At 34.8% G+C, this 72,089-nt stretch overlaps 1 protein-coding gene across 1 annotated transcript; it reads left to right on the forward strand.

The window, feature by feature from the left end:
* Positions 1-31,036: 31,036 nt before the first annotated feature.
* Positions 31,037-31,908, forward strand: LOC119767693. The gene is made up of 2 exons (XM_038256874.1): positions 31,037-31,222; positions 31,298-31,908. The coding sequence occupies exons 1-2, from the start codon at positions 31,184-31,186 to the stop codon at positions 31,805-31,807; spliced, it is 549 nt and encodes a 182-aa protein (XP_038112802.1). The 5' UTR covers positions 31,037-31,183; the 3' UTR covers positions 31,808-31,908.
* The last annotated feature ends 40,181 nt before the right edge of the window (positions 31,909-72,089 follow it).

Consider the following 72,089-nt stretch of genomic DNA (forward strand, 5'->3'; position numbering starts at 1 on the left):
CCCCCTTTCAACATTTTTAAGAAATCTTAAGCAAAATGTTTCTTATTCATCCAAACTGTTAATTTTCTATAAGTTCCAGCAATTTCACATTAAACCTGTACGTTTGTGTTCAAAATATAACAAGTTTAGCATGCAAAATATTTAAAAACTTAAAATTTTCTTTTTTAAACCAAAATTGAGCATGTTTACAAAAGCTGGTAATTTTTGTTTACAAAACTTTTGAAAAATGGTTCAAAATGCAGTAAGTTATGTACAACTATACTAAAGAAAACTATTTACGAAAACCCAGCCCAACTATTTAATCTTGAGGCTGATTCCAGTGACTGAAAAAATGCAGGGATCAAGTCTACCTAAACGCACTTTTTTAAACAATTGATTGTAAAAATAGTATGACGATAAATTTAACGTCAAATGCGTAAGGGTTTTGGATTTGATATGTTTATCAAGCAATTCATGCATGAAAAATATTTTTTTGAATAATTTTTGAGTGTTTTCTATACTTATCAAAACAAAGAAAAAAGATCTCTTGGAAGTTTTTTGCAGCACTTTTTAGAAATATGTGTGTAACTCAATCTACAATGAGTTTTAGTCAATTTCGCATAACTTTCTAGAACAAAGCTAATTGTTTTACCCACATGCTGACGAGATACAGGCTTGGGATCAAGTGTCCCCGGGGATCAAGTCTCCCCACTCTCCCCTATAGTTTTCAAAATGTCTGAGTATTGACGATTGATTTTTGCCGAAAAAAAAAACAATCGCGAATTTCACAAAAAAAAAACAATATATTTTTGATCAATCCTAGGTTTGCCAATAATAGTTAATGCAACAATTTACATAAAAAAAATTTAAGCACGAATCGTACACTTATAAAATTCAAAATACGACGAGTGCTGAAAAAATCAAGTGTTGCTACAAGTTGCTTAACACATAAACAATTTAAAACAAAAGTATTGAAAAATGTTACATTTCGATACTAGTGCTGAAAAGTTAAACTTTTCAGCACTGATATTGAATGGTATTAATTTTCCATTCAGCTATTTTTAGTAGAGAATAGTAGGCCGTTTTGTCGCTCTAGAATGATGACAATAATCATTGTCAATGGCAATTGTCAATAATAATCAATGCATTGTCGTTGAACAGACTATACGCATGGAAAACAAATACGTTTCTTTCGCTTAAAAACCTATTCAAAAGTATTTTTCGGAATTGCAAACAATGTTGCACTATGGGGTTTCAGGCGGCCATAAATCGATAAACCGACATACTCTAATTATTTTTTTGGTATTTTTTTTCGAAAATAAACTTTCTAACTAAGAAAAATCCGAAGTTTGAAAGTTGTAGGTTCAAAATTCACTGAATTGCAGACCTTCAAAGGCGAAAATGGTAAGAAAAAACATGTTTTTTGACAAAAAAATGATTATTTTTCATATTTGTACTGTGTAGCTGTTTATGTATTTTTTCCTGCATCATTATATATATTCAGAAAGGTAATTGATTCAAGTTTTCAATAATATTTTACAAAACACACTTTTACAGGCTAAAAAAATAATAAAAATCAAAAAAGATGGATTTTTATTCAAAATTTAGTTTTTTTCAACTTTGTTAATGGAGTACTTTTTTTGTGTGCATTTGTGCGATCTGAAAATTTTGCAGCTTAAAATTTGAACCATGTCCTAACTTGTCTCCAAATTTCAAAGTGCACTTATGTGCACTTTTTGAGTTATGCCATTTTGAACATTTTTATTCATGCAAGAAAATCAATGATTTCGCGTATACGCTTGGTTAAAATCACATTATTTACCTGCGGAGGCAGAAATTCTTCAAAAAGAGGTGGATTTTAACTCAAGAAAAAGGGGAGGGAGATTGAACGTAAATCAGAAACTTTAACATAGCATAAACCGCCATTCCGTGCATCAAATAGACAGAGCAAGAGTATTAAAATTCACCACTTTAATGCATGTGGCCTCAAATATATGAAAAAATCGAAAATTAAACTTTTTTTTGGAAAAATATCAAATTTCATTTGTTTGCATTATACTAAGTACAAACAACACAAAAAAGCAAAAAAAAAATATTTTTGGCCGCTCGCTTATATGGAAATACCCCATAGTGTGTTGTATGGAACTCGGTGCAAAATAAGATTTTTTCAGTACTTGTCGCGTTTATCCGAATCTGCAGAGCCTGGTTGGACAAATGCATGATTCGTGCTGGAAAAATCTACTTTTTGCACCTTATTGCATAAACTACTAATAAAACGCAAAAAGAATCATTATAAATTATAATCAGTTGATTAGACGTTTATTTTTATTAAAATTTTAAAGTTTTTTTTTACATGGGAGGGGGGGAATAAACCTAGGAAAATATTTGAAATGGCCAATTACAAAATGTTTAAAATTTTGAGCATGAGCATGGTTGACTGCCGATGAGCTGCTACTCCGTTATTGATAGATCAGCTGAAGTTAAACAATGAATAAAAAATGATCAGTGGGAGCCAACCATCCGTTCACTGTTTAACCTCTGAAGATCCTTACTTTATTAGTCAATACCGGTCAGCCTGCAGTTCAACGAAAGGGAGGAATGTTAGTCCGATAGTTGAAGTTGCAGACTCATCAAGCACATAGTTTTTCGCTATATACTTGTTGATACCGCTTGAGACCGTTGAATCCACAGCATCTCCTTCAAGCATCACGTGATTAATATTTTTTTGGGTTAGTAGGATAAGGTATTGGCTTTTCGATGCCTCCCGAGCTACGACGATATGGGGAGGACTTTCATAGCAGACCCGTCGGCGAGCCTTCCGAGCAACGATGCTATGGGAAGGTCTTTCTGGTTTACACACAAAATCACTCACACACAGTTATTTTGCTCCACTATTAACTCGACGATCCAAATTGTCAGTGCGTCTTTCGATCATTATATAGAAATGGTTTTTGCAACGCAAAAAATAAAACCTCATTCGAAAAATTTAAACACAATCCACCCGACGCCATGCCTTCCGATTAACGATGGTATAGGAAGGGCTTTGAAAATCACAAAAAAATCACTTTTCACTCCGAATATTTTTTACGACCACGCACTCCCTTTGCCAATTATGCACTCAATTACAAAATGTTTAAAAATTTTAATCAAAATGTGATAGACGTTATTAAAAATCGAAAGAAATTTTTTATATTATTTCTCAAACGTAATATCAATTTTATATTTTTTTAAGAGGATTATTTTATATTTTGAAATGAAGTTTAAAAAATGTCTTGTCCCGCCCGACCGCGCACTGCACTTACAATCCAGAGGTTGCTGGTTTGAATCCCGCGGCGGGCACTCAAAAAATTCTAAGTGTAAATATAGGTATCCGGCGCCGTCGCTCTGTGCCGTACTCAAACACTTAGGAGCCCAGGGCGGCGAAGTCCTTGTACTTAAAAATAATTGTTGAATGCATTTTTTTTTTCAATTTTCTACGGATTTTTAAATAACAATTTTGTATGAAAATACAAAAAGGTAATTCTATAGAGACTGAAAATTATAAGTAGTGCAAATACATTTGTTACATAAATTGATAAAATAGTGTAGAACTTAAGATAAACGAAAAATAAAATAAAATTAAAATAAGAAGAATTCATTTTTGTTTGGAACCTATTTAACATGTACACATTCTATTTTACAAACATCATAAATAGTCAACTATATCATTTGTATCAAATAGTTATGTTTTGTTTATTGATTTTTTCAATGTTAACATGATAATTGTCGACATAAAATATAACGTGTCACATTATTTTTGTGAAAAATTACGTGGAACAGATCTGCGAGCGATGAGATCTGAAAGATGAGTTGATACTAAAAAAATACGGGAACAGATTTCTAGATCTTCTAGAAAAACAATTGGTTTACATGAAATTTATTTCCAGTGAAGTCTTTTTTTTTTTTAATTTGGAACTGTCCAACTATTTAAATATAAATGTCTTTGCAGAAAAATTTTATCAAACCTTAATTCAATCGATTTTTTTGCTGAGAGCATCCATGTTTTTTTTACACTGATAAAAAATAATTTATTAGTGTGGCGAAATTCAGAATTTTTGTGTTGAAAATAAATTGTTTTAGAGCTTTAGAAGATATGTTTCCGAAAAAAGTTTTCATTACTAAATTAGTCCATTTTGCAAAGTTTATGTTGTGAATATTTTCGCAAAAATCATAACTTTGTTTTTCAAAAATCATCAAATATCGATTAATTGAATTAAAAGAATACAAACGATCAAAAAAATAAATAAAAAAAAAATCTTTTCAATTTCTGATAAATATTTGAAAAATGATTGAATAATGCAATGCCATCACTTAATATCACCCTTTTCCACTAAAAAAAACTTGTCATCATCCCGGAAGCCAACCTGTGCGAGATTATAGGTTTTCCACACATCATTCTACGCGCTAGTTCCGCATGCCTGTCCAATGGAAGCTGCACCACATCGTTGTACGTGTATTTTTTTTCCCTGCGTGCAAATATTTCCGTTACTTCCGTCAGCGCGCGCAATATTGTGGGCAAAAATGCATCATCCCCCACCTGCGATGTTGAGGCTTCAAAAGTTGAAAAATGGGGAACAAAAATGTCCCCTAATATGATTTTGTCATGCAATATGTGGCGCGTGGAGAAACTTGGCACTAGGCGCAAAAATGAGTGTAATTTGATTAGATTGGTTTTGAAAAGGATTTTTTTCTTGCTTTTCGTGGAATTTCCATTTTTGTAGCCGCCACGAAGCCTAGACTGGGACTTGGTTATTAGAGCGCAATGCTATTAGGCTCGATTGAGAAGTTTCCGTTGCACCACGTTCGTTCGCTCATGATGCACGCAACAATTTTTGCCCGGGTATGAGGTAGAAAATCAGCCTTTGATTTATGAGTTGTTGATCATGCAACAGACTGTCAAATTGGTGGCATTTTGTAAGGAATTTTTGGAGCAAGGAATGTTGGATTGAATCAAAGAATTAGCTTAGAAGAACATCGTCTACTCACTTAGCAGTTGCCCCTATCCCACTTTGATTTTCGATTTTCGCAAATATTCAAGACAAAGTAAACTTTGAATTAATCTCTTTCCTGTAACCAAACTACACTTGACCGCTCAATTCACCCGATCTGTAAGTTTTTTTTCCCGGTCTGAGTCAACACCGAACATGCTCACATTCCGTGACACAACACAACTCCAGGTTGTTGTCCTACCATCGGGATGGCCCCGCGTCCCAGGCCAAACTCATTGACCAACAAACATCGCTGAACTGTGTGCGGTGTTCAAACGCTAATTAACCATGAGAATGTAACTTTCTCCATGGTAATGTCACTGGCACCAACTTTTACCTCAACTCTTGTATGTTTACAGCTGTGTGTCTCTCTCTGTTGAATTAATAATTTAAACTTTGAACTGTTGTGCTGTTTAGTGTAATTTTTGAACTGCTTGTTTGACTTGCTGAACTCCGGAGCATTGCTGCTGGGTAGCAGTTGTCGTCGCTTGGTCGGTTGGTGGTAAATACACGTGTCCCACCGTGTTGGCTCTCAGGACATGTTCACAGACACACATGCAGCAACGTGGTGGGTGAAGGGTACGTGTGTTTAATTTTCTACTTTGGATGCACCTTTATCACGATACGGTGAGACGTGGGGGCTTGCCTGGCGACACACTACATACTATTTTGTTTGGTCGTGTTTATCTAGTTACGGCCCGAGGGACCCTCAGTGCTGGGGAAATGGATTTCCCGGAAAACCGGGGTGAGGATTTACACAGTCCGTGTACGTCTGCACGCTTGGCGTAATCCTGTACTATGTTCGGGCGACTTAATTAGGAAAGTAGTTTTGCGTTGGAAATTCGAATCGAATTTTGCTTGTTCACTTATAAAATATGGAACAACAAAATTAGTTATTTTCAAATCTAGCTAATCAATACTGAAAAACCATTGATAAATAAATGTTACAAGGATTTAATTCTTGATAAAGAGTGAACCCTTTTAAGATTATCAAAACAACTTTTCTCAAAACTTTTGCTTTCTTCCACTTACCATTAAACCAAAAAAATAAAGTTTCCCATACCTGAAACGAACCCAAACTCACAGCCAACTTCCATTATCGTCCCTTTTCCGTCCCAAAAGGGTAATTCCTTTACCGGGAAAAGTTATCGATAATTTGGAAACAAAGATTGTCGCGAATAAAGCGCGCCCTTTCTCGACCGACGATGAACTACCTCAGCGTCTTTATTTACATAATTAATTTTGTCATTCTTCACCCACGAGTTGGCCAGCAAAAAAAACGAAAAAAAAAGGACCAAAGTTAACTCCAGCATCCCCCAAAAAGCTGGGCCTCGAAAATATATGAAAATTCAATTAAAAGGACTCCCGAACCTAGGGGAACAAAGGACTTGCAAAAAAAAAACCATGAGAAAGAAAACTCAGGAGCTCAAGCTGGGACAACCCACAAGGAAGTGAAAGCACCGATGAGTAGGCGTAATGACCACCAAAGCTGAACTCTTCGGGCAAGAAAGTGGAATAGGCAACCGGGAGATGGCGAATTTGAACAAGAGAAAAGTTTTGTTTTCCACTCCCAAGAGTCCTCCGGGCGAGACTTACGCCAGCAAGAGGGTGGGGGAGGCTTTTCCGAAGGGGGTGCTCAAAATTATGCTAACAAGTGAATTCCATTTTAGTTGGCCCACAATGGGAATGGAAATGTGGGGATTGATTCACTTTAGGTTTTTTTATTCTTTCTTTAGAATTCAGTGTTTAGGCAGTGTTTTGATTTGTCAATTGTTTTAAACACAAGAAAATATATTGTATACTAATCGTTTCAAGGATTTTTAATATCTATTATCTGCAAGCACTATTCTGACATAACTTAATCCACCTACGTGGTTGGTGCCATCCTCACTCCTTACCAAACAAGGGCCACACTAAAGATTCGGAAATAATTTTCTTCAGAATTTAAATGTTTTTTGAAACTAAGTGGGCAGAAAACAAGCAAGGTAGTCAACAATAAAATTATCGAGGTTCGATAACAATAACGAAAGATGTATCGTTATCCCTTTTCCCTTTTGTACATGTAGGACCTCCTACATTTGAAATCACTGAATAGCGAAAACTACAATATTTCATGAATAAATGAAAGTTGCTAGTATTTAAAATTGAGGTGAAAAGTCATCGTTTGTGATTGGACACTCAATAATATTTTAACTGAATGAATGTACATGGAAAAGAAATTTGAATAAATATAAATTAAAAAAAAAAAAAACTCCAAATGCTGCAAAAACTCAACTTATTATTTTCCCTCACAAACCAAGGGCTGATTTTCTTAAACCAAAAAGTCATCACATTATAAAGATGAATGAGGTAAATTTAAAGTGGGAGGATCAAGTGAAATATCTTGGACTTGCTTTTGACAAAAACCTTACTTACAAGGATCACATTGAAAGTATCCAGGTTAAATGTAAGAAATATATTAAATGTTTGTATCCACTTATAAACAGGAATTCTAGACTTTGTCTCAAGAATAAACTGTTAATTTATAAACAAATTTTCAGACCTGCCATGCTTTATGCTGTGCCGATCTGGACAAGCTGTTGCTTAACCAGGAAGAAAAACTTCAGAGGATTCAGAACAAAATTCTGAAAATGATTCTGAAACTTCCTCCTGGTTCAGCACCAGTGAACTTCATCAATTAGCCGAAGTTGACACTTTGGATGTTATGTCCAATAAGATAATTGATGCATTTCGACAAAAATCATTGCAGTCTTCAGCTGCATTGATCCGCTCTTTATATAGTTTATAAGTTAGTTTTAAGGTATCCCTTTTCCCTTTTGTACATGTAGGACCTCCTACATTTGAAATCACTGAATAGCGAAAGCTACAATATTTCATGAATAAATGAAAGTTGCTAGTATTTAAAATCGAGGTGAAAAGTCATCGTTTGTGATTGGACACTCAATAATATTTTAACTGAATGAATGTACATGGAAAAGAAATTTAAATAAAAAAAAAAAAAAGATGTATCGTTCTCGTCAGGACGATAACGATAATCTTTCGTTATCGCTATCGTTATTCCGATAATTCTATCAGCGATAATTTTATCGACGATAATGAACGATAACTTTATTTTATATATTTCTAAAACTGACTAAACCTACCAAGTTATGTTGAATTTTCAAGCTTCGTATAGTTAAGTATTTTTTTGATAATATGGTTAGTTTCAAAGTATGAATACTAAAAAAATCACACAATACTGTATTTTTTTAAAGTACTCAAATTCTTATAATTTGTAATATGGGTTTTAAACCATAGCAGTTTTTTTTTATGTATGTAACGATTTAAAAAATTGCATGCATTTTCACTGTTTAAGCGATTTTTGCATGAAATACTAAAATTTTCATAAAATACCGTATTTTCTCGAAAATACTATTTTTTTTTTAATAATTCGCAATATGGGTATCAAACGATTCGAAATTTTGCATGAATTTAAACTGTTTTAGAGTTTTTTTAATGAAATACTAAAATTTTCACAAAATATCGTATTTTCTCGAAAATACTCTAATTTTTATATTTCACAGTATGGGTATCAAACGATTCGAAATTTGCATGTTTTATAACTGTTTTAGAGTTTTTTGAATAAAATACAAAAATTTTCACAAAATACCATATTTTATCGAAAATACTCAAATTTTTATAATTAGAAATTTTGCATGCATTTAAACTGTTTTAGAGGTTTTTGAATGAAATACTAAAATTTTCACAATATACCATATTTTCTCGAAAATACTCGATTTTTTATAATTCGCAATATGGGTATCAAACGATTCGAAATTTTGCATGCATTATGACGGTTTTAGAGTTTTTTGAATGAAATACTAAAATTTTCACAATTGAGTATTTCAATGAAAAAAATCTAGACAGTTTTCGATTCTAGATAGGTGTACGTGAGAGTGAGTCTACGAGCTTTATTTGAAAAGTTCCTTCTTAGAGTAGGATTATAGCCTTGTCTTAGTGAGGAAGGCAAAATAATTCATTCTGATAGCCACAAACAAATGATAGTATAAAAGTGAGAAAATTGAATTGATTACGTCAAACGGATCATTAATAAGGATTCATTTAAATAAAATCTTTGTTAAATGTTTATTTTATGAAAATATAAATTTGCAGTTAACAAAATAAGAAGTTGAACATTTGTTAAAAATTCTTTAAAAATAATTGTTTCCATGAAAATATAAGATTTTGCAAATCTTTTTTTTTTGAAATTTGTAATTAATTCGTTTAATGTCACCTTGGCTATCAATGTCCCACGTCATTTACAGTACCAAATTCTTCCAAATTCAAAATAAATAAAATTCTAACACATTGCTTATTTTTTAAATTAAACAGTTGATTTATACTCTTCATTTTTGTGAGAAAAATGTCGTATATTTTATAATTGATATAAATAACACTAGAACAAAGATAAAACAATTCTGTACTGGTTTCTTCAAACAAGTAGCACGTCTTAGAATCTTAGAGGAATTTAAATTTCTGAATGATTTGGTGTCATCAGCAAAGTTAAATGTTTTGAATATAACTTTCCAAATAGATTGAAAATTCCCAAAAAGACATCAATAGTTCAGGTTTACATTTTCTTTGAACAAAATCATTTTTTGGGATTTCTATTAAAAATCAAACTTCAATCTTGCAATCATCAAGCTACATTTTAAAACAAATGTCTGAAATCATTATAATTTCAAAGCGCAACCATTTTATAGTTTCATCAATTGAGATAAAATTTAACCCTGAATTATTTGATCATCTACCCAGCAATACAGTTGATATTTGAAAACATTAAAGGCCATACAATCTAAATATTTCAATACATATGAAACTTGCGTGAATATTTTTTAAACTTTCTTAAAAAAATTTTTTAAATTTTTTGATATCACATCTTACATTTCAGCAAAGCTAAACAAAATGATTCGAGCCATTTTGAAATTTCGAGCCTAAAGCAGTTTTGGTAATTTCTCGGAAGTCTGACTATTAACATTGAAAGTCTGATAAATTGTTTTAATGAAACTTAACTATTTTCTGGTAATTTTCATTCTTTTCAAGATAGCAAAGAATAGAGAATTTTCCTAACTTTTAGAATATATTTTGTATACATGGACAAGGACAATTTTTGAAATAAAAAAAGACAATTTAGTTGAATAATTCAACCTACATATGGCTGTAATAAAAAAAACGGTGCGCTTTTTTTAAATTTAAAATAAGTGCTTTTAAATATAGAATTGAGTTATGGACAAAGCAGCATACAGACAAAACAAATACAGAATCTGCTCATATTAATTAACGTATGCCAACATCTCATTTTATTGAAAAAAAAATCCTTGCCTAGGAAAATTAAACCTTATTGATAACATCAAGCTTGATTTTTGAATTTATTTCAAAACTGTTAGTAAAGGTTTTAGGAAATTCAATAGCCTAATCTTCAAGAATTTTAGGTTTTGTATGTAAACTGATAGCTCTTGGCACAGAAAACGTTAAGAAAAAGTAAACTTAAAAATGACATTTTTTTAAACATGAAAAGAAAAAATACTTTCATGTTGTAGAATGCAACAATTTGTTGATCGTTAGGCTGGTCTATCACAATCCAATACTTTAAACAAACAAAAAACAGTTCAGTGTCTTGCGAACCTTCGTGGTGAACGGACACTAGAGCTGCGGTATTTTTTACTACCTAAGCTCAGAGTTATTTCAAAACAAAATTCACAGTCTTTTTAAAGACTACCTGAGTTATTTTCCAAAATTCTAAACAGTCTTTTCAAGACTAACCCCACCTGAAATTTTGTTGTATTTTACAAACGAAGCCATCTTTTAAGAGAACTTTGCTTGCAAAATGCGTCAAAATAAAGGTAAACGCAAATCTTCTGAAGATTTGGTCGTTACGTCGGTGAAGCGTTTGAACGCTAAACCGGGTAACGGAAACAGAAAAAGAAAACAGCCTCTTCTGAGGTCTGATTCTGATTCTGAATGTGAGGTCAATCCTCCAATTCCATTGACAAACAGTTTCGGTGTTTTATCCGAAACTGATGACAAGGAACCTTCTCCTCGTACTGAGCCTTCTGCCGTCGAGAAACGAGTAAAGGCTCCGCCAATTGTAGTGACTTCCGTCTCCGATTTGGCCAGCTTTCGAACGCAACTGAAGAATTGCAAGGAAACTTGCAATTTGAAAGTTTCGTTCCAGCTTGGTCGAAGAGGAGAATGTCGCTTGTTGACGGAATCTTTACAAGATCACCAAACTTTTGTTGGTTATTTGAAAACCACAAACACAATTTCTACACGTATGAGACCAAGAATGCTCGCCCATTCAAGGCGGTCCTGAAAGGTCTCTCCAACGACTTGTCGGTGGATGAGATCAAAAACGAACTTAAGGTGTTGCTTGGCTTTGCCCCATCCCAAGTAATACCAATGAAGAAAAAATCAAACGGGAATATTTCTCGCTTTGGTTTGACTTCACAATTTTATCTGATTCATTTCAACAGAAATGAAATCAACAATTTGAAACTTTTGGACAAAGTACAGTTTTTGTTTCATGTACGGGTAAAGTGGGAACATTTTAAGAAACATGGCGGTAATGGCCAGAATCTGACCCAGTGCCGGCGTTGCCAGGCATTCGGTCACGGTACTGATCATTGCGCCATGGTTCCAAAATGCATGGTTTGCGGGGATTCTTCTCACGACAAGGACAATTGTCCCGTGAAAGAAGTCACCCAATTTAAATGTGCAAATTGTGGTGGAAATCACAAATCAAATTTTGGGATTGCCCCATCAGAAAAAGGTTTTGGATTCTCGTGCTAAGCATCAGCCGAAATCCAAACCGAAATTTTCTCAAAGTCAGGTTGTACCTGCATCTTTAAATCAAACGTTCGTGCTGTCTCACTCGAACAATTCTAGAAATACCCCTACCGTGGAAAAGTTAGGTAACAACAATGGCATTTCTTATGCTAACGTCGTTTCGGGTTCATCCACGAATTTTAAATCCTCTACCAATCTTTCTGAAATTGGGCAGGTACCTCAAATCTCATTTGAAAATTTTTCTGCTGGCAACGCTTTGGGATCTTCTGATCTCGGCGATGTTACGTTTGAAAAATGACTTTTTGCAAAACTCACTGTTTGGTTTGATTCAAACAATGAGTAATGCTACATCCATGATGGAAGCAATCCAGATTGGATTAAAATTTGCGAATGATGTTGTTCTTACCCTGAAGTTTAATCATGGATCTAAGTAATTCCATCAATATTATGAATTTTAATGCTCGCTCTTTAAAAGCGAAAGAAAATGAATTTTTCAACTTTTACGAGTTCATAACGTGCATGTTGCTGTTATAACCGAAACATTTTAAAAACTGGCACTTATTTGAAAAGTGATCCAGATTATAAAGTTATAACTAATAACCGAATGAATCGAAATGGCGGTGGAGTTGCAATAGTTATCCTCCGTAGTATGACTTATAGCACGTTACGTGACTTTAAGTTAAAAGTTATTGAAAGTTTGGGCATTGAACTTGAAACTTCTTTTGGGAAAATTATGATTGCAGCTGCATATTTGCCATTCCAATGCACTGGGGAAAATAAAAATTATTTCAAAGGGGATTTGAATAAACTTACTCGGCATAGATCTCGATTTTTGATCATCGGTGATTTTAATGCCAAACACCAATCTTGGAATAATTCTAAAGTAAATTCCAATGGTAAAATTCTGTTCAGAGATTGCACTTCTGGTCTTTATTCGGTTTTATACCCGAATGGGCCAACTTGCTTTTCTTCTGTTAAAATCCATCAACAATTGATTTGGTGTTGACAAATCAAAGTCAGTATTGTGGTCCTTTAGTGACTCATGCTGATTTTGATTCTGATCACCTTCCAGTAACTTTTTCACTTTCTCATGAAGCAGTTACCAGACCCAATAGTTCTGTGTTTAATTACCACAAAGCTAATTGGGACAGGTATCAGCATCATATTGAGAATAATTTAAATCATGATTTTGTTTTAGAAACCAAAGCTGATATTGATTCAGCCTTGGAATCTTTAACTAATGCAATTTTGGATGCTAGGAATATTGCTATTCCTAAAGTCCAAGTCAAATTTGATTCTCCCATTATTGATGACGATCTTCAGCTTCTGATTCGTCTGAAAAATGTTCGCCGAAGACAGTATCAACGTTCTCGTGATCCTGCACTGAAGCGAATTCAAAAGATTTGCAAAAGGTTATTGACCACAGATTCACTCTCCTGCGAAATGAAAAGTTCGCAAGAGATGTCGAACAAATTAAACCTTATTCCAAACCTTTTGGAAACTTTCAAAGGTTCTTAAGAAACCTCAAAACCCATCCCTTCTTTAAAAGATGGTGATAATATTCTATTAACTAATGGGGAAAAAGCTCAAAAACTTGCTCAGCAGTTTGAGAGTGCTCATAATTTCAACTTGAATGTTTTGAGTCCTATTGAAAATCAAATTTCAATAGAATTTCAGAATATTGTTGAACAAGAATTTTCATCAGATGAAGTTTTTAATACGGATCTGAATGAAATAAAATCTATTATCAAAAAATTTAAAAATATGAAAGCCCCTGGTGAGGATGGCATTTTTACATTTTAATTAAAAATTACCAGAAGCAACTTTAAGTTGCTTGGTCAAAATTTTCAACAAATGTTTTGATTTGGCATATTTTCCCAGTAGTTGGAAAAATGCCAAAGTAATTCCGATTTTGAAACCGGATAAAAATCCTGCTGAAGCCTCAAGCTATCGGCCCATTAGTTTGCTTTCATCTATTAGTAAATTATTCGAAAGAATAATTCTTAATAGAATGATGACGCACATTAATGAAAATTCAATTTTGCTGATGAGCAGTTTGGATTTCGCCTTGGGCATTCAACTACTCATCAGTTGTTGAGAGTTTCAAATTTAATTCGAAGCAACAAATCTGAGGGCTATTCTACTGGCGCTGCTCTTCTAGACATAGAAAAAGCATTTGACAGTGTTTGGCATAAAGGATTGATTGCGAAATTGAAAAGGTTTAATTTTCCGATTTATATCGTGAAAATTATTCAAAATTATTTGACGGATCGTACTCTGCAGGTATGTTATCAGAATAGCAAATCTGATCAACTACCTGTACGTGCTGGCGTCCCTCAAGGAAGCATTTTGGGTCCAATTTTATACAATATTTTTACTTCTGACTTGCCTGATTTGCCCCCAGGATGTCAGAAATCACTTTTTGCTGATGACACAAGCATCTCCGCCAAAGGCAGAAGCCTTCGTGTCATCACAAGAAGATTACAAAAAGCTTGGATATTTTCAATTCTTATTTGAAAGAATGGAAAATTACTCCAAATGCTGCAAAACTCAACTTATTATTTTCCCTCACAAACCAAGGGCTGATTTTCTTAAATCACAAAAGTCATCACATCAAGTGTATCTTATTGAAACTTACAGGAAATATCCAGGTTAAATGTAACTTTGTAAACTCTAAAGAATAAACTGTTAATTTATAAACAAATTTTCAGACCTGCCATGCTTTATGCTGTGCCGATCTGGACAAGCTGTTGCTTAACCAGGAAGAAAAAACTTCAGAGGATTCAGAACAAAATTCTGAAAATGATTCTGAAACTTCCTCCCTGGTTCAGCACCAGTGAACTTCATCAATTAGCCGAAGTTGACACTTTGGATGTTATGTCCAATAAGATAATTGATGCATTTCGACAAAAATCATTGCAGTCTTCAGCTGCATTGATCCGCTCTTTATATAGTTTATAAGTTAGTTTTAAGGTATCCCTTTTCCCTTTTGTACATGTAGGACCTCCTACATTTGAAATCACTGAATAGCGAAAGCTACAATATTTCATGAATAAATGAAAGTTGCTAGTATTTAAAATTGAGGTGAAAAGTCATCGTTTGTGATTGGACACTCAATAATATTTTAACTGAATGAATGTACATGGAAAAGAAATTTGAATAAATATAAATTTAAAAAAAAAAAAAAAAAAAAAAAAACAAAAAACAGTAACTTACCCTTGCAAAAGCCTGCTGTACTATATTGGGCAAAATTCGTCCACTTGGTTCGAAAAACTTCCTCCCCCAACGAAGCAACATAAAAAATATGCCCCCACTGAGCACCCTGGGGGCCCCCCCTCCACAAAGGGATATGCAAGTTTTGTGAATGAGTGGCCCCTGCCTCAAAGAAGGAACACGTCAAGAAAGGACTCGGCATGGCCTTTCTCCATTAACCCCGAACTTTCCCCGAGGCCAACAACCAGCCGAAACTTGTGACAGTGAAGAGTGCTGGAAGTAAACAGAAGGAATAAAAATATATTAAATGTAATTCCCTGCGTCAGGACATGAGTGGAGTTCAAGCAAGCACCATATTCGTTACTTACCACCGAACTTGATTGCCAGATGCTCTCAAATTGTGAACAAATCGCTCAATGCGGAGACGCACACACTTGGGAGAAGAAGGCAATATTGAGACTTTTTTTGAAGCGTTTCATTCAATTCAAGGGTCATGAATGATAACAAGCCACTTGATGGTGGTCATTTCGGGCTTGCTTCAGAACTTGAATGTGTGGTTTATTTGCAGAACTGACAAGGGTGAATATATTATGAAAATGAAATTTCTTGTTTCCTGTTTTGTGAATTGTAATTGTGGGTATTGATTTTGAACCATCTAAAATGAAGGTTGATATTGATATTTGAATATTTGATATTTGAAAAGTTTAAAAAAGTTTTTGTAAATTTCATGGATTTTTTTGCGACCTCACACTCTTTTTCAAAGAGCTTTAAAGTGTTAGCAAAACAAACGTTATCAAATGTTACCTATTTGAGTGTTTTTTTTGTAATTTCGTTGTGAAATAACTTACTTTTTCTATCATGCTACTTTTCTCCAACTTCTTTCTACCAAAAAGACAGAATCAAAAAGTTATACTTTTCGATTTCTATACTGAATTGCGTTCTGAAAAGATGATCTTTTCATCACTCGTATTAAAAACTATTACTTTTCGAAATAGTTTTATTTAACTTGTGAATTGACGAAAAACATGGATATTTTACTAATTCGAAAAAATGTTGAAAGCAATTCGTTGCAAAGCTTTATTTTTCAGCACTAATCATAATTATCGTTTGACTCGAACTGGAACAAATCAACTTTAAAAACTATATCGAGTTAAGTGGAAATACATTTCTCGACAAATTAAGTCTACATTTCCGCCAATAATCTGTCCCAGATTGAAGCATTTTAACTTTTTGCTTGAAACAATATTTTGTCAATTTCTTCTCCCCCTTCCTTAGGTCCAGACGTGGGTAACGAGAAGCTTTTCCATCAACCACCGAGCAGCATTCCCGGGTTCGGAAGGGTTGACTGGTGTGGCGGTGGCTCAAATCGAATTAAATTCTATGGCTTCACCCTGACGAAAGGGCCATGCTGATATTGAAGCTGACAGAGGACTATGGAAATTGGAGGAAAATCGATGGATTCCCAGAAATCAGGTCATCGTTTAATCAAATTCGAATGAAGAATGAAGAATGAAGAATGAAGAATGAAGAATGAAGAATGAAGAATGAAGAATGAAGAATGAAGAATGAAGAATGAAGAATGAAGAATGAAGAATGAAGAATGAAGAATGAAGAATGAAGAATGAAGAATGAAGAATGAAGAATGAAGAATGAAGAATGAAGAATGAAGAATGAAGAATGAAGAATGAAGAATGAAGAATGAAGAATGAAGAATGAAGAATGAAGAATGAAGAATGAAGAATGAAGAATGAAGAATGAAGAATGAAGAATGAAGAATGAAGAATGAAGAATGAAGAATGAAGAATGAAGAATGAAGAATGAAGAATGAAGAATGAAGAATGAAGAATGAAGAATGAAGAATGAAGAATGAAGAATGAAGAATGAAGAATGAAGAATGAAGAATGAAGAATGAAGAATGAAGAATGAAGAATGAAGAATGAAGAATGAAGAATGAAGAATGAAGAATGAAGAATGAAGAATGAAGAATGAAGAATGAAGAATGAAGAATGAAGAATGAAGAATGAAGAATGAAGAATGAAGAATGAAGAATGAAGAATGAAGAATGAAGAATGAAGAATGAAGAATGAAGAATGAAGAATGAAGAATGAAGAATGAAGAATGAAGAATGAAGAATGAAGAATGAAGAATGAAGAATGAAGAATGAAGAATGAAGAATGAAGAATGAAGAATGAAGAATAAAGAATGAAGAATGAAGAATGAAGAATGAAGAATGAAGAATGAAGAATGAAGAATGAAGAATGAAGAATGAAGAATGAAGAATGAAGAATGAAGAATGAAGAATGAAGAATGAAGAATGAAGAATGAAGAATGAAGAATGAAGAATGAAGAATGAAGAATGAAGAATGAAGAATGAAGAATGAAGAATGAAGAATGAAGAATGAAGAATGAAGAATGAAGAATGAAGAATGAAGAATGAAGAATGAAGAATGAAGAATGAAGAATGAAGAATGAAGAATGAAGAATGAAGAATGAAGAATGAAGAATGAAGAATGAAGAATGAAGAATGAAGAATGAAGAATGAAGAATGAAGAATGAAGAATGAAGAATGAAGAATGAAGAATGAAGAATGAAGAATGAAGAATGAAGAATGAAGAATGAAGAATGAAGAATGAAGAATGAAGAATGAAGAATGAAGAATGAAGAATGAAGAATGAAGAATGAAGAATGAAGAATGAAGAATGAAGAATGAAGAATGAAGAATGAAGAATGAAGAATGAAGAATGAAGAATGAAGAATGAAGAATGAAGAATGAAGAATGAAGAATGAAGAATGAAGAATGAAGAATGAAGAATGAAGAATGAAGAATGAAGAATGAAGAATGAAGAATGAAGAATGAAGAATGAAGAATGAAGAATGAAGAATGAAGAATGAAGAATGAAGAATGAAGAATGAAGAATGAAGAATGAAGAATGAAGAATGAAGAATGAAGAATGAAGAATGAAGAATGAAGAATGAAGAATGAAGAATGAAGAATGAAGAATGAAGAATGAAGAATGAAGAATGAAGAATGAAGAATGAAGAATGAAGAATGAAGAATGAAGAATGAAGAATGAAGAATGAAGAATGAAGAATGAAGAATGAAGAATGAAGAATGAAGAATGAAGAATGAAGAATGAAGAATGAAGAATGAAGAATGAAGAATGAAGAATGAAGAATGAAGAATGAAGAATGAAGAATGAAGAATGAAGAATGAAGAATGAAGAATGAAGAATGAAGAATGAAGAATGAAGAATGAAGAATGAAGAATGAAGAATGAAGAATGAAGAATGAAGAATGAAGAATGAAGAATGAAGAATGAAGAATGAAGAATGAAGAATGAAGAATGAAGAATGAAGAATGAAGAATGAAGAATGAAGAATGAAGAATGAAGAATGAAGAATGAAGAATGAAGAATGAAGAATAAAGAATGAAGAATGAAGAATGAAGAATGAAGAATGAAGAATGAAGAATGAAGAATGAAGAATGAAGAATGAAGAATGAAGAATGAAGAATGAAGATTTGATAGAACTGTAAACAGATGGATTTTTCTGTAAAGGGGTTGTTTATTTGGATATTTTGGTGAGCATGTATTGATGTTTACAAAAAGTATGATTCATTTCTGCACTTGAATAAATTCCATTCAATTCTTTTTTATGAATGCATTAGCCATTGTTCACGCGATTCAATTTCTCCCAGTCGATTATTTCTTGATTCAATTTACGACCCTTTTCTTACCTTGATCATTCCAGGAACCTGATTCACTGATTTAAGTCATCCGACCATGAATTAGCACCATATCACCCCAGTTGTCAAGAGCGTAACCCTGGGGTCGTATTGTTTGGTGGATAGTACAACCCCCCGCCACTCCCAAGCACAAGAAACACAAACAATCGAAGGGGCAGATTCCTGCCGAGCAGGGGTCGAACGTAAAAATATTATTGTACACAATTTTATTCCCACTTAATGTGATTAAATTCAAATGCAATCAAACGCGAACCTCGACCAACATAAGCAACGGCAACGTCAACAAACCGAGGGACTTTCCAGCGGTGATGGTTGGTTTGTACCTAGCTTTTTTATTCCTTTTTTTTGCTTTCTAGAAAGGAAAATAAAACCCTTCAAGGAAGAGGGACATCTCGGCAACTGTTTTCTTTTCCCCTTTTTATATCCTGAAGGTACAGTTTGAGGGGGTGACTTTGAATTTAGACCAGCAAATGAGCTTAAACGTATCTGAAAAAAAACAATTTTTAGTTATTCATTTTGTTTCACATTTTATTCCAAATTTTTATTTGAACTTGCCCTCTATTGAAATTTTGAAGGTAATTTTAAAAAATCTTTCTTGTTTTCTGGAACTTATAGAGATCTAATTAAACTCACTCCACCTCACTGTAATCGAACAACACCATTCTTGCCGTCTTATCCGTTGCAACTCCTCGGAGAGGAGGGTCATTCCCGGACTCAACGCGGATTTCTTAGCACTGAGCTCGAAATTCGCCTCTACCTTTCTAGCTTGAATAGCTCGAACCGTTGCCATCGGTTGTCACTTGGGGGGCATTTTGCACGTGGTCTCCACGGTTCACCGACGATGGGGTGTTTCCCCTCCCGTGTTTTTTTTTCTTTTTCGAAGAATATTGTGAAAGCAAAGAAAACCCTAAATCGGCAAGCTAAAGGGCTATTTTACATGATTTGATTATTTTCCATTTCGCGTTATCTACATCGCTACGATTTCCACGATTTTCCCGGCGGTTTTTCTTCCTTTTTTTTTTCGGGGAAAGAAAATATACAAACTTTTTTTTCCCCTTGTTATTGTTGCCAGCCGTCAGTCAGTCAGTTTGAGCGGGGGTGTGATGAGTGGCCCTCGACTTGTTACTGTGTGGAAAACGAAGCGCACCGGCATAATTATAAATTGAGTTTGACTTAACCAAATTAGGGCCATCCAGGGGAAAATGTTTGCGAAAATGTGCCCTCGAGCTTGATGCGCTGGAAGGAGGGGAGAACTGTTGGGAAACCCGTGGATTCATATCTAGAATGTGGGTTGTGATGATCAGGGAGAGCATAGTATAAAAGATAATTTAGTTCAAAGTTTCATTTTGAAACATTGATTTCGAAAAAGATCTTAAAATCGTGATAAAAGCTTGCACCAAGTACCATGCGAAAAATGTGAAAGGGCACATTTACCTAAACAAGTCTTATCGATCGAAACTTGACCCCAAAATCCTTAACTCGAAATCAAATGTCCAAAAAAAAAAGCACCACCCACTTCAACCTTAAGAACAGCCAAATCGCTACGCAATAATCATTATAATGACTGTAATTACCGCAAATGCCGAGTTGCCTAGCCAGCATTCTGACGTAATATCCCCGCCAGGGCAGTCCTATCATTCTCGGTTGACCAGACCCCCGCCCCCCTTCCCCGCGTGGTCTAACGTGGGCTCCACCTTTGGTCATTGGCTCCGGTCAAGGACGGTTCCGGCCAAATCTCCACCTAATCCCCCTTTGTCCATCACTTTTGATTATAATATTTCCCGTATTTTCCGAGGGCTTTTTTCTTCCTCGAATTTCCCTCTCAGCTGGATTCGAATTGTGGTTCTGGTTGGGCAAGCGTTTTGCGTATTACGACGGAGATAATCACATCCCGGAGTTGGGCCCACAACCAGCTAGTTATGTGAGTTTTTAGGGTAAGGGTAAAGGGATCATTTTTGGGTTTTGATTAGTAACACTAGTAATTCTGAAGACATTTTTTCTATCTACAACAAAATGGGAATAAGACACATTAGTAGTACAAACCCGGCAGAAACGCTTTAGGTTTAGAGAATAGATGCCCTTTTACCCATTTTTAAGGCTAGAGGCTGTTGAATCCTTCACCACAACGGGAGACAGCCAGCTTAATTTTGTTGATTTAGAACAGAAACCTCTTGCCAGAAATAGGTTGAACAAGTCTCTGTCAAAATTGATCTCAAAATAAATAAAATTATAATTCAAGCTATTTCAATTCAAAGTTATGCTTTAATAATTTTAAATTACAATAAAATTTAAAATAGATTTTTTTAACGAAACAAATATTTGCAGTCGTTGACCATACCTTACCTAACAACTTAACATAGCCTAATAATTTAAATTTATTTTAAGAAGATTTTAAAAAAGTGCAATAATTGAATTTGACAAGGTTGTTAGGATAGATCCAAATTAATTTATCGTGGATTACAGTGTTAAAAAATTAGAATTCAATGTTTACAATGTTCAAATGAATTCAAATTTGAATATGAATTTATATATTTTTAATTAAGTAAATTTCTACATTACAATAATCAAAACAGAAAAATCAAACTTAAACTCAATTTTTGCCAAATCCCAAAGAACGATTTCATATCGCCTTCCCAGCCCCGCCATCCAACGGTCTTGTGGTCAAATTCAGGCCTGATGAAGATGGAAAAATATTTTCTGGCATTTTTGACATCACTCAAGCAGGAGATGATCTGCATGCAACGCTCGGATGTCTGTCAGGATTTCGTAATTAAATAGTTGCCTCCTCCGGAGAGTGACTTGGAGCAGGATGGGGGGCTTTGGGTAAGGGATTAGATCTAACAGCTCACTAGATTGCTGTACAATGGAGAAAAATATAGGTTTGGAAAAGTTTTCGAGTGTTTTTGATTATTGCCTGGAGGTAGGAAAATTTTTGGCCACTTGACACTTGGATTTAATTAAAATTGACACTAGTTATTCAAATCAGTGATTTCAGAATTCCGATCCACTGAGAAGTTGTTTAGCTGGAATAAAAAGTCACGGATATGTTATTTACTGTCAACTGTCAGTTATAAATTTATATTAATTTGGATCGATTACATGTGAGCAGTTCTCTAGGATTTCGGTCATTCGATTTTTTTTTGTATTTTTTAATCCGACTGAAACTTTTTTGGTGCCTTCGGTATGCCCAAAGAAGCCATTTTGCATCATTAGTTTGTCCATATAATTTTCCATACAAATTCGGCAGCTGTCCATACAAAAATGATGTATGAAAATTCAAAAATCTGTATCTTTTGAAGGAATTTTTGATCGATTTGGTGTCTTCGGCAAAGTTGTAGGTATGGATACGGACTACACTGGAAAAAATAATACACGGTAAAAAAATTTGGTGATTTTTATTTAACTTTTATCACTAAAACTTGATTTACAAAAAACACTATTTTTAATTTTTTATTTTTGATATGTTTTAGAAGGCATAAAATGCCAACTTTCAGAAATTTCAGGTTGTGCAAAATCACTGACCGAGTTATGAATTTTTAATCAATACTGATTTTTCAAAAATCGAAATTTTGTCGTAAAATTTTCAACTTCATTTTCGATGTAAAATCAAATTTGCAATCAAAAGTACTTTACTGAAATTTTGATAAAGTGCACCGTTTTCAAGTTATAGCCATATTTAAGTGACTTTTTGAAAATAGTCGCAGTTTTCATTTTTAAATTAGTGCACATGTTTGCCCAGTTTTGAAAAAATATTTTTGAAAAGCTGAGAAAATTCTCTATATTTTGCTTATTTGGACTTTGTTGATACGACCTTTAGTTGCTGAGATATTGCAATGCAAAGGTTTAAAAACAGGAAAATTGATGTTTTCTAAGTTTCACCCAAACAACCCACCATTTTCTATCGTCAATATCTCAGCAACTAATGGTCCGATTTTCAATGTTAATATATGAAACATTTGTGAAATTTTCCGATCTCTTCGAAAAAATATTTTGGAATTTTCAAATCAAGACTAACATTTCACAAAGGCCAAACATTCAATATTACGCCCTTTTAAAATGTTTGTCTTGATTTGAAAATTCCAAAAATATTTTTTCGAAAAGATCGGAAAATTTCACAATTGTTTCATATATTAACATTGAAAATCGGACCATTAGTTGCTGAGATATTGACGATAGAAAATGGTGGGTTGTTTGGGTGAAACTTAGAAAACATCAATTTTCCTGTTTTTAAACCTTTGCATTGCAATATCTCAGCAACTAAAGGTCGTATCAACATAGTCCGAATAAGCAAAATATAGAGAATTTTCTCAGCTTTTCAAAAATATTTTTCAAAACTGGGCAAACATGTGCACTAATTTAAAAATGAAAACTGCGACTATTTTCAAAAAGTCACTTAAATATGGCTATAACTTGAAAACGGTGCACTTTATCAAAATTTTAGTAAAGTACTTTTGATTGCAAATTTGATTTTACATCGAAAAATGAAGTTGAAAAATTTTACGACCAAAATTTCGATTTTTGAAAAATCAGTATTGATTAAAAATTCATAACTCGGTCAGTGATTTTTGCACAACCTGGAAATTTCTGAAAAGTTGGCATTTTATGTCTTCTAAAACATATCAAAAATAAAAAAATTAAAAATAGTGTTTTTTGTAAATCAAGTTTTAGTGATAAAAGTTAAATAAAAATCACCAAATTTTTTTACCGTGTATTATTTTTTCCAGTGTAGTCCGTATCCATACCTACAACTTTCAAAAGATACAATTTTCATACATCAATGGCGAAATGTATGGACACTAATGATGCAAAATATTCTTTGGGCATACCGAAGGCACCAAAAAAGTTTCAGCCGGATTAAAAAATACAAAAATTAAAATTGAAGAAAAAAGACCGATTTCGTAGAGAATTGCTCATGTACAACTATCAACATTGGTTCAAGAATGTATTAGTGAATGCTTCAATTTATTAATCATATCATCACTAAATTTAATCCTGACCTGATTTGAAATCCCCATACAATCAAACCTGTTTCAAAACCTGTAATCCACAACATTCCCAAAATTGGGTCCCCCCTTCCTTGATGCTCTCAGAGTTGTGGTACAATTGCAATAACAACCAAACGAAACCGCACAGATTCAAAAGTCACCTGGACAGACCCGAAGCCACGATTGGGCCACAAAAGTAAAGTTATGCAATTAGCTAAATGAAAACTCTACTTCCCCTCCCCCCGAAAACCATCCAAATGATGGCAATGAAAAGAGCTCTCTTTCTAATTTATAGTTATGATGTTGCAACGTGCACGAACACACACAATCATCATGACAAAGAGACGAAAGTTTTATTCCACACTAACACCAAGATGGATGGCAATGGTGACGAAGATCGACGCCTGTTCGAGAGGGGGTTTAAGGAGGTGGTGGGAAAGGGGATCATCCCCAAACCGTACCCCATTCTGCCAGGCAGGTAAATCTATACGAGAAGTGCACTAACGATGAAAGTTGGAAATTTAGCAGTTACGAGTTTTGCGAATTATTTTTCAGGTTGACAATTGTTCTTAAATGGGAATAGTCTCAGGTATCTAACTTAAAATTTTGATCATTTACCTTTAGAGCAATTTCAGCTCAAATCAGGAATTTTTCTGGTACTTTTGTACCCGACTCTCTCCGATTTCAATGAAACTTTGTAGACATGTTATCCTAGGCCTAAATCAGCCATTTTTGTGTATATGGAGCCAATAGTACACGAAAATAACATTTGAGGAGGGCGTAAGGTATTTTAATATTTTTGTATTTTGCAATTAAAAAATTACTGTATCTCGAAGCCGTTGCATCGTATCAAAAAGTGGTCAAGGACAAACTTGTTGGAAATTCGACGGGCTTTCTGAAAAAATACACTAAAACAAAAATACACGCCACATCTATGAAATTTTTCAGTTTTTAAGTTTAAAAGTTAAATTTGATGGTGATGTCACGATTTTTTTTCGCTCAAAATTTGTGAGGAAATAGCCTAAAATGTAACTAAAAGACTCACGAAAAATGCAAGCTGGTATGTCTCTCCTAAAAAATACCAAAATCATTTACTACAACTGTTTTTTTGAAAGTTGGTCTAAATCTCAAAAATTTTGAGAATCGATAGTGGGAATCAATTCCCCTGACAATTTTACATAAAATTCTCCATCGCAAGGAGCTCTGTCATTCTGAAACGGGTCATTGGAAGCAGCGCGAGGGCTGTCAGCACCTAATACCCGGGACTGAGATAACATGTATCAGCATAACCCAAGACTGATACAAATTATACTTTCCCATAATTTCGCTGCCGGCCAGCGGGTATTGGATTGGACCACACACACACACAATTTTACATAAAAGTCTCCATATTGACCATAGCCCTAAGTCCAATCCTAGGGAAGATACAGCGGTTTTAAAAATAAAAATATTGAAAAAATAGGTTTTTTTTTGTGGTTTTTGGCATTTTTTATATGACAGACTTGGTTTTTAAGTCTCGTAAATATTTTTACCGGAAAGCTCGTCTAATTTCCCATAATTTTGTCTTTGACAGTTTTTCAATTTGACTTGTCATATTAGTTACCTAAGCTTATTTACTATCCAGGTTTCTACCACACTGAAAAAAATATTCTATTTACAGTTATGAGCAATGTAATTAAACTTATATCTGTAAGCCCATACATTTGATTGAAATGCTGTCACAGACAAACTTATGGGCCCTTCTACAATGTTATTTTTGAGTTCTATTGGCTCCATATACACAAAAATGGCTTATATAGACCTAGGATAACATGTCTACAAAGTTTCATTGAAATCGGAGAGGGTTGGGTACAAAAGTACCAGAAAAATTTCTGATTTGAGCTGGCATTGCTCTTTATTTTCCCAATATTGAGCGAAATTTTAAATTTTAAAAAATAAATAATTGTAAGAAGTTGCACTATTCGCCAATATGATTGTGACATAAACTCTCCTATTTGGAATTTATGCTCAGTATTACCATTTGACTGGGTCGTCGTTATATAGAAAAATTAAAAAATGATCAAATCGAACCAGAACAATGTTTTTTTTTTTTTAAGCCTTTTGGGCCTCAAAACAACTCCTTAAAATTTGGGAGCGATTGGTTGCGTCCACACTTTGCGCATTACATTTCAATTTTAGGGAATTAGTATGGGAAAACTCTCTTTTTTATATTTTGATTTTTATCATTTTTATTTTCCACTAAATTTTTCAAACCAACACTATTGCGTCAAATCTGAGAAAATTCTCTTAAACTTTCCCGAAGAAAGTATTGTGCTGTCATGCACCTGTAAAAAGACACAGCGTGATCAAAACTGGTCTAAAACATGTTTTTGCTCGGAAATCAAGTCGAACCCAATCCTGCAGAAATGTTATTAAAATAATAGTCTAACATTATTGTTAATTAGGCTGGTACAAATATTTTTTTAAATTTTATTCACCCCCCTTTTTCAAAAAAAAACTTCAAAATTTCAATGGAAGTTTAAGTGCAATCAGCTGAAATCAATTTAAAATGGAATCCCCTGTGTTAAGAAGGCTTTGATTATTTTTTAATTTTCGATTTACGGTACCGCAAAACTAATGATTGCAAAACAACTGAACTACATCTTAAAACACATTTTTCATTGGAATGTTGAGACTATGGCCTTAGTATTTTCCATTGTTTGCATTTTTTGTAAAATAAATCTGGATCTGGTTAATGTGAACTGTTCATCAAATATAGATTGATTTGTGAAAAAATACATGCTTTAGCTGAAACCCCTGAAAACTGGCTGAGGAGCAGTTCTTCATAAATTCGAAAAAATCCTGATTTAAATTTTTGTTTTTTTATATTGTTTAAAACTTTGTCCGCACCACAAAAAATCAAAAAATATTTTTCAGATGTACCTAGAATAGAATTAAAATTTCAAATTACTGTTGTAAAATTTTGGCAGAGTGCTCCGTTTTTTAGTTGTAGCCATTTTTAGGTTGATCTTCTACAACTAAACCCCGCTTTAAAACGGGCTTCGATTTTAATAAAATCGCCAAAAATCAACCAGATTTTTATGCTTTAAAAAGCATTGGACAGAAGACCTTTAAAATTTTAGAAAATTTAAGGGTTAGATGTTTGACTTGTTTTGTGTGACTTTGCCAATGTTTAAAAAAATGACAGTTTTTAGGGGTCACCTTTGGCTGTGTTTTCCACATACATTTTCTATATTTTAGGTTTTCTACATACATTTTCTATATTTTAGGTAAAAAGAAGTGTGCAGTAATTTTTGCAGTGTCCCAGCCAACGCATTTTTGTATAATTTAAATGTAATGATAGGAGGTGGGAGAACTGCCCGAATACTACCAAAAACAAACATGAACTAAACAAGATAAATTTATACAAATTAAAATATTCGAAATGAAACAAGAAAAAACATAAAACAAGAGGAGTTTAGTTTTCCGTACAGAAAAAGTTGTTAAAAATGAGCGGGAAAAATAAAAAATTTCGCAAAAAATTGATCAGTAGAGGGTTTAATTATTCAACAAAATTGTATTATTTTAATTTTCCTAAGTAGTGTCCATTCTTAACCATTTAAAAAAAAACACATCGAACAGCTGAGAAAATTCCCTATGGTTTGCTATTTTTGTAACTTGTTATTTCGACCTTCAGATACTGATATATACTTGGTAAATAATTTAAATTAGCAAATGAAAATATCAGCAACCAAAAGTCGGATCAACTTTACTTTAATTCTCCGCCAACTCACACAGCACTTGCACCGACCCCTCTTCAATTTGCGTGAAACTTTGTCCTAAGGAGTAACTTTTGTCCCTGATCACGAATCCGAGGTCCGTTTTTTGATATCTCGTGACGGAGGGGCAGTACGACCCCTTCCATTTTTGAACATGCGAAAAAAGAGGTGTTTTTCAATAATTTGCAGCCTGAAACGGTAATGAGATAGAAATTTTGTGTCAAAAGGACTTTTATGTAAAATTAGACGCCTGATTTGATGGCGTACTCAGAATTCCGAAAAAACGTATTTTTCATCGAAAAAAACACTAAAAAAGTTTTAAAAATTATCCCATTTTCCGTTACTTGACTGTAAAAAATTTTAAAACATGTCATTTTATAGGAAATTTAATGTACTTTTCGAATCTACATTGACCCAGAAGGGCCATTTTTTTCATTTAGAACATTTTTTTTTTCATTTTAAAGTGTCGTGTTTATTCTAACTTTGCAGGGTTATTTTTTAGAGTGTAACAATTTCCTACAAAGTTGTAGAGCAGACAATTACAAAAATTTTGATACATAAACAGAAGGGGTTTGCTTATAAACTTCACGAGTTATTGCGATTTTACGAAAAAATAGTTTTGAAAAAGTTGGTCGTCGTCGATCATGGCCGTTCATGGTCACTCGCGACAGATGACGAAACAAAGAGAAACGCAAAAAGTAACCTTTTCAAAACTTTTTTTCGTAAAATCACGATAACTCGTGATGTTTATAAGCAAACCCCTTATGTCTATATATCAAAATTTTTGTAATTGTCTGCTCTACAACTTTGTAGGACATTGTTACACTCTAAAAAATAACCCTGCAGGGTTAGAAAAAACACGAAATTTTAAAATGAAAAATGTTGTTCTAAATGAAAAAAATGACCCTTCTGTGTCAATGTAGATTCGAAAAGTACATTAAATCTCCCATAAAATGACATGTTCCAAATTTTTTTACAGTCAAGTAACGGAAAATGGGAGAATTTAAAAAAAATAGTGTTTTTTTCAATGACAAATACGTTTTTTCGGAATTCTGAGTACGCCATCAAATCAGGCGTCTAATTTTACATAAAAGTCCCTTTGACACCAAATTTTTATCTCATCACCGTTTCAGGCTGCAAATTATAGAAAAACACCACTTTTTTCGCATGTTCAAAAATGGAAGGGATCGTACCGCCCATCCGTCACGAGATATCAAAAAACGTACCTCGGATTCGTGATCAGAGACAAAAGTTACCCCTTAGGACAAAGTTTCACGCAAATCGAAGAGGGGTCGGAGCAACTTTTCCCGATTTCGAAAAACTCCTATTCAGAATGATGCACGTTTTGACTATTTGCTTATTTTTTTTCCCAAAAATATAAAAAGCGTTAAATATATCGTTTTCAATAAAGTTCAAAAAGTGAATTAATCACTGCATTCGTATTTGAAGTGGTCACTGTTAAAGTTGTCCCATGTCTCGTCTCCTTGCATCAAGCTTCAAGTTTCAACTACTTTCCGATTCCTGTGTGCACATCCAAATTTGTTCTTCAAATCCCCTTCTTCCTTTCACCCTACAGAGTCCACTTTTACATAACCTTATCCTGTGTCCCCGTTCCGGTCGGTTTCTGGTGCAGAAACTCTCCAAAACCAGGCGACCGTAACCCAGTTTTTGTGTGGCACCATGGGTGTGTATGTGTGCGCCATTTCTGGTAATTTTAATTTCATTTTCACCTGCTTGGCTTTTGTGGGACGATTCGGATTGGTTGCTCCAGAACCAAACTAAACAGAATTAAAAAAGAGATGCACGACTTTGTGCAGTGCAATGGCTTTTGGAAGTTTTCTTGGGTGGAATATTTTCCCCGAAAATGAATGCACCCCGGCAACTATGCCACCCGCTCGCCTCGGTATGATCTTAATTAAGATGATTTATTTTGCTACTTGCGGTTTTCTGCAAGGAAGCTTATGCAAGCATCCCCTTTTTTTTTGTGGGCGGGTGGCTTAAAAGTGCTTTTCCATTCATCTTCGCAGAGTTTGGAGCAGATGCTGGCTGGCTGGCTTTTGGGCGCTGCTACACCGGACAAATCTTTATATTTTTTTTGCTAGGTATGAATTATGCAGACTATTGGGGGAAGATCTTCCTGGAAGGAAATGCAATTATTAGATTGCGAGGAGAAAACCCTGGATTTGAATTCACCAAGGTCGTCGAAAATGCCGCTGTGGAAATGATTGTAAATTTAAAGAAATTTAAGAAGAGTAAGGCCGATGCAAGTGCTGAAAAGCTGAACTTTTCAACACTAATTTCAGTTCGTTTGTTTAAAAAATTTCAAACTGCAAACATCAGAACAACTTTTTATTTCAGTTAAGCCACAAGATTTAAGTTGGTTTCCTTCCAAAACCTCTTCAAAATATTCTAACTACAAAATGAAACTTTTCTGCAGGACTGTTGGCAAGCCAACGAGTCATGGTTTACCAGCTTCTTCACGACACAAATATGACAAATGTTTCCGAGGGGTGGGCACGCCTTTCTAGAAAATAAAATGAGCAAATCGTTCCCCACCCGAGTCCTCGTACGACTGCTCTGCGTACGTGATTTCTGCCTTATTTGGCCAATTATTTTTGATGGTACAGTTTCATGCATGTCGTACTAGCCATACTGCAGAATCCCCCCAAACGGCGAATGATGTGGTCGATTTTTGCTTAGATCGACACTTTTGCCTCGTAAGTTTTGGTTGGTGCCCGGAATGGGGGTTAGCAGGGACCAATCGATACTGCACCGATCCTGGTAGGAAAGGGTTTGGGAGGGAAAGGTCACATGCGTAACTTGCATGAAACGTTGCAACATGTTGACGCCAAAACGATGACAGCGATAATATTGGCATGTTTAGGAGATGTCCTGGCCGCAGGTTTGACTTTCGTGCGGTGGATAGATTGGGCCTGGAGATAAATATTTTTATCTTGCAATTTCTGGAGTGGGATAATTTGTGATGAAACACATTTTTATCGAAGGTGAACTTTAATATTAAAAAAAAAACATGTCGAATAAGATTCTAAATAACCAAAAATACAAAATAATATGGAAAATAAGTCACAAATCATTTGTAATTCAACCAGATCTCGTCAACCATTACGAATATTTTGCTACAATGTTGCACTTTCATTCATGATTTCCTCCCTTTCCAGGAACTAACTGGTGTAACAAAAACGTGCTACAAGTGCCCTGCAACAAACTGTCAAACAACCAATGCTAGCGTAACACCAGAAAAGAACTCGTTTCCCCCTGTGTAACGCCATCACACGCGCGCTACAAAAGCATGTTGCGTGACATTGAAGCAACAGTGTTGCATCGGTTGGTGAGCGTCTCGGGAAAGGTTACACTGCGTTATGTTGCAAGTAGGCTCGTAGCTGTCACAAAGCACTTGTTGCACGAACATGTTCCCACTCTAACTTTTGGGGGGGGAGCGGGCGTTAATCGGGCATCCCCAGTGCCAGTTCAGATCCCTTATCCAAAACTCAATCCGCGAAAATGTTGATTTTATATTTGCACACGCACACCAATAAAAATCGTGCACGCCGAAACGCACACTCTCTCTTTTTTTCGTAACGCGCGAACTGTCAAACATTTTCGTTTGAACTTTTCAGTCAGTTGGAAAAAAATGTTGATTAAATTTTGTGCTTTGTTCGGCAGATTACAGGTAAATTTAAAAGTTTCATGTTTCTATAAGTTATGTTACTTAATTAATTGAAATTCCTCTTTTTCCCAACACAAGGTTTCGTTTTTTTGCCCTCGAAGACGGAACGGCATCGCAACTCCTTCCGAAGCCGGCTACACAACGGGAACGCGCACCACCGGCGAACAAAACGGTCAACATGGACATCTGAACGAGTCCTTGAACCGACCCAACGGTGGCCTCTCTCGCCTATCCGTCGTCAGGACACTACACGTGCGGAAACAGGTTCGTTGGACCGAGATTCATCGAAGAGGAACCGTAGTGGATTGCCACCGGCTGAGAACGAGAAGCAGGCAAGCGGACGGAATCAACGCGAACAACTTTGAGGAGTTTACGAAGATTGACTCAATTTTGGGGCACCGGCATCAGTTACGCCCAATCCGGATCGCGCTTCAGCTGGTGGTTCCGCCGTACAGTCCAGCGGGTGAACTTTCGCCAGACGTTCCTGTCAAACAACGAAGCTTTTGGCAACAGTTGTCCCCAGCAGCAGCAGCAGCAGAACCAGCACCAGCAGCGCCGGGTTGCGTCACTAGGGGCATCAATCCGTAGCGTACGGCAGCCGTGGCTTCCACCCGTCGGAGTCCTACGATCTGTAGCAACGCGTTCAAGCGCCTGGTCAAACTGGTGACTTAGAACCGTGCATGCAACAACCTACTGGCCCAGCAACAGTAGCTGATGCAGCTGCTCACCAAGAACCATCAGAGCGAAATCTTGTGCCGCATGCTGATGAAGAACTCCATGGACAACGTCGTGGCCGACACAAACCAACAGGAACAGCAGCCGGCATTCCAACCCCGCAAGAGCTCCAGTTCAACATCCAGAGAAGAACAGTGCAAGATGCTGTACGAGCAGGCCTCCGAACCGGCCGTCCAGCAGTTTATCTAGTCCGTCTACCTCAACATCCAGTGAAGTTTTTCATTGTTGAGCCGCCGGAGCGAAACAATTCTCCCCGCCGTCAGCTGCCAACTTAATGTTCCTCGTCAGATCAACCGCGGCCAAGGTGTCCAACATGCTGCAGCAAATGCTGCATCTCTCGCAACCCCAGGGACGTTACGATAGTCAATTACGAAATGAAAACTACACAGCTACATAAACACAAATATACCAAACAACAATAATACTAGTATTCTCAACCACAAAAATACAATGATACAGATATATAAAAATTCAAATATTAAAAAATATGCAACACAAAACTAATAAAATACATATCAACAAAAATAAAAAATTACAAAAATGAAGGTATAAGAACAAATCTACAAAAATAATCAACTAAATCAATACAATGATGAAAAATGAACAAACTCATAAAAATACTGAAGTACAAATATACACATTACAAACAATACAAAAAATTAAAAATATAAAAACACAAAAAATACAAAAACAAAACAATACAAAAATACAACAATACAAAAATACAAAACAATACAAAAATACAACTATACAAAAATACAAAAAAATAGAAAAATACAAAAATAAAAAAATACACAAATACAACAAAAAATACAAAAATACAAAATTACTAAAATACTAAAATACAAACAAATACAAAGGTATTAAATACTAAAATACTTAAATACTTAAATACTAAAATACTGAAATACTAAAATACTAAAATACTAAAATACTAAAATACTAAAATACTAAAATACTAAAAAACTAAAATACTAAAATACTAAAATACTAAAATACTAAAATACTAAAATACTAAAATACTAAAATACTAAAATACTAAAATACTAAAATACTAAACTACTAAAATACTAAAATACTAAAATACTAAAATACTAAAATACTAAAATACTAAAATACTAAAATACTAAAATACTAAAATACTAAAATACTAAAATACTAAAATACTAAAATACTAAAATACTAAAATACTAAAATACTAAAATACTAAAATACTAAAATACTAAAATACTAAAATACTAAAATACTAAAATACTAAAATACTAAAATACTAAAATACTAAAATACTAAAATACTTAAATACTAAAATACTGAAATACTAAAATACTAAAATACTAAAATACTAAAATACTAAAATACTAAAATACTAAAATACTAAAATACTAAAATACTTAAATACTTAAATACTAAAATACTAAAATACTAAAATACTTAAATATTAAAATACAAAAATACAAAAATAAAAAAATACAAAAATACAAAAATACAAAAATATAAAAATACAAAAATACAAAAATACAAAAATACAAAAATACAAAAATACAAAAATACAAAAATACAAAAATACAAAAATACAAAAATACAAAAATACAAAATACAAAAATACAAAATAAAATATAAAAATACAAAAATATAAAAATACAAAAATACAAAATACAAAAATATACAAAATACAAAAATACAAAAATACAAAAATACAAAAATACAAAAATACAAAAATACAAAAATACAAAAATACAAAAATACAAAAATACAAAAATACAAAAATACAAAAATACAAAAATACAAAAATACAAAAATACAAAAAAAAAACAAAAATACAAAAAAAAATACAAAAATACAAAAATACAAAAATACAAAAATACAAAAATACAAAAATACAAAAATACAAAAATACAAAAATACAAAAATACAAAAATACAAAAATACAAAAATACAAAAATACAAAAATACAAAAATACAAAATACTAAAATACTAAAATACTAAAATACTAAAATACTAAAATACTAAAATACTAAAATACAAAAATACAAAAATACAAAAATACAAAAATACAAAAATACAAAAATACAAAAATACAAAAATACAAAAATACAAAAATACAAAAATACAAAAATACAAAAATACAAAAATACAAAAATACAAAAATACAAAAATACAAAAATACAAAAATACAAAAAAACAAAAATACAAAAAAAAAATACAAAAATACAAAAATACAAAAATACAAAAATACAAAAATACAAAAATACAAAATACAAAAATAAAAATACAAAAATACAAAATACAAAAATACAAAAATACAAAATACAAAAATACAAAAATACAAAAATACAAAAATACAAAAATACAAAAATACAAAAATACAAAAATACAAAAATACAAAAATACAAAAATACAAAAATACAAAAATACAAAAATACAAAAATACAAAAATACAAAAATACATAAATACAAAAATACAAAAATACAAAAATACAAAAATACCAAAATACAAAAATACAAAAATACTAAAATACTTAAATACTTAAATATTAAAATACAAAAATACCAAAATACCAAAATACCAAAATACCAAAATACCAAAATACCAAAATACCAAAATACCAAAATACCAAAATACCAAAATACCAAAATACCAAAATACCGAAATACCAAAATACCAAAATACCAAAATAAAAAACTACAAAAATGCAAAAAAAAATCAAAATTAATTAAATTAAATTCAGCCACATTTAACTAAATTAAGCAAAATTTTACTAAATTGAGCTAATTTAAAATTAATTCAACTTAATTTTACTCATTTTAATCAAATTGAACTAGATTCTACCAATTTTTGCTAAACTTGATATATTTTAACTAAATTTTACTAAATTTAATTGAATTTACCTTAATTTAATTGAATTGACTTAAATTCTACCAAATTTGACTAAATTTTACTAAATATAACTTAATTTAACGAATTTTTTTCCGGTTGATTCTACCAATTTTAACTAAGTTTATCTTAATTCAACCCAATTTAAGTTAATTCAACACAATTTAACCAAATTCAAATCAATTTTGCGATGTTTAATAAAATTTTATTAATATTAATAATTTATTAAATTGAATTCAACAGAATTAAACAAAAAATAACAAAGCTTAACTAAATTTGGCCAAACTCAACTAGTCAAATTTACTAAATTCATCTAAATTTTACCAAAATTTAGCTAAATTAAATATAACTTAATTTAATTTAAGTAAATTTAACTTAATTGAACTAAATTCTACTTAATTTTACTTAATTTAATTTAATTTGAGTTAATTGATAGTTAACTCTATTTTACTAATTGTATCTACATTAAGCCAAATTTAAGTAAATTTAAGTAAATTTTACTAAATCAAAGTGAATTCAGCTTATTAAGCTTAATGAAATTTTATTTAGTAACTTAACTAAATTAAGCTAAATTTTTCTAAAAATTAATAAATTTTACTAAATGAAGCCTAATTTTATTTAATTTAACCAAATTTAACAGAATTTAACTCATTTTGGCCAAATTAAACTTAATTTTACGAAATTTCGCTAAACTTGACATTTTTAAACTAAATTTAACTCAATTTAGCTAAATTTATTTTAATTTAAATTAATTTGCTCAAGTTCTGCCAAACTTAACTCAATCTTACTAAATATAATATAATTTAACTAGATTTGACTTTATTTTACTTGATTAGATTAATTTTAACTTAGTTTATTTCAATTTAAATAATTTAATAATTTAATTTAACAAAGATTATTAAAAATTATTAAACTTAACTGAATTCAACAAAATAAAACATACATTTACTAAACTTCACCAAATTTAAGTTTCTAAATTCACCTAATTAAACCTAATTCAACTAAATTTAGGCAAATTTAAGTAATTTGAATAAATTCAGCCATATTTAACTTAATTATATTGATTTTAACAAAATTTAAATAAATTCAACAAATTTTACATAAATTAAACTTAATTTGGCAAAATTTTTCTAAATTTAGCCAAACTTAACTTAATTTAGTTAAATTTAACTAAATTTAACCACATTTATGCAAATTAATCATAATTTAGCTTCATTTAGCTTAATTTAACTTAATTTTACTAAATTTTACCTAGTTTTACAAAATTAAATTTAAGTCAACTTTATTGAAAATAATTCAACTTTTTTATTTATTTTATTTTTTTAACTAAATTACATAAATTTTACTAAATTTATATCAATTTAACTAAGTTCAACTAAATGTTACTAAATTCAACTAAATTAAACTAAATGTATCTAAATATAATTCAATTTAACTAAATTGAACTTAATTTAATTAATTTTAACCTAATATAACTTAATTTTGCCAAAGTTAACTAAATTGAAATAAATTGAATTAAATTACGCTAAGTTTTACGAAACTTAATTCAATTTTACCTAATCTAACTAAATTTTACTTATTTTAACTAAATAAACTAAATTCAAGTATATTTAATTAAATCTTACTTAATTCAATTGAATTTAACTAAATTTAGCTAAGTTTAGCTAAATGTTTTTAAATTTAACTAAATATAACTTAATTTAACAAAATTCAACAAAGTTTAACTAAATTGAAATAAATTAAGAAAAATATTACGGAACATAATTCAATTTTACTTAATCTAACTAATTTTCACTTATTTTGCCTAAATGTTACTAAATTCAACTATTTTTATTTAAATCTAACTAAATTGGACTAAATCTAACTAAATTTAACTTAATTCAACTAAATCCTAGTAAATCTCACTAAATGCAACTGAATTTAACTAAATTCAACTAAATTTTACTAAATTTAACTGAATTCAACAAAGTTTAACTAAATTTAAATAAATAAGGTGAAATTTTACGAAACATAATTAAATTTTACTTAATCTAATTCTAATCTAAATTTGACTTTTTTTGACTAAATGTACCTAAATTCAACTTAATTTAATTAAATCTAACTAAATTTAAATAAATTTTACCAAACTTATCAAAATTAAATATATTTAATAAAATTTTACTACATTTAACTAAGTTTAACTAAATATAACTAACATTAACTATATATAACTCAATTTAACTTATTTTAACTAATTTCAAATTAGTCAACTTTGGCTAAACTAAGTTATATCAAACTTAGTTTAGCCAAAGTTGACTAATTTGAAATAAATGAAACGAAATTTTTCGAAACCTTCTCAAATTTTATTGAATGTAACTAAATTTTACTTATTTTAACTAAATAAAACTAAATTCAACTAAATTTAAGAAAATCTTAATAAATTTAACTAAATTTTACTTTATTTAACTATGTTTAACTAAATTTAACTGAAGTTTACTGATTTTAACTGAATTTAATAAATTTTTACTAAGTTCATCTAAATTTGACTAAATCTAACTAAAATAAACTAAATTTGTCCAAATTACCAATAAAATCTATTTTAAGTCCTGTTAACATACTAACCCAACTTATATTTTGTTTAGCTAGTTAGGTAATTAGTTTAAGTTTTGTTGTTAATTCAAAAAAGAAATGAAATAAAAAAATAATCTGTCGTGTTTATTTGTCACCCTATTTTTTTTAATCGCCCTAACTTGAAATCCGAAGTAAACAGGAAGGAGAAACCCCCCGGTTTCCGGCACGTCGGTCCCCCGTTTATAGCCCCGTTATCGTGGTCAAAACGGGCCCAAAAGCGTGCCACAGACGGGCGTAACACAGCGGCCAAAATGCGTAACGCCCGCCTAAATGTTGCATTCTGGCACGCAATGGGCCACAACGAGGGGAAAAAGCGTGCTGAAAATCGGGCCCGCTTTCAGGCAAAACGTCCCCGCTTTCTGGCCGTTTTCCGCCCATTTTTCTATGTGGGTTACCAAACATTTGGGTTAACCTCTTTTTACGCGGTGGCGTTACGCTTTTTATTTCGTCGAATACTCTTAAATCATGCAACATTTTTTGCAATCTTCAAAGAGAGCAGTCTCCCAGATTTCGATCATTCGTTTTTTTTTTTGTATTTTTTAATCCGACTGAAACTTTTTTGGTGCCTTCGGTATGCCCAAAGAAGCCATTTTGCATCATAAGTTTGTCCATATAATTTTCCATACAAATTTGGCAGCTGTCCATACAAAAATGATGTATGAAAATTCAAAAATCTGTATCTTTTGAAGGAATATTTTGATCGATTTGGTGTCTTCGGCAAAGTTGTAGGAATGAATACGGACTACACTGGAAAAAGTAATACACGGTAAAAAAAATTGCTTATTTTTTTTATTTATTTTTTTCGCTAAAACTTGATTTGCAAAAAAACACTATTTTTATTTTTTTGTATTTTTTGATATGTTTTAGAAGACATAAAATGCCAACTTTTCAGAAATTTCCAGATTGTGCAAAAAATCATTGACCGAGTTTTTTTAATCAATACTGATTTTTTTCAAAAAATCGAAATTTTGGTCGCAAAATTTTTTCAACTTCATTTTTCGATGTAAAATTTAATTTGCAATCAAAAAGTACTTCACTGAAATTTTGATAAAGTGCACCGTTTTCAAGTTAAATCCATATTTAGGTGACTATTTGAAAATAGTCGAAGTTTTTCATTTTTTTAAATTAGTGCAAATGTTTGCCCACTTTTGAAAAAAATATTTTTGAAAAGCTGAAAAAATTCTCTATATTCTGCTTATTCGGACTTTGTTGATACGACCTTTAATTGCTGAGATATTGCAATGCAAAAGTGTCCATACACAGCCGCCAAATTTGTATGGAAAATTATATGGACAAACTAATGATGCAAAATGGCTTCTTTGGGCATACCGAAGACACCAAAAAGGTTTTAGTCGGATTAAAAAATACAAAAATTAAAATTGAAGCAAAAAGACCGATTCCGTACAGAATTGCTCAAGAGCATTTTGCGGGTTTGAACAAAACCTACTAGTTGCTTTAAAAAGATTGCAAAAATGTTGCGTCGTACCAGAGATATCGATAAATTAGAAAAAAAAAACGTAATGCATCGCGTTAAAAAAGGTTTATCTGTAATAAAATCAATGATATTTTGTTTCTGGAGATTTTATTTGTATACATAAAAATTGAAGATTGCTGAAATCAGAGAAATTTTATGATATTGCTAAGAACAGCTTTACAATGATGAATTCTATATATGTACAACGATTCCACATCAAACAGGAAGTTTCTAAATCAAAAATGCTCCGATTTGGCTAAAATTTGGCATGGGAGTTCTTTGGCCAGAATAATGATTCTCTAATTTTTTTTGACCATTGAGGTGTTCTATTCAAAATAGGGTGCTCCAAAAAATTGCATTTTTGGTCGATTTTCGCAAAAAGCACATTTAAAAAAAAATATATTTCTCCGGAACAGTTGAACCAATTTTAGAGCTCACGTTTTGAACAGAAAGGTTATTTGTTGGACTTTTAGGGAAAGGTATGTAGAGGTTCGAAAAAAAAATAGCTAAATATTTGAAAGGGTCCTGTGAAAATTTCATTTGCTAATTTGAAAGACTCGGGATCGAAAAGGTCATATCTGAAAATATTTTTCTTTTACATAAAAATATTGAAAAACGTAACTTTTGGTACCCGAAAAAGTATAAATAATCATCGCTTTAATTTTCATGTTATCGCAGTTTAAGTGAAAAAGTGTATTTAAATATACCCATTTTTCCCATTTTCCCGTTTTAGCGCACGGTGCGTCGAAAAATCCAGTTTTCATTTCCTTATATCATATCTCGGAACCCTGTAATTGAACTCCTCCAATTTTTGAGTAACTTCTTAAATTGTTCGAGGAATCCGATAAAAATATTTTTAGATATAGGTTCTTTGATCCAGACACCTCAAAACGGCATTTTAATGTTTCATACAACCTTTTCAAATGATATGCTAGGCTAGATTTTTGAAACTTGCAACTATTTCAATTTTAAAGGCCAACTAATGTTATGTTTGTTTTCTAATGATTATGAATTTAACAAAAGCTTCGGAAATTACTTTCTTGAGTGCTTTTTAATTAAAACCTTAACCATTTTGTTCACTACAATTTCTAAACCAAAAACCAAAAAGCTTACAGCAAACCCAAACAGCCACGCCAACCAAGCTGGTAGAAGATCAACAAAGTTCAGAGAAACTCGTGCATTAGGAGACTGGTTTGCCTCTGAGATATTGACAACCTTTTTCTTATTTAGCTTCGACAAAAAGTCATAAATCCCACTCTCGACAAATCCTGACAGCGTTACTCTGAAATGTTCCATGAACGGGCCTCGCTTTTGAAGCATAAACATGACCGGATAAACGCCCAAAGAATGCTCCATAATGCTGTAACGCTGCAGCCGTTGAACTGGATCATAATACATCGGGAGCACAACTTTTGCCCACTCCCTGTCCAGAACGTAAGCGTGAACCATGTCCATGTTGAAGATTTCCTCACTACCGTTGACCACCAAATTTTCAAGTTGCGGGTTGTTCTTGGTGCCCGGGTGTCGCAGGAAATCCGCTTTGATTTTGACGCCCGAACTTCGTAGTTCTGCAAGGGTTTTGAGCTCTTTGGTCGCCGGTCTACTGATCATCATCGAAAGCAGTTTGATCTCGTAAGCTTGAGTTATGAAGAACATCAGGACGATCAGGGAAAGCAATAGGATCTTTTCCCACTGGTTGGCTTTGTGCAGATCGTACTTTTCATAACCACAAACAACCGTCAAAATTGGCTCGTTTCGGAAAACATTTGGTAGAATCAGATGAACAACTTCCACGATTATTAGGAGTATCACCAAAAAGATCCAGAGTTGCCAGCTGAATGGCAATGTGAATATTTCCACAATGTTGAGTGCCGATCTTGGTGCCAATAAAGCAATAGAGCAGTTCTCTAGGATTTCGGTCATTCGATTTTGTTTGTATTTTTTAATCCGACTGAAACTTTTTTGGTGCCTTCGGTATGCCCAAAGAAGCCATTTTGCATCATTAGTTTGTCCATATAATTTTCCATACAAATTCGGCAGCTGTCCATACAAAAATGATGTATGAAAATTCAAAAATCAGTATCTTTTGAAGGAATTTTTTGATCGATTTGGTGTCTTCGGCAAAGTTGTAGGTATGGATACGGACTACACTGGAAAAAAATAATACACGGTAAAAAAAATTTGGATTTTATCACTAAAACTTGATTTACAAAAAAACACTATTTTTAATTTTTTTTATTTTTTGATATGTTTTAGAAGGCATAAAATGCCAACTTTTCAGAAATTTCCAGGTTGTGCAAAAAATCACTGACCGAGTTATGAATTTTTAATCAATACTGATTTTTCAAAAATCGAAATTTTGGTCGTAAAATTTTTCAACTTCATTTTCGATGTAAAATCAAATTTGCAATCAAAAAGTACTTTACTGAAATTTTGATAAAGTGCACCGTTTTCAAGTTATAGCCATATTTAAGTGACTTTTTGAAAATAGTCGCAGTTTTTCATTTTTTTAAATTAGTGCACATGTTTGCCCAGTTTTGAAAAAAATATTTTTGAAAAGCTGAGAAAATTCTCTACATTTTGCTTATTTGGATTTTGTTGATACGACCTTTAGTTGCTGAGATATTGCAATGCAAAGGTTTAAAAACAGGAAAATTGATGTTTTCTAAGTTTCACCCAAACAACCCACCATTTTCTATCGTCAATATCTCAGCAACTAATGGTCCGATTTTCAATGTTAATATATGAAACATTTGTGAAATTTTCCGATCTCTTCGAAAAAATATTTTGGAATTTTCAAATCAAGACTAACATTTCACAAAGGCCAAACATTCAATATTACGCCCTTTTAAAATGTTTGTCTTGATTTGAAAATTCAAAAATATTTTTTCGAAAAGATCGGAAAATTTCACAATTGTTTCATATATTAACATTGAAAATCGGACCATTAGTTGCTGAGATATTGACGATAGAAAATGGTGGGTTGTTTGGGTGAAACTTAGAAAACATCAATTTTCCTGTTTTTAAACCTTTGCATTGCAATATCTCAGCAACTAAAGGTCGTATCAACATAGTCCGAATAAGCAAAATATAGAGAATTTTCTCAGCTTTTCAAAAATATTTTTTCAAAACTGGGCAAACATGTGCACTAATTTAAAAATGAAAACTGCGACTATTTTCAAAAAGTCACTTAAATATGGCTATAACTTGAAAACGGTGCACTTTATCAAAATTTTAGTAAAGTACTTTTGATTGCAAATTTGATTTTACATCGAAAAATGAAGTTTTTTACGACCAAAATTTCGATTTTTGAAAAATCAGTATTGATTAAAAAATTCATAACTCGGTCAGTGATTTTTTGCACAACCTGGAAATTTCTGAAAAGTTGGCATTTTATGTCTTCTAAAACATATCAAAAAATAAAAAAATTAAAAATAGTGTTTTTTGTAAATCAAGTTTTAGTGATAAAAGTTAAATAAAAAATCACCAAATTTTTTTACCGTGTATTATTTTTCCAGTGTAGTCCGTATCCATACCTACAACTTTGCCGAAGACACCAAATCGATCAAAAATTCCTTCAAAAGATACAGATTTTTGAATTTTCATACATCATTTTTGTATGGACAGCTGCCGAATTTGTATGGAAAATTATATGGACAAACTAATGATGCAAAATGGCTTCTTTGGGCATACCGAAGGCACCAAAAAAGTTTCAGCCGGATTAAAAAATACAAAAATTAAAATTGAAGAAAAAAGACCGATTTCGTAGAGAATTGCTCAATATCACTTTGTAGATTGCTGTACAGACAACTGAATAGTCTCGAAGCAGTTGGTCCTGTGACGTAATATCCGAACAAATCAATGCTAACCTTTTTGTCCTGGAAATGTTGATGGTAGCACACCTCCGATAAATCAACTATGTTGAAGTAGCAAGAGTGAACAGACTGCCTAGCTGTCGTGTTCATTAGGGATGCTGCCTTTACAATCCACTGGACAAAAACATTTTCGTTGGTCAGAAATTCTCTGGAGGAGTAAAGTATTGGTTCTCCAAACATGTTTGGCTTGGAAAAAAATCTGAATAAATCATTTGCACTGGGAATGTTTTCAAACTCATGTTTCACATTAATGCTTGAGATGACCACCGTCTGTTTAAACGCATCAAGATAAACTGTATTGTAATAGGATAAATAAACCAGACCATACTGATAGTTTCCACAATCCTCTTTCAATGTGCACAAAACAATCACTTTAGTGCAAGGTGCAAACTGTCGCAAAACTTGAACTGTTAATTTTGTAATTTTATCTCCTTGAATGATGAGGAGCATTGGCTTCTCCTCATTCTGCTTCGAAAAAATTGCCTTCGAAATTACTGTTTTCATCACGAACTGCAATTGTGGAGCGATCATGACCTTTTGGAGAGTCTCTTCAAATTGGTTACCTCCATAGAAAACACAATTTGGAATGCCTGTTTCAGTTTTGGTTAAAAAATCGATAATTTCCACAATATAATCCACCATATCTACTGAAGCCAAAGAAGCGAATATACACGAGGTTAAGGAACAAAATAACACCCATCTTGCCAGATTCATGGTTGAAATGGCAGTATTTGAATGTTCTGTAAAGTGAAGAATTGATTCTTTTTTGATAGCATAGAATATATATTTCAACAGCTACCATACCACATCATCAAAATAAGTATACTGAACAGAAAAAGTGGGTGGTATATAAAGTACAGTGTATGAATTCAACGTAAGTAGAAGTACTTTCAAATATAGAGTTAATATTCAATTTTTAATCCTGCAAACATGCGTCATGTCTTTGAACCTTATGTTTAAAATCAAATATGCAAAAAATGTGCTTCTTTTTTACAAATTTTCAAATAAGACATTATATTGTAAACCAACTAATTACATTTTAATTTTTTTATATTCCATGCAGAAGATTTGCTATTAACACAAATGAATAAAGTTATTTTTTCTTTCTTTACTATTTTTGTTCATATTTTTACGCAAAGGTAAGAAAATATGCTATGATTTAGTCTCATAAAGTTTGAAAATTCACATTTAACTTGAAATAAACAACAGCAATTCATAACTTGCACACAATCCTTCGTCAAAATTTTCACCTAATTTTCCAATGTAAATCAACTGAAGCCAAAGTCCTGTGGGCAACATTTGTCTCGTTTCCAAGAGCAGTTGGCCAAATCAAGAACGCTGTTCCGGCTCACCGGACGGCCCACAGATGGTGGCAAAGTTTTCCAAGACTGGCCCCTCCACTGGGAATAAAAATCGACAAAACAAAGAAAGAAAAAGGTGGAACCATCCGCACAATCGAAAAGCTCGCCGAAAAACTTTTTGGATTGGGTCACGGCCCGTTTTGGAAAGCGATTTTTTTTTTTTCAGTTTCTTGCCGTTTTCCGCTCATAAAGTGATTCGCTTGAGCTGTGTTTCCGGGGTTTGCTGAATTTGACTTTCCGGCCATGCGGGCAGCAGATGTGAACTTGTTTAATGATGGGTCAGTTTTAAAAGTGAAAGTTTGTTTATCGGCGATTTAAGACTTTTTTAGGGTCCAACATGATAGTGACAACGTTGTTAAGATATTTCAAAAACTTAAATTCGAATAAATTATGGAAAATTTACACTCACAGCCATCACATAAATATCATACTTCGAAAAGCATATTTAATCACATCAGCCCGAGTAATTTACATTATTACTAATTAGTTACTGCCGACGTGTCTGTTGTTGGTCAACTGCCAACAAACAAATCAATCTGCTGATAAATCCAATCGAATTTTGCGCTCGTTGACATAATTTTACTGACAGGCACCCACCCTTCCCCGCAGGGGAAAATTGAAGCACAAAAAGCTCCCCACTGACAAAACAAAGCCTCCCGGTAACAAAAAAGTACTTCAACCCGATAATCCCCGGCCTCCCCGTGGCTAATCCTAATTCAATCAAACTGCTAATCACCCATTATTACAATCCAAAAGCCCCGGCTGTCCGGCACTTGAGGGAGCGCGTCCATTTTCAAACTGCATTATTGTCAACAACCCGTGGAAAATTGCTCCAGTGAGGTGGGAGAGGTGGCGGCAATCGAAAATTGAAAATCACTTTCCAAATGACACATAAAGTTATTCAATTTCAGCAGCCATTCCAACCTTCCCCCCAAAACAGTCATAATTGCACGTATCGATGTGAGAAGCACTACTGACTGTTTGGCCAAATTGGAGAGTGGGTGGCCCCCAACTTCCATGGGTGGGGGTCGATGCGCGGAGAGCTTGCACGATTTTCCCCTAATTAGCATGCACCCGACATTGACAGTCAATTTATGGCTCATTAGAGTTTTCCAGAGAATGCCACAGCGCCGCCCGTCGAATGCCGATTGTTGTTGCGTCAATTGAGAGGGCGCAACTGCATTTTCGCTCAAAATGATGGCGGTGTTGTTGTCCAGTGACGTAATATCCATTAGATGTGTAACCTTAACTAAATTATTAGAATTTTTGTTATAATTCTGCCATTGTCAATATTACCATGTCATCCATAAAGATGTTATTCTTTTAGAAACTGTTCAAGTTAAATATTAACTCTTTCTTAATCTGAATTTTGGGCTTATTTTAAAAAGATGATAAGTCCTTGAAATTAATTTTCACAATTTTAAAAAGCAAATACAAACTTATTATAAGTTTTTCTGCAATTTGAAGCCTTATTGTAAAAAAGAAAAAGCAAAACGATCACAAATGCATTACAAAAATCATTGCTAGGCTTTCACACAAAAAAACACAAAATTTCATGGAGTGTGAAAAATGATAAATAAAATCTTATGTTAAACAGCTGGGAAGGTTGTTAATCGATAGAATCGATCGTCGATAATTTTATCATCTAACGATAACGATAATGGTTATCGTTCCCGTAGGGACGATAACGATAATCTATCGTTATCGTTATTTCGATAATTCTATCGGTGATAACGGACGATTATTGATTTTAAAATATTTCTTGAATGTTAAAATTTCAATGCGTTCACTTAAAATATATTTTTTGATAATGTAGTATGTTTTAAATCATAAATACTAAAATGTTCACAAAATACCGTATTTTTCGAAAATACTAAAATTTTTATAATTCGTAATATGGGTATCAAACGATCCGAAATTTTTCATGCATTTATACTGTTTTGGAGTTTTTTTTGAATAGAATACTAAAATTTTCACAAAATACCGTATTTTTCGAAAATGCTAAAATTTTTATAATTCGCAACATGTATATCAAAGGAGTCGACAGTTAGCATGCATTTTCACGGTTTTAGATTTTTAATGAAATACACAAATGTTTCGAAATTTTGCTTGTATTTTCACTCTTTAAGAGTTTTTTCAATAAAATACTGTATTTTGTGAAAATTTTAGTATTTCATTCAATAAACTCTAAAACAATAAATATGCATGCAAAATTTCGAATCGTTTGATACCCATATTGCGAATTATAAAAAAATAATTATTTTCGAGAAAATACGGTATTTTGTGAAAATATGAGTATTTCATTCAAAAAACTCTATAACCGTTCAAATGCAAGCACAATTTAGAATCGTTTGATACCCATATTGCGAATTATAAAAATTTTAGTATTATCGAAAAATACGGTATTATGTGAAAATTTGAGTATTTCATTCAAAAAACTCTAAAACAGTAAAAATGCATGCAAAATTTCGAATTGTTTGATACCCATATTGCGAATGATAAAAATTTGAGTATTTTCGAGACAATACGGAGTATTTTCGAGACAATACTCAAATTGCATAGCTAAAAACTACCAAATTTGATTTAAAACGCTAAATTAGACAATTTTGAAGTGGGGAGACAAAAGCATCAAACAAAATTTCCCTTAGCCTAACTGCAATCATACTATCTCATTTTGGGATGATCCCGAAACCAAAATATATTTTTTATTTGAATTTTATTTCACTTCAAACATTTCATAATTTCCTATAAAATTTCGAAAAAAATAATGATTTAATGATCCTGATTCTGTTGTCACAAGTCTAATTAACCATCTTATGCCCAATTTTTTGTGCATTTTGAGTAACTTTTGTTATTCGCAAAACATTACTTATCTAGTTTTATATTTGTCTTGTTCTAAACAGAGTTCGGAAACTCACTCACAAGTTACTCAACCATGAGGAAAAACTAAGTTACCTGCGAGTAAATTACTCAACACTCTCGGTGAGTGTGAGGGCTTTCCTCATTTACTCACAAAGAGGGCTTTGAGCGCTCACGAGGGCTATTTTAGAAAACAAATTTCGAGATGTCAAACTCCACATTGGTGAATTTCATGCTCAATCAACAGTGGAAAAGTAGTCCTGATGGTAGAGGCGCAGTGCTATCAAATAGAAGTTTTTTTTATCACAGTGGTTCAAATCCTGATTTTTATCTGGTTTTTTCCAGCGAGTTTTGTCCTATCGACGGATAGGTCGGAGGTTGTTTAGACTAGGAATGCATCTGCGGGTGGATTTTAACAGATTTACCAGCAGTAGATGGCCGTGTTGCCGAGGTAAGTGGCCACTCCTGGTCGTCAACAGTTGTATAAATGTGTTTTGCTTCAAAATTGGGACATCCCGAAGAAGTTGCAGTAGCCGCCGGTGGCTTTGGCTTGGAGGTTCACTGAAAATTTGAAAAAAAAGCCGATCCAGTGTTTTGGACATCTTTAGGCTAGGGCCACCGGTAGCCGCTGAGGCTCCACTGGCGTTTCCTGGTTCTTAGGCAAGACATTTTGATAGAACTGACAGCGACCGGGAATGGCCACAGTTGCACAGCTGTCTAAGGGAGTGACCAATACCCACAACAACACGGCCATCTTCTTTTGGTATGGCTGCCAACATCCACCCGCAGAAGCTGCCCCCGTCTGCGGCCTCCGATTTATCCTGTGGTAGGTAGGATTTCGACCGATCGCCCATCTGAAAATTATGAAAATAATTGCCCATCCGCCAGCCGCTGGACTTCGACAATCCAAGATTTCTTTTGCAGCAATGAAAAAAAATATACCAGACAGACAACAACAAAAATATATTTATGCCTAATTAATATTATGCTTGGTGAGATAATTTAACATTTTGCGGTTCTGGCTACTGCGCCAAGTGCGGTCGTCTGGTCTGAACTGTAGGCGGCGGCGACTAAATCGCGCAGTTTCAAAAACCGCAAAAATTGTTCAAGTGTCAAACACTTCAGAAAATGGAATCAACTCCAAAACGGAATGCATCCGTTACGTCGGATTCTAGCGATTCAGGAGACGAAGAATCCCGTCAGGTAATAATACAATAAAGTTAGAACACAGCAGAAAATTAATAACCCACTTTTGAAATTTTCAGCGCACTAAAAGGCCTACGTCTGAGGTGCCTATCGAGTACAACATTGAAGGTGACCTGGAGGAGGATGAAACCCTGTTTAGACTTGAAGTATCGGTTCTGGAGAAGAACTTCAAAGGCCAAAAGTCCAGCAAAAAACGTGGATCCTTGAAAATTGGTGGAAACTTCGTTGATGACATTTTGCGTTCTGTTTGAGATCATTGCATCCAGTTTGTTCTCTAGGGTGATATGGACAAAACGCATACGAAGCCACGTAGGGCAAAAAGGAGCCGGAATGTGAAGATAAACAATTTTTTTCTGCGAATAAAAAAAATCAACAAGTTTACAATGATTTCTTTATTTCAATAATCAAACATGCTTATATCCTAATTCCTCGAATTTTTGGTATAGACCTTTGTTTGTATCGAAAAACCCATAAGCTATGAATGCTAGCATTATCTAAAACCCACACGGAATTGATCCTTGGGATGCGCTGGATACGGTTCAAATTGGCACTGGGCTGAACCGAAGGAACCCTTTTTCCTGTCTGTACGAATGAAAACGCCATCCCGCTTGTATCTAGTTCGCAATTGTTGTGATACACTTAATTGAGGCGTGTTGCTTGAAAACGGCAGTGCAATTCTCGGACATTTTTCCACTAAAATTAAAATATTATATTGAAAACTCTACAAAAAAAAAACAAAACTAGAGCAAACTACCTACCAGATGTTGATAAAAGACAAACTGACATGAGTTAAATAATGCACTGAAAAGCCTACTAAGGGGTCGCTGCGATATTCGCAGCTGCGGGATACGCTCGCAGCAGAATGACAATTTATCTTTACAGCCGCAATACCAACATAGAACCTTCGGATTTATAGACATTAACGCTACCTCGAATGTACAACCGATTGATAAAGATGTTTGATTTTGGATTGATATGTTCATTGATTCTGTAAATAACAAACTGTTGGAAACGGCCTACTCACGCCCTCATTTTACTCAAATATGAGTAAATTTACTCAGCCCTCACACTCACGGTGAGTATTGAGAGTGTTTGCTGTGAGGAAGCCTACTCGATTTGTGAGTGTGAGTGGTTTTCCGAACTCTGGTTCTAAATTTAGTATTTTTATTTGAAATTATTTTGATTTGCTTATGTTTGTTTTTGATAGTTTTTGGCTTATTCTACCAACTGCTATCACCTATCCTATCACCTTTTGCCTTTTTAGTTTTTTCCATGTTTTTACAGTTACTGTTTCAATGTGTTGCTTGTTTTTTACATTTTCTACTACTCTGGTATTTTACACAAATTACTGCATTCATATTTTCACATAATATACAGGAAATGTTAGTGAAAACATGGCATTTTTCAAAATAACAAATTACAAATTAAATAAAATTTGCAATGGCCTTAACTTATTATTTCGTGCCAACTAAAATCATGGAAATTACATTGCTTGAATAAGTATCAGTATATATCCAAATTTGTATTTTGCAGGACGAATATGTTTAATTATTTTGATAGTTTTCGGCAAATTTCAGCTTGAGGTAAAAATGGGAGATATTTAAATAAAAATAAACGTTAGTGTAACAAGAGCATCACAACAACGAAACTCACAAACACAGCGGCAAACAACCGATTGTGGGCGCTCGTGACGCGGCAAATAATATGTTAATGATGTCTAATTTTAAGTGGGTGCCACCAAGAGGACAATTGCTCTCACGTGGATTGTCCACCTGGCACAAAGATGTGCCTATGTGTGTGTGTGTGGTGATTGTATTTGCACGTGAGTCAATTGATGGGACAATTTAGCACCGAACTGATTCAATAATCACTCGAGTCTATTGGTGTCAGTTGAATTTGGCATCACTTCGCTGCACTGTCATCGGCAATCATTGGCCTATCATCACCGGCTTCATGACTACATTATCGTTCACATTATGCCGTCGAAACTGGTGGAGTTGCAATCGGTGTCAAGATATTGCAGCACTTAAATGAAAATATAAAGATTGGATAGCATAACTTGTTTAAATACTCACTTGCATCTTATTACTCAATAAAAATTTTATATTTTCGACTTAACGAATTTTACATTTCTCTCTATCAAGACTTTCAAATTCATTCCAGAGCAACAATGTATTAGCCTGTAAAAGATGACTTCAAATACAAACCCAAGCGTGCTCACAGAGAATCCAAACAACCAGGCTAACCAAGCCGGAGCAAGATCGGAGAAGTTTAGGGAAATGCGTGCATCAGGAAATTTGCCAACCAGTGCGATGTTTTCCACCACGAACGTCTTTTCCAAATTAGATAAATAATCATGGATTCCATTTTCGACAAATCCAGCCAATGTTTGCCCAAGAACATCATTGAGCGGACATCGTTTGCGGAGCATGAACATGACGGGATAAACACCCAGGGATTGATCAATTACGGTGTAGCGATGAAGTCGTTGAACTGGATCATAATACATTGGGAGAATGATCTTTGCCCAATCTCTGCTCATGATGGTGGCATCTACCATGTTTAATTCAAAGATCGATTCGGAGCCGTTTATCAGCATGTTTTCCAGCAAGGGATTATTTTCGATAGTGGGATATTGAAGAAAGTCTACCTTGATTTTCACACTAGAACGAAGCAAGTCTTCGAGCGTTTCAATTTCACTGGTCGCAGGTCTGCTGATCATCATCGAGAGAAGTTTGATCTCGTAGGCTTGAGTTATGAAGAACATGAAGACGATCAAGGAGAAAAGTATAATCTTTTCCCAATGGTTTGATTTGTGTAGATCGTACTTTTCATATCCACAAACAGCCGTCAGAACGGGTTCATTCCTGAATATTTTAGGTAAAGTTAGGTGAAAACCCTCAACAGTAGCCAAAATGAGCGCCAGTAAAGCCCAAACTTGCCAGTTGAACGGTAGAGTGAATATTTCCACAATGTTGAGAGCAGATCTTGGTACTAAAATGGCACTATCAGTCTGAAGGTTGGTGAGCAGCCAGTTGAAAAATCTGGAATCAATTGCACCTGATGTGTAGTATCCGTATAAATCAATGTCGACTTTGTTATCTTTAAAATGTGTGTGGTAACACCAATCCGATAAATCGATTTTTTCAAAGGAGCATGAGTGAATGGACCTTTGTGCTGTCGTATTCAAACGGGATGCTGCATTTTCAATCCACTGAATTAAAACATGTTCCTTTTGTATCATCTCTCTACTTGAGTAAAGTATTGATTTTCCTTTGAAATTCTGCCTAAAGGCATTTTTAAATAAATCATTTGACACATCCGTGTTATTTAACTCATCGAGGTACACTACATTGTAAAACAATAAATAAACTAGCATGTAGCGAAAAATGTCACAACTCTCCTTATTCATACACAGCACAATCACTTTGATGCTAGACGAAAACTGTAACAGAACTTCAACAACTTCGACGATTTGATAATCCTGAATGATGAGCAGCATCAGTTTTTGTTCATTCGTTTTCGAATAAATCGGACTTGTTATCAGTGTTCTAGGCAAATATTCAAGTCGTCGATCCAACAGAATTTCCTCAAGCAAAATGTCTTCATAATTTCCACCATAAATCACGCAATTTGGGACCACTGGTTCAGTTTGTGCCAAATGTTTGATCACTGCTACGAGGCTTTCGAATGTGGATGGATTTGACAACGCAATAAGATACAAAAATGCAAAGTAACGGAATGAACACCTTGTGGGATTCATGGTTAGAGCACATTTGGTCTTTTTCTGGTTTTAAACAGTTTTAAATATTGTTTTATGGATTGCAGAGAGCATTTATGCACAAATTTTTAACAATTTTTAACATTATAGAAAAGTGATGTTTAATACATAAACGCCTTTTAGACGAAACAAATATAACTTGTGGTTAATGGTTTCTAATATCTCACTGAATTTATCTTGTTTTGGTTATAGCTTTATGTATAATGCACAGTTATTGTGAATACATTAAACGCGAGGCAAAAAGTTCTTCTGTGATTATTAACAACTATAATAATGAATGTTTTGACACTTTAAATTGTAACGGAAATTGATGTGCTCTTTATTTATGCACACGATAAGATGAAATCATGGTAGATTACATTTGGGAGTGTGGACAGATTCTGTATAAGAAATTTAAATTATGTATATTTAAATTGAGGTTAATCTACATAAATGGGGCAATGTTTCAGCAATAAAATACACCGTCAGGTTTTTCTTTTCTAAAGAAAAGTATATCTCCTATTTAATGTTACTATTTTTAAAGATTTCTAAAAAATACATAAATGGCATTTTTTAATTATTTTAAAATAATTTCAAAAACATTGCAATTCTATTTTAGGTTTTCAAAGTGAATAGACTTGAACATATGATGCAATAAGCATTTGTTTTTTTTTTTCTCTGAGATTCGATTTTTTTATAATTTTTAATCCGGCTGAAACTTTTTTGGTGCCTTTGGTTTTTCCATATAATTCTCCATACAAATTTGGCAGCTTTCCATACAAAAATGATATAAGAAAATTTTAAAATCTGTATCTTTTGAAGGAATTTTGGTGTCTTTGGCAAATTTGTATGTATTGATAAGGGCTTCACTGAAAAAAAAATAAAACGGTAATTTTTTTTTGGGGATTTTTTTTCACCTTTCACACTAAAAATTAATTTGCAAAAAAAACACTCTTTATGTTTTTTTTATTTTCTGATATGTTTTAGAGGACATCAAATGCCAACTTTTCAGAAATTTCCAAAATGTGCAAAAAATCTTTTACTGAGCTCTAAATTCTTTAATAAATACTGTTTTTTTTTTTTCAAAAAATCGAAATACTTGCCGCAAACGATTTGGTGTCTTCGGCACGACACTTAGTTGTTGAGATATTGCCATGCAAGGAAAATTGATGATGTCTAAGTCTCACCCAACCAACCTACCATTTTATAATGTCAATATCTGAGCAACTAATGGTCCGATTTTTAATGTTAAAATATGAAACATTCGTGAAATTTTTCGATCTTTTCGAAAACAATATTTTATTTATTTATTTTTTTAATCAAGACTAACATTTCAATATATATTGATTCGAAATCCGGACACTTAGTACCATATTATTTTTTTATAGCTGGCAAAAAACCATGTAATAAGTTGGAAATGTTGAAATATCATCAGGATTTAGTATAAACAGTCAGTTTTAAGAGAATGCATTCAAAATATGTCTTTTCTAACAATTTTTCATCAGAATTTGAAAATTAAAATGACTTGTTGTGCTTCGAATCTCGGACACTGTTAAAAGCTGATTCGAAATCCGGACACTTTTGCTTCGAATTCCGGACACTCGATTTTGCTTATGAATCGCACAAATTTGGACTGAAATGTTAATGAATAGCAATCTTTAGGCCTCAAATAAGCTGTTAACATCAAAACAATCGATAGTTTATATAATAATTTGCCAGAATTTAAGGAAATCAAAAACATCAATTTCTGCTTTGCCTTCCCGGTGCTTTGGACGCCTATGAAATATTTCCGTTGAAATGTTTCGCATTTTTGGTAAACTTATAATTTTTTTTTTGGCATTAACTACAGCGTTCAAACATACGTTAAATGAAAGTTGATGTTAGAATTCATCAAATAACACAGTTTTGACATTCATAATGCGAACTTATATCCAAATAATTGTTAAAACAAGTTGAAGTGTCCGGGATTTCGATTCATGACGTTATATAGACACAGAGGTTGTGTTTTGTTCATCAAGATAAACCACACTAAGAAACGATAGATATCGATAAAGACCACAAGTCGTCGCCATCGTGCTAACTTGTCGTACGTGCATTTTTGGCCAAATTGAGTTAAGAACGCCATTTTGTGCAGCTCACAATGCCTCACCTTTTGACCTTCACAGATCCCCAAAACTCGATTTCAATCCTGAGATATTCAACAAAAACCGAAAAAACTCCGTGCATTTTTGTCACTTTATATATGAAAGTAGTTTCAATCTTGTCGTGCTATCTTGTCACTCCATGAAAATTGATGTAAGTGCGACAAAAGGCCAAAGGGATTTCAGGCCAGGAAAGTCAGGATGCGTTTGTCGCACGTACAAGCTAGACTACCGTAAACATTTGTAATTATAACTCGGGACTCCAGCAACCAACTTCAACCAAACTTTGAGATAATGCACAGAATGGTGAGCCAAACAAAACGTGTTTGTTATTGTTTACATTGCGTGCTCTCCTTTTTGAATATTCAAGGTCAAACATTAAAACGCGTTTTTCTCGGAACGTCAAAATGGCGGGTGCGACAAGATAGCACGACGACGTCGAAGTTTTCTTTGATGTACACATGACAATCACATTTGTGCTAGGCGAAAACTGGTAACGGTAAATTTCATATCCGAAATTTTGTGAAAATATAAGAGAAAGTGTTTAAAAGCAAAACATCTATTATTTGATAAAGATTTGGAAATCATTAACTCTATGATATTTTTTCAAAGCATAGTTAGGGCAGAATTTTTATAAGTTTTTTTTATTTATTCCTTTACATTCTTTTCCAAATCACCTCGCTGTCTTATACAAGGTTGAAATAAACAAAAAACTGGCGTCTACACGAAGAAAAAAGAGTTCCCAAAATCGTGAACACCCGTTTATGAAATTGGGAACCACGAACAAAGTGTTCAAATGCCATGGTACGATTTCCAAAAACGTACCATGGAATTTGAACACTTTGTTCGTGGTTCCCAATTTCATGAACAGGTGTTCACGATTTTGGAAACTCTTTTTTCTCCGTGAGAGTACAAAAAAATACTCTCACATGTGATCCACTGAATATGTGAAACTACCGACTTTTCGTCAATTCAACCCTCCCGAAAAGATGAACGCAACGTCACAGAGTGGATGATCCCGAGCAAAGAATACTTTTGATTGACACCGACAAGACAGCTTTCAATTAGAGGCCATGAAAAAGAGTGCACCTCCCTCCCCAACCCAACGCGGAGATTAATCTATAAAAATAATCCAGAAAAACACTCAACCCTCGTTTCCAAACGCCTCCCCGCACCCCTTAAAAATGTAGCAAATCCCTAACCCTAAACAAACACACTCGAACGGTTGCAAGTGTCGTCTCACCCTCACGCAAAACGTGATGGAAATCACGATGACAGTGATTACTATTTCGTGTAATGATGAAAATGACACTTTCTTTCTGTTTTCCCCCCGTTTTGAGGGAAGAAAAATTTCCCAACAGTTTTCCGGCTGGATCTGTCGAAGGTTTTAATTTTCCGAATCCTTCTCGCAGATTGGCACTGGGCAAAATTTCGTTTTTTTTTCAAAAACATTTTAGTTTTAGCGTTTTTTTTTCTTCAATATTTTTGAACAGTCCACTCCAATCAGACGACAGTGACGTTCTGCTTTGTCACCTCTGACCTCGAAGAAGTTTGACGGAAAAAGAGTCGTCCAACGCGAAGGTTGTCAGACACAATGACAGTTACTTTGGAGTGGGGGAGGACGAACTTTCGGCAAGATTGACACAATGCTCTGCGTGTCGCGTGCCAAGTCTGTAGATTTTTGCTTTCAGGGAAATTAAACCTTAAATGGAAGTTGAAAGGACCGATGGGAGTATTGAGAAGGGACTTTTTTTCATATACATATGTTTTGTTTTCATGATGCTTTTGGTGTGAGGTTCAGAAAAATGACAAGTGATCAGAAAAGGGTTATATTGATGGGTTTTGAATTGGAACAGATTGTTAGAATAACTTAATTATTTTTAATCATATTTTATGATTTGATTTTAATCATAATTTATATGTCTACAAACAACAACAAGAAGCATTGCATATTGAATAAGTTAAATAAAAACTAACCTAATCCACCTATGTGGTTGATGCCTTCCTCACTTTTTACCAAAAATGGGTAATATGAGTGGTTTGGACAAACATTTCAGCTTTTTTTTAGATCCAGAAAAAAACACAGTTATAACTTATGTGGTAATAACTCGAGACAGGGTTGCCAGATCTTCAATGTTTTGGACTCATTAGAAAGTCCTTTCAATTACCTAACCAACGATGGGTCGGATGTCCATCATGTCCGGACATAGTTTACATAGATTTAGGTGAGATCCGGCTTCAAAAAAGTAAATAAATATCACTTAAGTGGTCATAACTAGAGACAGGGTTGCCAGATCTTCAATGTTTTGGACTCATTGGAAAGGCCTTTCAATTGCCTAACTAACGATGGGTCGAATAATGGATCCGGACATAGTTTACATACATTTAAGTGAGATCCGGCTTCAAAAAAGTATATCAATATCACTTAAGTGGCCATATCTCGAGACAGGGTTGCCAGATCTTCAATGTTTTGGACTCGTTGGAAAGGTCTTTTGATAACCTAACCAACAATAGGTCGGATGGTGGAGCCGGACATAGTTTACATACATTTAAGTGAGATCCGGCTTCAAAAAAGTACATCAATATCACTTAAGTGGCCATATCTCGAGACAGGGTTGCCAGATCTTCAATGTTTTGGACTCGTTGGAAAGGTCTTTTGATAACCTAACCAATGATGGGTCGGATGATGGACCCGGACATAGTTTACATACATTTAAGTGAGATCCGGATATAAGTGAAAACACATTTTTATACATAACTTTTGAACTACTTATCGAAACTTCAATCTGTATAAAACTCGATCTATAGGACCCTAAACCAAGTCGAATGCAACAAGTTCGGGTCAAATCGGTTCAGCCAGTGCCGAGAAACATGAGCTAGTTTGTTGGTCACATACATACATACACACACACATACACACACACATACACACACACATACACACAGACATTTGTTCAGTTTTCGATTCTGAGTCGATATGTATACATGAAGGTGGGTCTACGACGTTTTTATAGGAAGTTCATTTTTAGAGCAGGATTATAGCCTTACCTCAGTGAGGAAGGCAAAACCAACAACACTCTCCACATTTTCGCTCTCCTGAACCGGAAAGTGATTGAAGATTCGTTTCCCAGATTTTAAAAGTTTTCGATAAGAATAATCTCACTCTTGGTGGTGAAATCATGGTCTGAGCGAGCTGCTCCACTCTCGTGCACTCCACTTGCCACCCCCAAAACTCCGTTTACACTTTGCAGATTTATGATAAACTTTTATCCGCACCCTTTTTCTTTTCGAAAATAGCTTTCCACCGCGGTGTCGAAACAACATAATTATTCGCAAAAATTCCCCCCAGCAGCCAGCCACATATTTGCTCACGGAACAACATCGTCAACACGAAAAAAAGAGTATAAAAAGTGCACTTTGGGAAAACTTTTGGATGCGAAAAATTTCTTTGGAAAAGTGCTGCCACCACCACCGATCGGGGACATGGTTAAATGCGGCGGAATTTGATTTAACCGGAAGAAAATTATTCCACGAAAAAAGCGCATGCCGGAAAATTTCGCTCAGTTTGGCGGGAAATAAAAGGTGGAAAGTGGAGTGAACCGGCAAACTGCGGGATTAAGTAAACAACACTTAAGAAGTAAATCAAACTTTACAACTCGAACCATCCAACCGGTTGCGATTTGGTTGAGTGAGCATAACCGGCACAAGTTGGTTTGAATTAGTGAAATAAAAGTTTGGTATGGTGGAAATCAATTTGGATTTGAACTTTTTTTTTAGTTTTTTTCAGTTTGTCTAGAGTTTTGTATTATTATATCATCTTTCAAATGTTCACAGGACCTTTTCTAAAAAAAATCTATACTATTGATTGTAAAGAATAAACCACTCAACTAACTTATTAAACAACAACATTCAACTACCGAATCCTGGGAGACATACAAACACAGCAAAAAAATAATTTTGGAAGGTTTAAAAATTGGATGGTTGAATAAAAATATTTTTTGAGTAATTTTATCTAAAAACTTTTCAACTGAGAACCTGATGCGAATTCACCAGAAACTGATGTAATATTACACAGTTCATGGACACAAATATGTCACTATTCGCTGATGAATGGTACCATCTTTTTTCGATGTAGTTTAAGTGAATTTGATAACATTTTTGCAAAATTAAAATTATGAACAATATTTATTGTTCCCCAAGATGCAATCTTCTTACGACCTGGAAACTGTTAAATATTTATTTAAATTTTGAAAATTTTCTCAATGGGTTTTATCAAAATTAAGTCCAAAATTTTACTCGTTTTGAGAATTTTGAGAATATGTTTATTCAAAAGATGGAATAATTTCACACAGAATTTATTTTTAAACTAAGAAAATCGGACCAATAGAGCCATCGTAAGATGAAAAATTAAGGCTTATTGTAAAACACTTCGACAATTTGTTTCTCTTGAAACTCTCTGCGATGCTTTATAACAGCAATTATCTGTCAGTCTTTTAAAGTTTAAAAGGAAAATTGTAAAAAATATTCCCAGCAAATAAGATTAAAATGTTGTCTGTTAGTTTTTTGAAAACTTTTTCTTACTCTTATCTGTTCAATAGTTATAAGTAATAATGCAGTGTTTCTCAACCGGTGAGGAATTCCCCCCTGGGGGGGAATTTGGCCATTCTAGGGGGGGAATGAGGGTTCAATAGAAATTCAATGCCATGTTTTTTCCCAAAAAATAGTTATTAAAGTTTCATTTTTTGTGAATTTTGACATTTCTTAAAACAATAAAATGATTTTTTTTTAAATATTTCTGAGGTATTTATATTTTTTTGGACTCAAGCAGATTTTTTTGTGACAGATTTGTTGGTTTCTGTGAGATTTTTGTACACTTTTTAACAAGAATGTTTTATTAAATAATTGGCAGTTGACAAAATTTTTTTCAAATATTATTTAAGTTTGTTTGAATTCTTTACATTTTTTAGAGTCATCTGTCTTTTGCCGCAGATAATTATTAATTTTGTTTAATATTTGTACATATTTTATAATTGTATTTTTTTATTGTAATTTAAAAAAAAAGAAGCTCAGAATAGTGGCTTTTTATTTTTTTTTAAATTAAAATAAAACATTTTCAAATACCTTCTATAGTTTTTTTGTTATGAAAACTGTAATCTTTTTGCAAACCTAAAAAAAATAATTATGTTTATGCATTGATACCAGTAAATTGAAAATAAGGGGGGGAGAGGGGGGAATGAAGTTCTTGCAAATCAGTCAAGGGGGGAATGGATCGCAAAAGGTTGAGAAACACTGTAATAATGTGTAACTTGATTATTCATAAATAAAACCGAATTGATTTAAAATAGAATAAAATATTTTCAGAAACATAAATTCATGTACTTGAACACATTTCAAAAAATCTAAAATATACTTTGCATTTTCTAAAATTAACCCTCAAATGTCCATAACATTTAAACGGCGCCATTTATCGAAAAACGCTTAGTAGTTTTCAATGAAAAATATAAATTTGCTTTAAAAATATTTTTTCAATAAAAAAAATCAAATTTTAAATGTTTTTTGAAAAATTACGATAAATTGCCTTTTTGGTTCATCTTAAATGTAAGAAAAAGTAAGACTTTTTGACATAAGATATCTTATTAGAAATAGTTATCCAAAAACGTTTGGTCAAAAGGAAGCCTAACAAAAAGTTTCAACGAAAAAAAATCCGTTCCTCTTTTTTCCCATTTAAGTTCAAGAATTGTGATTTTTTATGTAAAATCACTAGGCATCTATGAATTATTTTTTTTTCTTGCACGTCCCAAATATTTTGACTTTCAACGTCTCACAGATTTAATACACAGAAAAAAAAACTTGAATTTTGGAATGTTGAAAATTTGGTAGGTTGGATATAACCTCTTTTTTGAGTAGTATTACATAAAAAATGTGTAAAAATGTGAACCTGATGAATATTCATCAAAAACTGATTAGAATTCATCATTTTTTGGGGTAAAATCAATCATTTTGTTTAAACAAAATCTGTCACCATTTCCTGATGAATATAACCATAATTTTTTTTTCTGTGTAATAACCTGGGTGCTGAATAGTGATTCGCAAAACGGCCTCAATTTTGAACTGTCAAAATGGAACCAGTTTACTGTTCGCCAAAAGTAGAGAGTATTGTTATCGATCATTTTTTTTTCTTTTGGCAAGAATGAAAAATTTGTGGCTTTTGAAAACCTGGAGTCAAGACATCTTAAGCAAAATGAAGGCGAGATCTTCACTTTTTTTATAATAATTAATGGAAGTTGTTTATGGAGTCGATGCGGGTTTAACCATCCAGAAGTTGTCTTAATTGTTTGATTACGTATGAAAACCTACTGTAAAATTTTCTCTGTTTGTTTTTACTGGACCAGGAAGAGCTGCAGGATTCCAAAATCATCCAGGGAATTTATCTGTGATAACGCAGAATGACACTCTCGCCGCAATTCGTCGTCACTCGTAAAAAGAAAATCATCTTCTAACCGATCAAAACTTGCAAACACACACAGTTTTACAGCAAAAAAATCAAAAACTAGACATAATAAAACACAAACCACTGATTATAAAACAGCTCATTTACAAATAAGAAAAAATTCATGCTTGTGCTTGAACAGCCTCTATCTTTATAGATGTAAACAAAGTGGGATCATTCGGAAATCACGTTACGCATTCTCTCTATTCATCAACCAGGTAATAACATTTAAAAAAACTTGAGACATGAGAGCAGTTTTGGTCAGCTCTAAAATTTATAAATTTTAAGAAATTTAAAAACAACCAATTTGAATGAAAACTGTTTAATAAACTTTAGGAGACTTATATTAATGAGTATTCCTATGCATCAGTATTGCAAAAAATGTCATGTTTATAAAATTTCAATCAGTTTTATTTCAACTATATGGACACTTAAACATGTGTCGTTTTTACAATGTAAAATAAATTTTAATGATTATTTATTATAAGTTACATAAATAACATATATCTAAATAAGCAATCTAAATGCATAGTGAAATAAAAAAATTAAATATTAAGATTTCATGATAAATAACACAATTACAAAAATAAAAAAAAATCCTTCGATTTTCTTTATTTAATTTGTTAATCGGGCTGCTGATTGCTTAGTACAGCCTCATAAAGCTTCAGTTTTGTGAAAGAATAGTTTTTCTCAGTGTCATCAAACTAGCTCTTATTTATTAACTCGTGATATCTCGGAAACTATAAGTTCAGTATTCAATGCTAAAAATGCAACTTTTGTATATTTTCCTGCTAATTAAAAAAGTCATAGTTTCATGATTTTATCAATATCAAAAAAAAAAACATTAAATAAGTGTTTTAACTCCTTGAATCTAAAATTTCGAAAGTTTTACGAATCAATAGTTTCCGAGATATCACGAGTTGATAAATGAGGGCTAGTTAGATGACACCGAGAAAAAAGAATTTTATCCGCAAAATTTTTGCATTAATTGACTGAATCAAAAAAACCACGTCAAATCGTTTAAAATACGTTTAAAGAGTCCAAAAAACAAGTGTCGGAAATTTTTTCAGCTTTTCATCAACGTTTTTTCTAGGGATTTTCAATATATATATATATATTACTTGAAAAAATTAATATCTTTCTTGCTCTTTATCGATAAATGTAAAAATGAATTTAAATTTGCAGCTAAAAAAAAGTTTTAATATTTTATTAAACAATATTTAATGAACTTTACTAATCTCAAGCGTAAATACGTCATTTTTATAAATAAAATATTGAAATTTAAAAAAACACGTATTTTGACAATTCAACTTAGGCCGTTGCAAATATTTTTCAAAGATTATGTCACCTCCCATCAAAATCGCTGCGAAAAATTATGGGGCAATTTTTTTTTTTTTTTCAAAAAACTTAAAATTTTAAAGGAAACAGATATCTTATCAACTGAACACAATTTTAAATGCATTTTCTCGCGTTTTAAATCATATTTAGCATGTCTGAGATCTATCAAAAATATTTTCAATTCTTATGGAATTCCAATGTACAGCACCGCAAAAAGTTTTTTTTCGGTCAAAAAAATCTCTTTAATACTTGGATATTTTGAAAACTAATGATTTAAATCAACTGGGCAGATTTAAATTGCATTTTTAAACACTTTTTCATTCAAATGTTTATACCATGGCTTGTTATTTCAATTTTTATATGTTTGCCCCCCCCCCCCCCCCTCGACTTTGGCCAGAGTCAAGGGACATAACCTTCAAAAATTATTTGCATCGGCCTTATTTATTAAAACCAAATAAATAATCGGGAATTTTTCCGCGTGCTTATTTTTTCAGAAACATTAAAATCATAACCTACAATGTTGCCAGAGCCACCAAATCAATCAGCGCGATACAAGATACTCAAGATACAGATTTTTTGAATATTCGTGGATATATTTAGTATGGATACATTAATTATGCAAAAATGCTACTTTTGCAAACTAAAAAGACAAAGATAAACTTTCATAGAAATAAAAAAATAATGATCCAGAAAAAAGGAAAATTCTCAATAATTCTACAAAATCACTCTGGTGCCATCGAAAGCATGAAATTAATTTACCAACAACCAGCAGAACGTAACCCTCCCACCACAAAGCAAAATTCTACACTCTTCTTTGCCTGACATCTATTGGAATTCCGGCGAAACTTTCCTAAACGCTAAAGCTTGCAAGCTTCGGCCAACATGCTTCGATAGGCTTTCCAAAACTTTTCATTTCCCAACACATTAAAATGCCTTCCCCCGTTTCTCTAAATCAAACGAAGGTTGAAATCTGCGATTGCGAGGGGGAAAATTCATCAAAAATGAATGAAAATGAGCACGTCTTTGCGCTCGGTTCGCATTTGGGAAAAATCCATCAGCTATTCCGGGCTCGTGTCCCGAATTACCGGAGATAAAAATGTGAGAATTATTACGCGCTCATTAAATATTGATACCGCAAGTCGGAGATCTTGACACCCTTCCACGTGTGTGGGTTTCGTTACGTGCGAGAGTTATGAGGTGACGACGATGATGAGCACCCCCTTGCGAGAGGGTGGGGAAAGGGATTGGCAGCATAATTGCTTGACAGCTTCTGTGTGGTGTCAGGTGTGCGATATCAAAGGTGGTGGATCGGATGCCAATGAAAATGAGGCAGCCGTTGTGGTAGGGCCGATTGACATTCCTGACTGGCACGTGGAGCACGTGAGCCAGGGAGCTGAATTTCAATCAAATGAGATTGGCATTTTAGTGGAGTTCGGGAAGGGTGCCTTCTGAGAGAAATTGAATTGCAGAATATTTATAAATATTTTCGGTGAGATTTTAAATGACTTCCACAGTAAACGATGGATGTAAACTCGTTTCTTTCCGGAAGTAAAAATTAAAAGTACATTGCATCCAAAAGACTTCAAAGAAACTTCCGAAACCGAGTATTGCAAATAAAACGTTCCCTTGAGATTCGATAGAGAAGTGGTTCTCTTCAGAAACGCTTCAGAAAAGTCACCCCTCCTTACACGATTCAAAGTAAATTCATAATCCGGAAGCGTCTCCAGCGATCCGAAGTAACGCACAAAAGTGGCTTTCGAGGGGCCTCACTGCTCAATCAAAGATGATTTTTATTGAGTTCTACTTGGTTGATTCCTGTAGAATATTTGGGAATCGAGTCTCTACCAGGAAACTCCTTCTTGTTCGTTGTTTGAAGTTTTGAAAGTAGTTTTGGGAAGTTGATAATCCACCATAAATTACATTTGCAATATACACCTCAAACAGCTGGTCATTTTCTCAGCTGAAGACAGTCCCGATTTCACTCACATCCTAATTGACCTGTCACGAAAAAGTAGTTTTCATCGACCCCACCTCTTGAGCAAATGAATCCAGGGCACATCAACGTGGATAATTTATGAGAGTTTTGTTGTCTTTTGGGCTGAGCTGCTGCTGCTGCTGCTGTTGAGATCCTTTTTGCTAATGATTGTAATTGTATCCTAAGAGTCATGTAAAGACAATTTGTACTGACGTGTGGTTACGCCTTTCCATCTCACATTACAGAAAGAGTGATTGTGGTGGAATTTTAGCAAGGTCACGTAGCTTAATTAGATTGTTAGATGGTACAAATGGATTATTATTCTTTGTTAAGTACTAGTTTATTACTTTCTGACATAAATTGTTATGCTTGGTTTTCATGATATGTAGGGTAGAGTACTGTTCTGAATTCAATCAGGCTCATTTTTGAGGGAAGGCGTGTCTCCTGGATATTCTTCAGCCGTAAAAGTGGTTTTGGTTGTGGAATCTCCCTTGAAGAGTTATTCATAAAATTTTGATACTGGAGTGTAAAAGTAAATTATGGGCAAAAATTACACGCTTCTAGGCTGGTATTAACATCCATTCTTTTTTTTTGTTGACATTTCAAAGAATAGTTGGGTTACAATGTTTTTTCATTAGATTTGAACAAATTTTAGAATGTACGCAAAACACAGGGCTGTCTCATTGTTTGGGACTAAGGCAAACAATATTTGGGTCCAATTTAGGTCACTTAACCCTACCCTAGAAATAGGCGCGTATTGGTCATTGCAGCACTGTTGGCCACTGTGCTCGTGATCTTTAACCCAACAGAACCAACACAATCTACTTAACCTAACGAATAATGTGGACGAGATATTACAATTACGGAGAGTGAGTACTCTCGGGAGAAGGGCTCGGGATGAATCTTCTTGAGGGTCATCTCCAAATGGAGGCATAATTTTACTATTTGACCCACTTTTAGTTGAGTTAGGTCCAGGGGACCGGCCTGGAAGGCCACGGGCTCTGCCCGTACACTTTTGTATATTTGTACAGCAATAAATGTTAAGTGTTAAATATAATTCGGCTTTTACACTTTAACCGCGAGTTTTATTGTGCACCGGGATATTCTGGAGTAATCCAATACCGGCCGGGGCGGCCGTCAGGCGATGCATGGCGTAATCTGGACCTGAGGCAGGTTCCATCCGGGTCTCTCTACCCTGGCGTGTTGGAGGTGGCTGCCGTCTTACAGTCCACGGCATCGAAGACGACCCAGGTTCGAAGCCATCCCCCAACATTTGGTCCTTCGAACCGGATGCCTCGGAGGCATCGAGGGACCAGAAGGAAGGAGGACGTGGGCGACTTCATCGGATCACCCTGCTTGGGACACTACAACAACTTGGGGAAACTCGCGTACCCGGATCGGCTGGAACGGGACTTCCAGCAAGAACCAAGCTGGACCAAACGCCATTGTCGCGAGGACGCGCACAATAGGCCGCCAAGAGCATCGTACATCCATTCAAGGAACCCTACAAATCCAAAGGTATTGTGAGGTGGTCACACAAAGGATCTGCCGCCATCGCAAACGATCGAGGTTGGCGCCATCCCCACGGCGTCATCTTACCTGGACCCTGCCAAAGGATCATCCCGTTTCCAACGGATTGGCACAACTCTGGAGAGTTTTTGTCGTTTATTCATATTGATCGCCAGGTCAGGAACAGTTACACCATCTCAATATTGCCGAGCGGTATTGGAACCAACCACAAATCCAAACAATCCATGAATGGACCGTCCCGGTTCATCCTCCCTGATGGCCAGTTGGTATACTGGCACTGGATCTCGTTTCCACGCCCACAATCCGGAACAATCGAGCTGATGGGAAGTCAGCGCTGGAACAAAATTCAATGAAAACTACCCCCAAGGATTCCCGTCGACTGGAAGTCGGCACTTGTTGGTCACACCATCGACTGCATGTGAGTGCAAAATTTGGATTCTGGTTGGTGCATTCCACTCACCCACACTCTGCATGTGTGGGTTCCGAGCAGAGAAGCTCGGCCAAATTTCATCGCGCGACTACATCTCCCCAGCGAGACGTCTTCGCGGTTCATGGGAACCTGGTACTCGGGATCGGTTCTGGACCTTAGGCAGGTTCCATCCAGGTCTCTACCCTGGCGTGTTGGAGGTGGCTGCCGTCTTACAGTCCACGGCATCGAAGACGACCCAGGTTCGAAGCCATCCCCCAACATTTGGTCCTTCGAACCGGATGAAGGAGCCGGGTAGGACGGATGTTGGAGCAAAGATGGACCTGCCTGAGAACCAAGGACTTCGGAGTAAACGCGGCGTTCGGCGAATGGAGGTCGCCATCGCTGATTACGTCATCGCCATCGAGAAGGTGGACAAAGGGCTTTGTGTAATGGATTTGCACTTAGCAACGGTACGTGTTGGCGCCAATCATCGACAACAATAGAGCAGTCGCTGGGGGCGACTGTTGGGACGGTTTCTGGACCGAACCGCGACTCACGGGAGAGCCGCGGCGGACATTCAGCTGGGAAGGAGAGCTCCACCAAACCCAACGGAGGGCTCGACCGTACGGAGACGACAACTGAACCAGCACGGCCAGTTCTTGTCCAGGTAAGGCTACATGATCAGTGTGTATGTCTGGTCGAAGCATCGGTCATCCTGATTCTAACACCAACTCTCACTTCAACTCCAAACCACATCGAGCGCAACCGTACCAGGAACCAGGAACGGATAATCGCCTAGGAGGTATCATCCTAAGGACGCTCCCAACGCGTTCAACCACCGTTTTGGAAACGGTCACCAACCAACCCCATGTGCACGGAGCACACAATGGAACATTCAGTTCAGGCTACCACGGACTGAATCGTCACCCAAAGGATGGACATCGGTGCCCAACCATCGGGCAGATCAACCAGCCGAGGAGAATCGGCACGTAACCGGGAAGCTGAAACCAGCTCAGCGACACACGCAAGGATCGGACATCGCACAATTGGGTGCTTTGTCTGACGTCATCGGATTTCTGACCAGGTGGACGGTCAGACCTGGAGGTATATCGGCCCATTGATGATCGCTGGTACGCGATCGTTAATCACCATAGAGCGGCGAGAGGATCAACCCGTTCTGTTTACTTCATCGATCACATCCATATGATCACTCGGGTTATTGGACAGCTCCATGTGACCACTCGGATTTGGCCAAGCCCACATGCAGCGAATGACGTCACAACCAAAACGGATTAAGCGAAATCGCAGTTCGACGCAACTGCAGCCTACAATGGAAATGGAATGCAACGATGCCACTCCTGGCATCGATCACTTAACACGGGATCGGTCGAACCACGTGACTGGTCGGGACTGGTCTGGGAAACGTCACAATTTCGGACCACGTGACACATCGGTTTCGGCTCGGGACTGGCTCGAGTAACAGCAACACATCCCAAGAGGTAGCTGATCACCAGGCTTTGTGAGGTAAGCAATACACTGTGTATATGTCCGCCGAAGCGGGACGACAGATCTACACACCCTTACATGCCTTTTTATCCTCTTCTGGATGCTGCTGACCTATCAACATCCTCAATGACAACGGTCTTTTGAGGTCATTGGGACTTTGGAGGACCTCAATCGTGCTCTGGTGTCAATGGGATGCCAGCGAAGACACTGTGGTGACGTCATCGGGACGTTACTGGAGAACAACATAGCATCAACCTTCACCCGCACATGGATGACGTCATGGGTTATCATCAGCTGATTGGAAGGATTCGGTATCGGTTTCGGCGAACGGTCGCCTCGAGAAAACCACACGGCAACCAATACAACCATCCATGCCGTAATTGGGACGTCATCTACCAACACCACCAAGGCGAAACGTGCACGGTACGCACGCGACCACGTGGACAATAGTTGATCTGGGCCAGATCAACTGGTCAAGACTTCATCTACAACCACCAAAGGATCGGCAATCGTCTTTGCATGTCGGTGCACAAACAAGGGACCTATCCATGGATCATGAGCTCCGGTTACGACCACACAAGGCAGCTGATCAAATGGGATGCACGGACGCAGTTGCAGTCGGTGAACTGCACTCCATGGAAACAACCACGAGTATGAAGAGGCAGCACTCCACCAGGTTATTTCAGGTAAAAATAATTACACGTATATGTCCGCCGAGGCAGGACATCGGACACTGCACCTCCTCATGAACCTTTATCCTCTTCTATGGCGTCGGCTTGTTCATTCACATCGTTCGGTGAGGCACACTGAACGCACCCAGCCTGGACGGTACACCTACGCAACGCCGACAGGACGCTTTGGTCATGGCGGTCTAGGACAGACTGCGGTTTCCACAGAGCAAGGGCTCTGGTTTCTACAACTCTGGTTCGGCATGGCAAGCGGTATCAATCTGGATCGGCGGTGTATGGGCTCCCATTCCCAAGGGCAGCTGAAGGATCGCTGCAACATCCCAAGCCAAGTGACAACGAATACATCCACGGCGTCAACTGACGTCGACATCCACACCTTCCGGTGACGTCAGAGGGGCGTCAAGGTAAACTCGGTTTTGCGGACAATGAACCACCACTCCGGAACTCTGGCATCAATGGGATCGTGATGCCTACCAAGGAGGTTCAGCGAGAGCTGACCAACACCAAACAAGGACGTGCCGGGCATGCACGTGGCGTCGCTGGAGACGTCGGCAAGGGCAGCTCAACCGTGGCGTAGGATGTCGCAAGCTGCAAGAAAGGACTCCAAGGCGACGATCAACCCTGTCGCCATCTACTAACCCAACTACAGGTGTGACGTCACTGGGGCGTTACAATTTCGACGGTAAATCGGCATTTTGGGGATGCACTCAACCAACCTATCAACCCACATCAACGCGTGACGTCACTGGGACGTTGCCGGTTGCGGTTCTACCTGGGGCGACAGTTGGTACACTGTCAACCATTCATCGGTTTTCGAACTTCAGGTGTCAAGGAAGCACACCTCGAAGTAAGCCATCCGGAGCAAGGGCTCCAATGGGGGACCACAGTTGGAACACTGTTGGTCATTAATCAACCACTCCAACCCTCAAGTGTCGTGGACGCACACTTCGAGGCCACATCCGGAGCGAGGGCTCCACTCGGGGAATTCAGTTGGCACACTGTTTTCCAATCCCACCCACGCATTCAAGGTGTCAAGGACGCACACTTTGGAGCGACGGCAATCGGAACAGGGTTCCATGCCAGGTGACAGTTGGCACACTGTCAATGATCGCACATTACCCAAGGGTCACGGACGCACCCTACAGAGCGATCACCATCCGGAGCAGGGCTCCATCCAAGGGAAGATAGTTGGAACACTGTCTTCAACCCCGGAGGCGGCGGTTGGAACACCGTCGTGGACTCAAGGTGGACTTCACACGATCTTCAAGGGCCAAGGACGCGCACTTGTTGAAACCATCGATGGGACCAACCATCGTGAGCAGAGGCTGCAACCAACCCAGGGTTGGAACACCGTCAGCTGGTCTACGGAGTATCAGGGGAGCATATTTCGCAGAATAACCGTGAAGAGGAAGACTTACACACAACAACGGTTTGTTGGTAGTACACACCGTACACACCCATGCACACACGTAGGAATTGTAACACACAAGTAACAACACAGGGCAGTTCGGATGCTGCGAAAGGAACAAAACAAACAAGGGTAGATCACTTGAGCTTGGACAGCTAAGTCGATCAGGAACATTCCAACATTTTCATACAAACACTAATCGATTCTTCAGAAATGGGACATTTCAGGGTCGGGAGAATGTTTGGGACTAAGGCAAACAATATTTGGGTCCAATTTAGGTCACTTAACCCTACCCTAGAAATAGGCGCGTATTGGTCATTGCAGCACTGTTGGCCACTGTGCTCGTGATCTTTAACCCAACAGAACCAACACAATCTACTTAACCTAACGAATAATGTGGACGAGATATTACAATTACGGAGAGTGAGTACTCGGGAGAAGGGCTCGATGAATCTTCTTGAGGGTCATCTCCAAATGGAGGCATAATTTTACTATTTGACCCACTTTTAGTTGAGTTAGGTCCAGGGGACCGGCCTGGAAGGCCACGGGCTCTGCCCGTACACTTTTGTATATTTGTACAGCAATAAATGTTAAGTGTTAAATATAATTCGGCTTTTACACTTTAACCGCGAGTTTTATTGTGCACCGGGATATTCTGGAGTAATCCAATACCGGCCGGGGCGGCCGTCAGGCGATGCATGGCGTAATCTGGACCTGAGGCAGGTTCCATCCGGGTCTCTCTACCCTGGCGTGTTGGAGGTGGCTGCCGTCTTACAGTCCACGGCATCGAAGACGACCCAGGTTCGAAGCCATCCCCCAACACTCATTGTTCTTCTCTCTTTTCAGCCCATGGGTACCTAAGAGACATTTTGATTTTTCTTCACTTAACTATTCAAAATGTCTGGAAATTTTCCGAGACATTATTTGAAACTGATGGATGGCACATTTAATGAGTTTTGATTTTATCTAACCAGATATACAAAGTTATTTGGTAGAAATATTAGGATTTTGTTAACTTGAAATACTTTTTGTATAACTATTGTTTATTAATTTTCCAAGTTGCCAATGTTGCTCTTTAATATTCTCAACAATTTTGGTCAATTTTAGAACACTTTAAAAGATAGAAAATGCAGTTAAAAGCTCATTAAAAAATGCTGATAAAAAAACATTGACGGTTAAAAACCATAAGTGTCATAGATATTAATCTAAAACACATTTTTTCTTTTTTACAGTAAATAAGTAATAGAAGTAAAATATTATGAACAATTTCATAAATGTGAATGCTAAGCTGTCAAAATACTTTATTTTTATACATATTTTCTAAATGATCAATTTTATACTTATAGGAATTTCGAACACTTCGATATATGTAAAATGATTGGAATAAAAGGTTTTTCTTTAAGAACTGATAAGTTTCAAAAACTAATTTGAAACAATGTAATAAGCTAAAATTACTAAATATTAATCCAATAATTTTTGTCACTTCAATTCTCTTGAGTTTTTGTTTATTTTAATCTTTTTGTTAATATTTTTGATTTGAAATAAAGATCTCATAATTTTTGGAATATTTACTTTTATTGGGTCACTTGTTTCATGTGGATTATTTTCTATAATTTGGCAATTTTGTTAAGAGATTTTCAGGTATGTATTATGTTTATTCGAATAAAAGATTGCCATGCAAATATCCATACATATTTACGGGAAGGTCATTTAAAAGGGGCATGGGAATGCTCGAAAATCTGTATTTTTCAAAAGAATTTCTTAATCGATCAAGTATCTTGGGCAAACATGTAGATTATAATATTCAATTCAATTCAATTCAATTTATTTTGTCAGTAAATAATCAATTTACAATTCCGTATTTCTTATAACCTAATAGAGTTTTGGAGTTCCTTTCAACTATGGTTTACACTATAATTCATTTTGATGTAATTGGATATTCTAACAATAGATTTGGCAAGAGAAGGAAAAGTTAAAAAAAAACCTTCTAGATTTGCTAAGGAAAAGGATAGAAATAGAAAAGCTTAAAACTAAATCACAGTATGTTTTGTCTATTGACGTCGAAAAACTTCGCTGCACAAGGCAGCTTATCCGTTGTAGATGTACTTCATCATCAGCTCACTGAGAGCTTGGAATTGTTCTGCCTTGTTTCGACAGGCACGAAAGCGCGTGAGCATCTCTCCAGCAAGGGCGAAAAACTCAGGAAGCGTGAAGAGATCATCACCGGTAACATCAGCTTGTCCCGGGGGAGAACCGCCCGCAGAAGCGGCTACTCTAGCGTACGAACCTCCCCAACCGGGAGGGAACGCTGGGTTGGTCGATGGAGCCGCTCCGCCGCCAGCTGCTGCAGCGGTCGAGCTCGAAGTCTTCGGAGGTTGGCGGGACGCTGGCGCTTTCTTCTTCTTGTCCTGCTCCTCGATGTACTTTTTCCGCGCGGCACAGCCACGGAAATTCGCCATGTGGTTTCCACCACAATTGGCGCACTGGGCGTTTTCCCCCAGTTGGTCTTTCCGCGGAAGACTGCACCTTTCGGTGAAGTGGGTCTCACCGCACTTTACACACCGGGGTGGGAGATTGCAGTTTCTTGAACCGTGTCCGAACTTTTGACAGCGGTGGCATTGGGCTGCG

The sequence above is a fragment of the Culex quinquefasciatus genome, chromosome 2 (genome assembly GCF_015732765.1).
Source record: "Culex quinquefasciatus strain JHB chromosome 2, VPISU_Cqui_1.0_pri_paternal, whole genome shotgun sequence".
Classification (NCBI taxonomy): Eukaryota; Metazoa; Arthropoda; class Insecta; order Diptera; family Culicidae; genus Culex; species Culex quinquefasciatus.

Bases quoted from the DNA above. Each gene is read 5' to 3' on its own strand.
- LOC119767693 (XM_038256874.1), top strand. From the start codon at position 31,184: ATGTTGATTAAATTTTGTGCTTTGTTCGGCAGATTACAG. The intron at 31,223-31,297 runs GTAAATTTAAAA...TCCCAACACAAG, and splicing joins CTTTGTTCGGCAGATTACAG to GTTTCGTTTTTTTGCCCTCG.